Source organism: Capra hircus, unplaced genomic scaffold, assembly GCF_001704415.2.
Source record: "Capra hircus breed San Clemente unplaced genomic scaffold, ASM170441v1, whole genome shotgun sequence".
Classification (NCBI taxonomy): Eukaryota; Metazoa; Chordata; class Mammalia; order Artiodactyla; family Bovidae; genus Capra; species Capra hircus.
In genome coordinates this window covers 22,746-94,834 of record NW_017190154.1, presented here as the reverse complement: position 1 = coordinate 94,834, position 72,089 = coordinate 22,746, and the positions used below count along the sequence as shown (strand labels likewise).

At 41.3% G+C, this 72,089-nt stretch overlaps 3 pseudogenes; all 3 read left to right on the top strand.

Annotated features, from left to right (window-relative positions):
* The first annotated feature begins 3,071 nt into the window (after positions 1 to 3,071).
* Positions 3,072 to 4,604, top strand: LOC108634825 (annotated as a pseudogene).
* Positions 4,605 to 43,577: 38,973 nt separating this feature from the next.
* On the top strand, positions 43,578 to 46,208 carry LOC108634824 (annotated as a pseudogene).
* Positions 46,209 to 60,817: 14,609 nt separating this feature from the next.
* On the top strand, positions 60,818 to 65,525 carry LOC108634823 (annotated as a pseudogene).
* Positions 65,526 to 72,089: the final 6,564 nt, after the last annotated feature.

Genomic DNA, 72,089 nt, shown 5'->3' with positions numbered 1-72,089 from the left:
AGACTGCAGCACACAAGGCCTGTCTGTCCTTTTCCATCACCCAAGGTCTGCCTGAAATAATATACATTAAATTGGTGAAGCTATACAACCTTCTCCTTCTTTCTCACCCATGTCTCCTCCTCATTGTTTCCTAAGAATCTGGTTTTTTTTCTAGTGAGTCAGTTATTTGCTCAGATGATCAAATCTCTGGGGACTAATCTTCAGGATCAGTGATTATAATGCTTTTCAAGAGTTGATTTCCTTTATATTTGACTGGTTTGATCTCCTTGCAATCCAACGGAAACTCACAAGTCATCCCTAGCAGAGCATTTTGGTGTTCTCACATCTCTACATATCTACTGGAAAGACCACAGATGTGACTCAAACTGCCTCCATTTGTCAGGCATGTCTTCACTTTTTAATATGCTTTCTAAATTTGTGAAAGATTTTCTTCTAGGAAGCAATTCTCTTCAAATTTTATAGCTGTCATCACCATCTGCAGTGAATTTTGAGCCAAAAGAGGTAATCTGTCTCTGTTTCTGTCTTTTCCACTTCCATTTCCCATGAAACTGTGGGACCAGATGTCATGATCTTACTTTGTGTAATACTGAGAAGGAAATCACAAACCACTCCACTGTTTTTGCCTAGAGAATCCCAGGGACTGGTGAACCTGGTGGGCTGCCATCTCTGGGGTCGCACAGATTTGGACATAACTGAAGCGACTTAGCAGCAGCAGCAGCAGAGAATTCAAATGTAGTGTTTACTCTGTTTTCCTATGAATATTGAGAATTATTATATTCCTGTACCTTTGTTATCCCTCACTGTTTTGGATCATAAATTATTTTCTGAGAATATTCTATGATGATAGTTACTCATTATATATTATATTACTGGTTTTAAGTTTCCTGCTGGAGCATTTTTGCCATACTTCTGTGACAACTGGGTAAAATATTGCAAAATACACAGCATATGATATATTTTTCCATTAAAATAATATATTGAGCCTGTTCATGTTATCTAGTTAGATTTTCTCTAATGTGGTAAAACAAAACAAAACTAAACTAAAACAAAAAAAAAAAATACAAAGGAAGACAAGGAAGAAGATGAATGATAGGAACGGGAACAGGAAACTGAACCCCTATGGCATGAAGTGAGAGAAATTTTTATCATTAATGATTTCTGTTGAAATATTTGGTACCAGAAGTTGAAAGTGATGAAAGAAAATGTTACATACTGAATTATGGAGAAGTTATTTTTATGTACGCATCATATAATCTCAATGTTCAGCTAGTCAAAAGAGCCTGCCTATGATCTGTGCACTGGGCATCTGTTTCACCCATTAATTGGGTAACTCTTATCCCAAATCCAACTTGTTGACCATTGTGCATGTGGTTCCGATATGTTCTTATGTTACTACAGACTTGAATGTTTAAAATGCTATCCAACGTGGGGAGAGCAACAGCTTTCTTCAGCAATATCGCTAAGTAAATGAGAGTTGCAACTTTATGGCCTCAAGGTGTCCTTGTATGTATGAACCCCATCTCTTATTACAGAAAGAATAGTGGAAGGCGAGCTAGATTAAAGGAGAGAGCCTTTCAGCAGCAGGATTTTAAGTATTCAGCCTGTAATTCATTAAGCAATGTTGGGCTTCCCAAATAGTTCATTTATGGTCTTGGGAGCAAGCAAAGTGTTTGCCCACCTAAAAAATGTTGCCCAAAATTTTATTTTGGCATATCCACAAATATACATATGTTTGTATGTGTGTGCATATAAAACAAGTACAATGTTTTTTAATTGCTCTTAGGTAAAACAACATGGAAAAAATTAAAACCCAAATGTAGAATGATTCAAAAGTCTAATCAGTTATTGAATACATATAAGTATGCTTCAAAATATGTTTTCTTGGCTGTATGTAAATTATGAGGACTCTTTATATCACTCCCCTCTCTCTTTTTAATAAATATCTACCAATTTTCAAAAAATTGTCAAGGTTTAATAAAAAATAGTCATATATCTATGCATATTTGTATGCATAGATATTTATGTATATAGGTATACAAATATCTACATAAAATAGACAGATATGTTTCAATAAAAGAAAATATTGATACCAACCTTAGATCTCAGAATTGTTTCCATCTCCATGCTCCATCTAAACAGGAAACAGCCAAAATTGTTGCTGATTTAAACACTTCAAGAGCTGGAAGCCTGTAGACCTCCTCGTGTTCCAAGAGTAACTTTGATCAGAGAAGCTAGAAAAAAGAATAACAAAGGAAAATAATCAAGCAATAGAAAGCATTAATGATTTAGCCATTAATCAATGTAGTCTTTAATTTCTCCTCAAGGGCCATCAATATTCTGAGCAATATCCTGTGAACAGCTTTAGAGATGCTAAAGCCCCAACCAGGCTGAAATGCATGTACGTAGACCACAGACTGTCGATGACATGGATTCCCAATATCCTCAGTAACAGGCCATTAGTAGAATGCCCCCAAACAGTGTGTGATCAGTTATTAAACTCCTTCCCCTGAAAGTATTTGGAGATTTGGGTCTTTGAAGCACCAAAGACTGCTAAGGCACCTTGCCCGCTCCTATAATATACACGTGCTTTCACTGAAACTGTCAGTTGATTGATTTTATTGCACAGTAGCGAGTACACCCAAGTTTTCTTGGGTGACAGTAATGGATATGAAGAACATGTGTATAGAAGGGTGATAAATACCTTTTATTTCAGAAACCAAGTGGACTTAATGATGTGATTTTTCTGTGTAAAAATTGTTTAGGAATGAGGTTTTGCATACTTCATGGCTTTGGTTACTATTTCTGTAAACAGTCTGTATTTTAAGTTGATGCTGAAGTAAACCCTGGTTGAACATTTTCCTTCAATTCCTAGGAGATCAGTGACTTTGTGATGTCACAGTTACCCTTCAATTGCTAGACCAGTGACTTAGTGATGTCACAGATTTTTGACTTTGAGAACCACTGCAATGGTCTAGAGAGTATCTCTCTGTCGGCCAGCCAAGCAGCATTTGAAGTTGCAGTGTGCAAAATCAGACAAATGAGAAAAGTATCTAAAGAAATATTTCTTTGAGATGGTATATATTTCTTCAGAAATTCAAGATGGGCCTCCTATGGGTGAATCAACTGGTTTAGAAAACTCCATTAGACCTTCTTTATATGATTATACACTTACTGGGTTGTTGGTTTCGACATCTATGATTGAAGAATATGCTTTCCAGGCTTTGTCTGAGGATCTTGTGATCAAAAGGCCACACCACACATATTCTGTCTCTGAAAAAGATGAGCTGAATGATTTTCTTTTATTCACATTTCCACAAAATGTTGGAATATAGTTGCAAATTATCAGCCTGAACCTATTTGGTAGGATGAAAGTGGCATATATATAGTGATCAGTGAAGAACTTCTTAAGAAAGAGGTCTTGGAAAGAAAGGAGCCTTTCAGAATATTTGAAACCAATAGCATGAAAAGTTTAGTTATGGATTTAGTAAAAAGTGACAAACTTCTCAAAGATCTGTTTCCATACCACAGTTTCTGGAAGAAGAAAACATCTCTCTTTTGAGCAAGGGATTCCAAAAATTTCACTTATTGGCATTATGAATGATTAAATAATGTGACCTAGAAAGCATGTTCATAGATGTAGCTAAAATGGAATTTGAAATTGAAATAGCAAAATTTTGAAAAGGTTTTATTTTTTGAAGTTGAGAACAGCTGGAGGTTAAAATATTGGATGTCTAAAAATCTTTCCTAGCAGTGTAAAACAAGATACAAGTCCTGAAGCTACTTAAAGTGGTATTTGTTTTATATATACAACATATTTTTAGTTGAGCGCAATTTTTTCTAACATGTTACCTGTTAAAACTACAATGGATTTGTTTTATTTGATGCTATTTAATTGGTGTCACTAAAGGAATACATTTTTATAGCTTAGATTTGATTGTGAGTTTTACCTTGCTTTATAAAGAAACTAAATAATTTAATCCTTTGCTTTCAGTTACAGACCTACTATAAGTCAAAATTCAAAACAAGCCATCCCCAACTTTTAGTAAGAATGCAAAGAAGAGTTGGTATTAACAATGTGTCTCCAATATCTTCATTAGTTTGAGATAACATGAAATATGTTACAGGAAGGGTCAAGAAAGATGATCATAACTGTGATTTTCTTCCAGAAATGAGTGGAGAGAGTGCATTTTCAGCCTCCACAAGTTTAAGTGTGCCTTTCATACAAAAGCCTCATACTAGCCAGATATTTGCTAATACAAGCACTGTATCTTTATATGACTTACCTTCCCCATTGGCAATATAAATTAGACAAACAGACCAGATTGTAGTAGATCAACATGCTGTTTTAAAAACGTTGAGCACTTTTAAATGGCACTCACATAAGAGGTACACTCAAGTAAATGGCCACGTTAAAGACTGCTACTGCAACTGCATTTACTTCTCAGAACCACATTATATCTCCATTACATAGCAGTTATTCCAGACTGATGGTGGAGGCTTCTAAATTTCCAGTCAGGTATAGTGATATGTCAGCCCATGACAGTCCTTTTCCTATCTTGCAAGAGAGAGGCAACTCATGGTCCTCATGGAGTAAGCAAGGATAAGAATCAATGGTTGGTCCTAAATATATTTCACTTGGAAATACTCTGAGCAGAATCCCTGCTTGTTGTGCTATCCACATTGTCATGAAGACTACCTAGAAATATTGGCAATCTCAAATATGTGGTCATTCCTTCAGATGGCAGTGGCAATATCAAGTCATGTTCCTGCTTTGGTATAGTAACGCCCATAAGACAACACCAAGTGAATCTCAACGTTCTCATTCTTGGAGCTAATGGACAGTGAAATCTGCCAAATATCTTCGTAAATTAGTGAGTAATCGACAAAACACACTCGTTTTCTTTCACTGAAAAGTTTCATTAAATGTAAGTGAGAATACTATGCTTTAAAGAGGTGAGCATTCTGGAGCCAGTGTAAGAGCTATTGAAATTGGTGTCCTTAGTTATCATTTCAAGCCCAATCTCCAATGGCATTATTTTAGATTTCAGGTGTCTTACTATGTAGTCAAATTTGCATGCTTTGAGCAATATCACCTTAAAGGCTATTCCATCTACCATTCTATTGCCAAGTACTGATTAATCCTTCTCATTCCCTTTTATCTTCTTTTCATATTCTGCTTTCAGTAGCAGGTCCTTCTCAAAAAGAACAAGATTAACTCACTTAGTCTTCTGTGATAACTTAAAAGAGGAATGGATAAGGACATTGAAAATATACTGTTTTTGTTCCCTCCTGAAAGCATATTATTAACCTGTACTTCAATTGTCTAACTAAAGGAAGCCTGGCTACATGATCCTTTAACTTGGTGACAAATTCCCAGATGGCTTTAACATATTGGTGCCTTTAATTCTCAAAAGTATAAAGAAAATAGCTCAATACATTAGGGAAACATTGCACATGTTTCAAATTCAAATTCTCTTTCCTTTATGTATTTACTTTATAATTAGTGCCTAAATTGTAAAACAATGGAAACAGTTTCAGACATTCATTGTAAAGCAATGGAAACTGTTTCAGTGGAAACAGTGTGAGACTTTAATTTGGGGGGGCTCCAACATCACTGTAGATGGTGACTGCAGCCATGAAGTTAAAACATGCTTGCTCCCTGGAAAGAAAGTTAGGACCAACCTAGATAGCCTATTGAAAAGCAGAGACATTACTTTGCCAACAAATGTGCATCTAGTCAAGGCTATGGTTTTTTTCAGTGGTAGTGCATGGATGTAAGAATTGGACTTTGAATAAAGCTGAGCGCTAAAGAATTGATGCTTTTGAACTGTGGTGTTGCAGGAGACTCTTGACAGTCCCTTGGATTGCAAGGATATCCAACCAGTCCATTCTAAAGGAGATCAGCCCTGGGTATACTTTGAAAGAAATGATGCTAAAGCTGAGACTCTAGTACTTTGTCCACCTCATTTGAAGAGTTGACTTATTGGAAAAGACTGTGGGGAGGGATTGGGGGCAGCAGGGAAAGGGGACAACAGAGGATGAGATGGGTGGATGAGTCACACAATGGATGTGACTTTGAGTGAACTCCAGGAGTTGGTGATGGACAGGGAGGCTTGGCATACTGAGATTCATGGGCTTGCAAAGACTCGGACGTGACTGACCGACTGAACTGAACTGAACTGAACTGAATGGAAAATTTTAAAAGTAAAAGCAAAAATGTAAGTGAGATAAATACATCAAAGTAGGGCCAAAAGTAGAAATATTTATGGAAAAATGTTAGAGGATGAAATTGGATTCTTAAAATACAACAAACAAAAGTGTAACTGTAGGGCCTAACGAGGTCAATATGAATTCCATATTGTTACCCTGCATTATTTTTGGTTTAGCAAATCACAGAATAGTCTCACATGCAAAATATTCTAAGATCCCACAGGAGGCAGAACAAAGTTATACATTTTAAACATTCTGATTTAAATTGTCACTAGATCTGAATGGGAGAAAATAATAGCAAATGAAACAACTGACAAACAACTAATCTCAAAAATATACAAACAACTTATGCAACTCAATTCCAAAAAAGTAAATGACCCAATCAAAAAATGGGCCAAAGAACTAAATAGACATTTCTCCAAAGAAGACATACGGATGGATAACAAACACAAGAAAAGATGCTCAACATCACTCATTATTAGAAAACTGCAAATAAAAACCACAATGAGGTACCACTTCAAACCAGTCAGAATGTCTGTGATCCAAAAATCTGCAAGCAATAAATGCTGGAAAGGGTGTGGAGAAAAGGGAACCCTCCTACACTGTTGGTGGGAATGCAAACTGGTACAACCACTATGGAAAACAGTGTGGAGATTCCTTAAAAAATTGCAAATAGAACTGCCATATGACCCAGCAATCCCACCTGTGGGCATACACACTGAGGAAACCAGAATTGAAAGAGACACGTGTACCCTAATGTCCATCACAGCACTGTTTATAATAGCCAGGACATGGAAACAACCTAGATGTTCATCAGCAGATGAATGGATAAGAAAGCTGTGGTACATATACACAATGGAGTGTTACTCAGCTGTTATAAAGAATACATTTGAATCAGTTCGGTTGAGATGGATGAAACTGGAGCCAATTATACAGAGTGAAGTAAGCCAGAAAAACACCAATACAATATACTAACACATACATATGGAATTTAGAAAGATGGCAATGATGACCCTGTATGCAAGACAGCAAAAAAGACACAGATGTGTATAGCGGACTTTTGGACTCAGAGGTAGAGGGAGAGGGTGGGATGATTTGGGAAAATGGCATTGAAACATGTATACTATCATGTAAGAATCAAATCACCAGTCTATGTCCAATGCAGGATACAGCATGCTTGGGGCTGGTGCACAGGGATGAACCAGATGGATGTTGTGGGGAGGGAAGTGGGAAGGGAGTTCATGTTTTGGATCGCATTTACACCCGTGATGGATTCATGTCAATGTATGGCAAAACCAATACAGTATTATAAAGTAAAATAAAGTAAAAAAATAAATAAATAAATAAAATAAAATGTACCTAGAGTGAAATCATTCAACTATAAAATAACTTCCTACCTTAAGCCTAAAAATAAATAACTGAGTACTCTGTACAGTTCATAGGTGTGCTTTGTTAGTCCTTGGGTTTTATTTACTTTTCACAATTATGTTTTGAGCATATAAGGTTGAGACTGTGTATGTGTGTGCGCACATCAGATTAAGAATGTGTTTGTCAGTGTATGTCTAGGTTCTCCTTTGGACTTTTATGTTAGAAATTTCGGCTGAAGAATTGGCTAATTCAAAAATATAAAGAGGCACAAATGTCTGTTTTTGTTTTTCAAAGCGAAAGACAACTGAGCGAGTTTAAAAGGCTGAAAGTATTTCAATAATAACCAAGCTACTCCACTTTAACATTATTGCAAACTATGGTACACTCCCAATCACCCAGCAAAAATTGAGTGGGACCTTGGATGTCTATGATGTCTGGCAATAACAAAACACCCACCCACTAATATGGCAGTACCAGAGAAGGCTAAGTAGATGCCTGGAATTTCAGCCAAGCCTTCCTATAGTAGGATACTATGTTTCTATGGGAGGCAGCATACTCACTAATAACAAAGAGCACTCTTAGGAATCAAAGAACGTAAAGATGGAACCTGCAGTTCTCTTCCCACATGGTAGACATTGTATTCCCCCTTCCCAAGAGTATCAGACAGACAGTTAAAATAGAAGGAAATTAGAACATGGCCCACATACTTCTTACATAATACCTTAAATGTCCAAGTCCCACCACACTGCTAAGATTATGACAATACAGAACTTCTGGCTTCATCTTTCTGTTGCAGTCATTATATAAGATGTTTATGAATATTTGAGATGCACTGATAGTGCAAATCTATAAAGCCAAAAGTCTTGAGACCTGAGTCAAAGAGGAAAACTGCGTACTCCATGTCCTCAGTTTTATGGGACTTTCACATGCATTCACACGTTTCCACAATCCTCAACCAATATCTGAAGTCAAAAACTGATATTAAATGAGGAATAGTCAATTCACACAGAGGGCAAGTGGAAAAGTCAAAACGGGTCCAGTCTTCTACATACTTCCATGCTCACTAATGGAACACCTTGTAAGCATTCTTAAGGGCAACTAGTATAAACAACTCGAAGATCCTTTCTCTGGGATTAGAGAGGTTGATTGAGAAGCTTTAAGTTTGTTTAACTCTCACCTCATCGTTAAGATCACATTCTATACCTGTTAACACATGAGAAGATGGGCAGCTGTAGCAGATATTTACAGACAATACCTGTTTCTGGCCATGATTGTAGATCCAAGTGGGATGGGATAAGGTTTCCAACTCAGGATACCATATGACACCCCAGGTGTTCTCCTTCTCTGGGAAGCTTTAAAAAGACATTGTGGGAAGGACAATATGAGGGAGGAAAACTGCCAGTTCTAATTTTTTGACGTTGTTCACTCACTCAGACTTGTCAGACTCATGTGACTCCATGTATAGCAAGAACCTGGGCTCACCTCCCCTTCAAATATCCCAGAGTTTTATTTAAACCCAAGACCTTTGAGTCAGTGATGCTTTGCAGCCATCTCACCCTCTGTCATTTCCTTCTTCTCCTGAACTCTATCTTTCCCAGCATCAGTCTCTTCCCAGTGATTTTGCTCTTGGCCTCAGGAGAACAATATATTGGCTCTTCTGTGTGCAGCATCAGTCCTCCTGAAGAGTCAGAAATTATTTCCTTCATGCTTTAATAGTTTGATCTCCACCATCATGGCAGAACTCTCACAGGTCTTCTCCAACCCTACTCTTTTAAAGCGTCCATATTTTGGCAGTCATTTCTTGTTTTTCTGCTCACTCTGTCATACGTTACTCCTGAGATTCAATTTTGACTATTCAAGTCTTTTCAATAATCTCTCAGCTTTGTAATATGGTTTCTAGTTTGGTCATATATTTTTATCTAAGTCTCAAGTCCCTTTTATTTTCATGGCTGCAATCACATCACGCAGTCATACTGGAGGTTAAGAAAGTGAAAAATGCCACTGTTTCAACTGTATCCCATTGAAACATCTCAAAATGATGGGAACAAAATCCATGATCTTATTTTTGTCTTTGTTTGTTTGTTTGTTTTTGTATTGAGTTTTAATCCAGCTTTTTCAATCTCCCCTTTCACATTCATCAGAAGGCTTTTAGTTCCTAGTGTTTTTCAGCCATTTGTGTGTTGTCATAACTAAGGTTATTCACACTTCTCACAGTAATTTTGTTTTCGACTTCAAATTTTCTCAGCAAGTTACTTTCCATGAAGTACTCTGCACAGAAGTCAAATAAGCTGGATGACAACATATAGCCTTGATATATTTCCTTTCCTATTTTGTACTAGTTCGTTATTCCTTGTCCAATTGCAACTGCTGCATCTTGACGTGCCTGCACAATTCCCTGGAAACAGGTATGGTGAACTGCTATTCTTATCTCTTTAAGAATTTTCCATAATATATTGTGCCCTCACAGTCAAAGGGCTTCCCTAGCAGCTCAGATGATAAGGCCTTTGCCTGCAAAGGGGCAGAACCATTTTGGTACCCAGGTCTGGAAGACCCCCAGGAGAAGGAAATGGTAGGCTATAGTCCATTGGGTCACAAAGAGTCAGACATGACTGAATGGCCTCGTTTTCACACACAGTCTAAGTCAGTAACAGAGACAATTATGTAGATGTAGTCGAACTGATGAAACCCCCTTGCTTTTTCTATGATCCAAACTCCAATTAAGGTTTATCTATTAAGATTACATGACTATGACTAACTATACCTGCCTGTTCTTTTTTATTTATTTATTTTTTTCTCAGTCTCTCTTTTTCAAGCTATCATCTACATACTGCTACATTCCTGGACATTTGTCATCTTCTTATACAAGAATTAAATTATGCCCATGGCAGTCTCTGACCTTTGACACCCTCTTAAAACAGTTATATTTTCAGGACCGAAATAAGGAATCTGTGCTCTGGGAAAATGTCAGGACAGTTTGATAAATAGCTAGATATTTTCAGGAACTGATTTTGAGCCAAATACGTTTACCATCTCTTATCTGCAAAAGAACTATGTTTCCTCAAGCTGATGACAATTCCTCATCAGCAGAAATTTCAGGAAAAATAAATATGCTTATTTGCATGTTCAAGTCAGTGATGTACCAATTAAGTCAGTGAAGTACCAATTACGTGAGTACATATGTAACCTCCCATCAAACAGATGAATTCATGTCAAGAAATGTTTGTTGTTTCACCAGGATGTCTTAAGGAATTACCTACTTTGCCTAGAAAGAAAATCAGAACTTCTAATTTGCCATAAAATGAAGGAGCACATTGAGTGCAACTCTCTCCATGGAGGCATCACAAATAATCCTTCTATAAACACAACAGTTCCTCCAGAGCATCAAATGAATATTAGTAGAAGACCTTGCTCAACAGAGAAGGCTATATGAAAATTAGACATAACTAGGAAGAATGGAGGGAAGATGGGAGAACGAGGAAGAGACAAATAGAACCAAGCCTGTGTCCTGGGGTGGGAGATGGAGAAGCAGGGAATAGATTGAGGATTCAGATATTTCACCTTACTAAACTTAAATTACTTTTGACTGAAAGGAAGCAAGGTAAAGAAGCTGATCATATTTAGTTTGTCTAGAGTGAGAATCAAACAGAGAATGTGTGGTGTGGTCTTGCCTCCCCCAAACTGCAGTGCACGTGAACTAGTGTGCATAGGGCCTGGAAGATGAAACATGGGGTTAGAAAGCCAACCACAGAAGGAACTGCTTTTGACTCTGTGGAGATGGAATGATGGATCTGTGATGACCAAGTGTTTTGAAAGGAATGCCTTTTCAAAAATCCCATACTAATAAAGAAGTAGGACCTTAGGGCACAGTCACAAAGCGAGGTGATAACCGTATTGAATTTTCCCCTCTTGCCACAAGCTAAGACATACTATCAGGCAATAGAAAAAGACTAGCCAGCACTACTATTTATGCTTCTGCCACCACAAGCTAAGATGATCCCATTAGGGACATAACTTTTCTGCCACATGATTGCTGCCTCATTGGCAAAACTGACACCACCAGGTTTCCAACTCCTCAAGCACCTGCAAAATGCGATGGCTTTTTCAAAGAACTGCTTCACTAGCTGACCGTCTTGCAGGAGAAAACGAAGTCTCTGCTTTGAGCAAGGCATTCCATAAATTTCCATTATTAGAGGAAATACATATATATATATATATTTATATATAGTGACCATTTAACTGTATTAACATAGATAGTTAAAATGACTTTAAAAATTAGATAATATGCTACTGAAATATTTTTTCTATTATTTTCAAGTTGATAACAGCTGGATAGTAAAACCTTTTAATTGGAACACACTTAAATTTTAAGTTCCCCTAGCAACTTGGAACCAGAGAGGAATCCTGAAGCCACTTAACGGGGTATGTGGTGTATATATACAATATATTGTTACATGAGGAGCAAAATAAATTTCAATATGTAAGTATTTAAAAATATTAGTGGAGGTGTGTTATTTGAGGCTATTATCTTTGCATGTTTTAAAGGATTAATAAATTGAGTCTGGCTTTGTTTCTCTATTTTACCTTGGTTTGAAAAGTCACTAATAATTTTCTTCTCCGGTTTTAGTTGAAGTTCCATCATAATCTAAATGTTAAGCAATGCTATCCCGAACTTTTAGTAAGAATGAAAAGAAGAGTTGGTACTAAAAATGTCTCTCAGGTAGCTTCATTAGTTTGAGATTACAAGATGAAGCATGCTAAAGGAAGGAGTAATGTGGATGATCATATCTCCTGGATTCTTCCTGAACCTAGAGGACAGTGTGTGTTTTCAGTCTCCACAATGTTAAGTGTATCTTTCATACGAAAGCCTTCTACTAGCCATATAGTTCCTAATACAAGTGTCCCAATTCAAAGCGTGTTTTTGTTTTTGTTTTTGTTTTTGTTTTCTTCATCATCAGTGTCAGTTAGGCTGGAAGAGAAAACTGTTATAGATCAAAATGATGTTTCAAATCTGTTGATCTTTTTATACAAGCATTCACAGAGCAGCTACAATCAAACAAAAGGTCACAGGGAGAATTTTATTACTACGACTATTTCTGCTTCTCAGTACCACATCGTATCTCCTTTGCAGATCCATGATTCTGACTGATGATCAACCTTGTACCTTTACAATTCGATACAGCAATATGTCAGCCAATGAGGATATTTCCCCTAAACTGCAACTGGGAGGCATGGTTTCCAGTGCAAACAACCATTGATGTATCTGCTACCTCTCTTGCAAGGTCAACTCATCAGTCATCTTTTATATAATTACATATAATTACTTTTATATAATTACTACTTTCCACTGACCTACCAAGCAGGAACCTGATCATGCAGGGTAATGTAAATTAAAATTTATGTTGGTGATGCCAACAAATTTCTACATTTCTCTTACTTCAATATAAAATTTACATGTTCACCTTCATAGCTACATTTTGTATTCTGAAATAGTTAAGAGGAACACGAGGATTTATCTCAATGCCTGTCTATTTCATTGTGCATTTATATAAACTCTTGGGCTTTTGAATGGTTATCTGAATTAAATTTCAATTCACTGATTTCTGAAAGTTTGATGTTCACACTTGTCATCTTCTGTTTGACTACTCCCAATTTACCTTCATTTATAAACCTAACATTCTGGATTCCTATGAAATATCATTCTTTACAGCATAAAATTTTATTTTAATCCATAGTCAAATCCACAATTAGGTGTTCCTTTTCCTTTGGCTCCATCTCTTCCTTTTTAATGATTTCCAGAAGCATATAGGGCATCAACCAACCTGGAGAGTTCATCTTTCAGTATCCTATCTTTTTGGTTTTTCATATTGTTTATGGGGTTTTCAAAGCAAGAATACTGCAGGGGTTTTCCATTTCCCTTCTTCAATGAGTTGTATTTTGCCAGAATTCCCCACCATGTCCAAACCATCCTGGGTGGCCCACTATGCCATGTCTCATAGTTTCATTGAGGTAGACAAGGCTGTGATCCATTTGATCAATTTGGTTAATTTTCTCTGATTGTGGACTTCATTCTGTCTGCCATCTGATGGATAAGGATAAGAGGCTTATGGAAACTTCCTGATGGGATAGACAGTCTGTGAGTAAACCTGGATCCTGTTCTGATATATGGGGCCATATTCAGTAAACCTTTAATCCAATTTACTCTTGATGGGTGTGGCTGTGTTCAGGCCCTGTTGTTTGAACTGAGGCCTAACTATGGTATCGGTAATGAAAGTAATTGGGACCTTCTTCAAAAGGATTTGAGCAAGCACTCTTGTGTTCATTGACCATCACCCTGATGCTTCCCATTCTTGGACCATGCCTCTGCAGAATACTCCTGGACACTCACAAGCAAGTCTGGCTCAGTCTCTTGTGGGAATATTGCTCTCACTCTTGGCTCATGGTGAACACAAGGTTTTGTTTGTGCGCTCCAATAATCTATTTCAAACCTGTGGAACTTCTATAATCAAATCCAACTGGCCTCCAAAGTCAAATACCCTGCGTGTTATCAGTCTCTTAGCCAGATCCCCAGGCTGAGCATCTTGTAGTGGTCCTAAAACTTCCTTACCTGTACAAGAATTTCTTTAGGAAAACTATCCTGCAATTTGTGGATAATGCACTAGGCTACTTTTTGAATGTTGAAAGGTTACAGCTTATGTCACAAACTGCATGAACAAGGTCTGTAGCAGACAGATCTTTTCCCTATCAGGCCATGGCTGACCCATGCCTCTTCAGGAGACACTCAGTCACTCAAAAGCAGTTCTGATTCTGTCTTTGTTGGGTCCTAGGGTATAGGTGCACAAAAAAGTTTTGTTGAGCTCTCTCAGCTTGGATGGAAAGTATTGATTCTAAATGCAAATTCACCCTTCTTACAGTCTTGTTTTGACTTTACCTTTGACTTGGACATGCTTTTTTTGTTTGATTTTTTTTTTTTTTTTTTGTCGGTGGGACCCAACACTTTCCTGTCAATGATCATTCAGTAATAGGATGTAATTTTGCAAATCTCATAGGAAAATATGAGTTCACACCCTCTACTTTGCCACCTTCATTTCCTCACAGCCACAAACCAGCAAAGGAGAAAATCCCAACTCTGTACTTTCTTCACCTTTCTGCACTGTCAGATAGACTGGAAGCCCATGGACAGAGCCAAGGCCACCTCCGCTCTTCTAGGATGCTTGTGTTTTCACAATGAAAGATTCAAATCTTATCATGACATTTGTCTCACATGATTAAATTGTTTGTGATGTGCAAAGAGAGAGTTGTGTCCCTTGATCAGCTGCCTCTCTATCCCAGAGCCTTCTCTAATATGGAAAACTTCTCCAGTGCAGTAGCTTATCTTTCTGTTCCTCCTCCTTCCAGTCTCTACTCTTTTCTGAAGGACCTTCACCGCTTCACAGACTTGGATCCATTTACAGCCATATCCAGTATTTCCACAGGCCAGCCTAATTTTCATAGTCGGAGGGGTCCACAGGCTATGCTTTAAAAGCCCCTCACCCCTGGGTTTACACTGGATGAGTTCTCAAGCCTTCCACATCCTTTTCCTGGTACACACACACACACATCAACATAACAGAAACTGTGAGCTTCTTTATGTCTCTTGATGTAAATCCAAATTTGTGAACACACTCTCCTGAGTTGTCACTGGCCATCCTTTCCTCATTCCTGTCTTGAACAGGACAACCTCAGAGATGCATGGACCAGTCTCCCACACTCTGTGGATGCCTGGTGCAGCCTTCTGCTTGCTCCATATCTCACAGTCTGTAACATTCATCTCTGTCAGCTGTGGTTGGACACACATCCACAAAGAAAGACACACAAACGTGGGAAACAAGCTCATGTGGGTAGACACACAAATGTTGAAGATACGTTAAAACATATGCAAACAGGGAACATAGATCTTTCTGTAACTGAAGAAGCAATGCTTCATATGAAATATAGAAATTTCTGTTTTCTTACAGGAAAATCTCCATTCTGAACTGAAATATGAAGTATAGAGTACTGGGGTCCAGCTTCATTTGGATCCAGGGTATCTGAAGCATGGATGGCATTGGCAACTGAGATTTATTTATTTATTTAGAGATATATAGAGAGATAAGGAATGAATGTTGCAGTTAAGAAAATAGAGGAGAGAAAGTGGCCCATATTCCTTGGTTTACGCAGAAAGCCAATAAAGTCCGAAGATAAGGGACTTACACCATTCACATAGGCCACAAGCGCCTGCTTGAATAACGGAGGGTGACCCGCCTTGGGCTCCCTCTTGCATGGGTCTTAGAAGCTGGGGCAGATAAATGAACACAGCGAGCCCCTGCACTCCAAGGGATCAGCCTGAAAAAGAGAATAAGAGGAAGAAAGAAAAAGAAAATTGACACAAGGGAGCCAAGCAATGATGAGGTGAGGCCCCAAATTTTATTTTTCCAGAGAGCTTATATTCCTTAAGCTGTACATAGAGAATAATGGAAAACACAAAGTCATGCAGGGTCAGCAGCCCTGATCCTTATCGAGACCAGCCTTTCTCTCTGCGTACCTATCTGTAGACACAGGTCTTAGGTGATTTACATAATCTTCTGGCCAGGAGGCCTATTAGCATTTTACGGCCCTTTTCTGATAAGGGTCCATCAACCAGAAAGCTTATTTACCCTAAAAGTGTTGTTCTTTCCAAAGTCTTGTGCCAGTCTCAGAAAGCACTAAATAAAGTTACATTCTTACATAGCAAGGATACAACAGTTTATAACAAAGAAAAGGAGTACAGTGATTTATATCAAAGAGAAAATTCATTAACTCAAAAGTCTAGTATTTCTAACATCAAAATTACTACAGTCCTATTTCTGCATCCCAATTACATTGATTAATATCCTCCCAGGTGCCTAAAAGATAAAGGATATGGAGGTCTGGGAGCAATCATTAACTCAATAATGAAATCCTTCACCAATATAATTCTTAGCTCTTTAAATGGCTCTATATATTTAAGATGTTTTAAGCTTCCCATGCCTCTTGCAGTTGGGAGGCTGTAAACAGTCACATGTGTAGTTATAAAAGTCCGGGGGAAACTGTCAGGCAAATTAGAGAAACATCAGAGAGGTTTGAGCTGAGACAATGTTTTTATAAGCAGGAGACTATTAACTGGAGCTCTTAAGTTAATTTTCAAGAGAAACGTGGTTGGGGAGAGCCCCTGTTAATATCAGAAATGTGTAGTATAGCAGACAGTAAACAGATAGATTTTGGTTTTGGAGTAGATGCTCAGGCATAGGACCCCTTGAGACCTGACTCACCTTTGCCTGTCAGGCCTCTTCCTCATGACCTTTGTCATGGGTGGGATCTGCCTTGCTGGCTCCTGACATCTCCCCCTTTTTGATTTCTTAAGACAGCCAGATGTAGTTCAGTCATGAGCTTCTGAATGCTCTGTCAAATAATCCCGACAATACAAGGAAGAATAATTATGAGAAGCAGAATTACAGAAGCTACAGCAGCATAGCTAAAAATAGTAGACAGAATGTTCTTTTCAGAAATGAAGTGAGAGAATATATGGGAAAAGTCATTTGCTACGCCTGCAGGAGTAAAATCTAATCAGGAGTGTTCCATGGTTATTATTTGATTATGAAGTTTCCCTAAATCCAGACCAATGTCAGAACTGTTTCAGACACTTGAAATATGATTTTCAATTTTCTCCCAGTCATAATATGTCTCTTTCACTTTCAGGGGCATTACACATATCCACCGGTAGTCAGTGTGACAGGAAAATGCCATTTTCACTTTTAAAGCCCGTAGTTCAGCCCCAATATGCATTATAGCCTCTTCTAGGATGTCTACTCTCATTTCTAGTTTTCTGTCTATAGCTTCCTGTGTTGCTAGCATCAAAGAAACATTTTTGGACATAGTATCAACATATTGAGCAGTATGTAATTGTTGAGTCAATGATATTTCTTCCGCAGTAATAACAGTAACTACAGTTATTAAAGATGATATCCCCAAGAGAAGTAAGCCCACAAACCATCATGGTCACACTAAATCTTGTAGTTGTTGTAACACAGCAAGACAATAATTATGATACCAACAAGTGGTTACAGCTACAGGCACCATAATATAAGGTGGACGTTTTAGCACCACAAAAGAACAAACATTATATTGAGAAGTTAAAAAAAAAAAAAATGAAGCATCCATCAATCACAAGATACTACATTAGGTCTACCTGAATAATTCATTTGTATATTAAGTCTTCCAGAAATATTAGTGAAGAGAAAAACATAAGGAGAGGGTAAACAAGCCAAAATATAATAAGTAGAAATATTTTCTAGTCAGAGTTTGTGCTGCAGTAGCTCTGTCAGTCCCACTGGGATCTCGATGTTTATCTTGCCTCCCCTGCTTACGGGTGCTCAGACGCCGCCCTCGCCACCTCACTGAATCTGCCTTGGGCTCAGCAGCAGCCAAGCGAGGGCAGATGATGCTGGTAGGGCCACCAGCTATGAGCACGGCACACAGGGCCCCAGAAGCCACACTGTTCCATGTGGCAGGACAGAGGCAGGGGCAGAGGAGTGTTCTTCCTCTTTTGTGGTTGAGGCAATGGGGGAACTGGAGGTCTGGGGGGGACTGCGACATGGCGAATCAGTCTGTACAAGATCCAAATTGGAGAATCTGCTTTAGCACCTAAGTTTTGATACAATAAACACAAACCATTCCACATTCATGGAATCAATCCTTTGTTTTGGTATATATTATTAAAAATACAGCAAACTCCTTACTTTATTAAGAAACAAGGGTGCCCAGATTTTCATTTGTGCAATAGGGGTAATTCCATTTTCATATGGGTTTCCATATCTTCAAAAAGCAGTGCCAAGTTCGTCCTATGTGAAATATCCAGAATGTCACATTTAATGGTAGAAAACCACCGCCTAGATTTATATAGCCTAGATTCATATATGAGGTATAGACAAGTCCAAATTTCACATAAGAGAAACAGCTTCCAGATATTCATAAAGTGGTATAAGAAATGAAATAGATCATGGAGCAAAACAAGCATCACTATATTTGCATGGAAAAGTGTAGGTACTTCTACATTTGAGTTCAATTCAGTTCAGTCTCTCAGTCATGTTCACCTTTTGCGACACCATGATCTGCAGCATGTCACGTGTCCCGGTCCATCACCGACTCCCAGAACCTCCTCAAACTAACATCGTACGAGTCGGTGATGCCATCTAACCATCTCATCCTCTGTTGTCCTCTTCTTTTTTGGCTTCAGTGATTCCTAGTATCAGGTTCTTGTCCAATGAGTGTGTTCTTCGCCTCAGGGGTCCAGATTATTGGAGTATTAGCCTCAGGTTCATGCTTGCAGTGTATATTCAGGACTGATTTTCTTTAGCGTCCTTGCAGTCCAAGCGACATTTTAAAAGCATCAATTCTTCCATACTCAGCTGTCTTTACAGTCCAAATATCACATCTATACAAGCTTCCTTCTCCAGGAACATCAATTTTGGTAAGCACCCAACTCTATTTGTCCTAGTTACTTTCTTTCACTTGGTCATCGACCATGTCAGGTTTCACTTCTAACTCTGTGATTTAACCTCAAAGGTTACAAAATCTTGGTGTTTGCTCACGACAGGTACCAACCTGCAGATAAGTGAGCAGCATTTGAAGCGTTTGCCCTGGACAGCTGAGTGACATGTGCCTGTGTACGTATGCCCCCATCACCTTGGACAGCTTCACAGTACCAGTTACATTGGCCTGATCCATTGCTTATGCATTCCTTCAGGGGTCCAGAAAACAAGGACCTCTAAGACCAGCTGATTTTGAGAACTGCTTTCTCGGTGGGCAATTATCTAGGTCATTTCTGGTCAACGTTGTGCCCCTGTTGGTAGCCTACCACCCCTTAATGCCTGCAACATTCTGAATGAGGTCTCCTGTATTCCCTATCTTTGTGGCTTCTTTTGTGCACCTATCTCCCTGTGCCCCAAGAACCCCTTGGACACGCCGCTACAAGATAATCTTCCCACTTCCCCCACCCCAGCCCTATCCCCCTACCCTACCCTACCCATACCCCACCCCCCACCAACCCACCCCCACCCCACCCTAGTGTTTCTCCCCATCCAGTTTGGAGGACATGGCCACTGGCACCACCTCTCCTCCTCTTTCCTGGCTCACTCTCTCCACCCCCACTAACCCCACCCTCCCCACCCTCGCCTCTTAAAATGAGCCCCTTTTGGACTCCCTGGGGGAATCCTACTCCCAATCCCAAATCTGGTGAGATTTGTTCTGGGAGGAAACAGGAACTCGAATTGGTTGGGCCGCGTGTTTTCCAGACACTGCTGAGTCACCAAATATCTAGCCTCCCCGTTCAGCAGGAACCACGTGGTTAGTACAGCGGCACAAACAGTAAGTTCCACCTTGGATACCCTGCTTTCCCACAAAGTGACCTTGAGCTATTCCTTGTTTTGCCCCCACACACCCACAGTTCTATTTGCTACCCTCAAATGATTTATCAGGACAAGGAGCTGGAATGAAGACAGAAGTGGGTGAGGAGCCAGCCAGGGCCAAGTGCTTTGTGGGGGCGGGGAGAGAGGATGGTCGGGAGGCGGGGCTGCTGTGTTGGTGGTGATCTGGGGTTTAAGAAGGGGTGGCGGACAGTGTAGGACAGGGTGAACAGGCCCTGGGAGATCAACCCAACAGTTGGGGAACTAGATGGTGAGCCACTCACAGGCTACTGGCCCAAATCTAGACCAATGGCGGAGAGTGTAGTGGGTAGCACTCATGGACACGCCCCTAGACCAGAGGGCATCTCCCAGGGTTCCTGGGCTCCAGCGCCCCCACGTGGCCAGATTCTGCTCCAGGGAGATAGTGGGTTTTGCATCCGCCCCCGCGCCAGGTGCTGTCATTGACCTGGCTCTGAAAATTCCATCCACGGTTCCGGTTCCATAATCTGAACAGCACACTCCTGTGTATCATGGGACCGTCAAGAACTGGGAGCCCTTCCTGAGTATTCAAAGGATATGCAGTGGCACCAAATGGCTGGATACTTTTCTCAAAGATATGAGAGCCTGTTGCTGTCCGAATGCTAGGGGAGTAGGAAAAACCCCACCGTTCGCTACAGTTGATCTCCACTGGGACACCAGAGCCTTAGGGAACAGAACTTGCTCTATATCCATTTATTTGCTTCTGCCATATCACTGGTTGGGCAATACTTCTGTGTGTACCAGGGGCTTGTGTCTGTGTGTCTCCATCTCTCTCCAAGTGGTGCTGTTGCTGTTTACCACTGTCTGGGCATGAGACCTCATATGAGACTCTTATCCTTGGCGAGGAGGTAAGCCCTTCTCCTGAGTGAGTTGCACCAATGGGAGTTCAGACAGTTTTAGTCCATACATTTGGAGAGTGCTTTTCATACTTGAAAGCCAACAGTGGGTGACCACTGCTGAACCTCAGAAGGGGACAGGTTACCCTCCCTCCCTCTCTGAACAAACCTGAATTCTTCACAGGCTGCAATCCCAGACACAGAACCAAGATGGGTGACCCACAGCCCCTTTGGACACCTAGCTACAAGGTCCATTCCGCCTGTGGCGGCTTGGCCACACTTTGCACAGATGGAGAAACAGGGCATGCTCTGCTGGCGTGAGAAAACTCCCTGAAACTTGTTCAAATGTGTGCCAGTGAGACACTAAGGGTAACTCTTTGTTAAGTTCCATGATTCAATGGTGCCAGAGACATGCACGTCTAGCCATTTACATTATCGAGGCTGCTTCAAACTGGTTCTGTTTTCCATGTGAGAACACATCCCAGCTTGCCCAGTCACGTGAACCTCTAGGTCCGAGAGCAGCAAAAGGATCAAGCTAAATCATCCATCCTCTAGACCTGATACCGAATATATGAGCTTTGTAAAGAGTACAAAGAGTGATGTTTCAAACTGGAAGACTATGCAGGTAGCAGATGCTTTTGCTGAAGTGCTTGTGAATCTCTGAAACCTCCCAAAAAAGGCGAGGACTGCTGCTGCTAATGGCAAGGTCAGGGAAAGAATGCCCAGTACTCAAGAAGGATAGAAAGGCCCTTGTAGCTGGGTGTCCAAGGGTCTGTGTGTCTCCCACCGTGGCTCTTTGTCTGTGATTGCAGCCTGTTCTGTGTCTATGCTCCTGTGCACACTTACTAGTCACCCCCAATCACTTTCTTTCTGCCTCTCCTTTCAGCCAGGCATCCTTGGTGTGCTGTGATTCCAGTTAGAATTTGCTTGCTTAGTGAGATAACGGGGATCAGTTCCCTGGCTCCGTGTCTCTGCTGGCTAGAATCTATATATCTTTCCCTATGACCTTCATAGTTTCGCTATCCAACTTCCATAACCTAGCTAGGTCGGTTTTGATAGCTCGTAATCCTAAGAGTACTGGCAGGTGCTTCTATGTCCACGTATGCACATAAGTGCACAGATACACACTAACATCCCTGAGAGGTAACTTGCACTCATGCAGAAGTACAAACTTTCTTCTCCAGGAAATTCAATTTTGGTAAGCACTCAACTTTCTTTGTCCTGGTTATTTTCTTTAATTTTTTCATTGATCACCTCAGGTTGTGCTTCTAAGTCTGTGACATATCCTCAAAGGTTACAAAATATTGGCATTTGTTCGTGACAAGGACCTATTTGCAGAGCATCAGGGAGGGTTGGAAGCACTCTTCCTGGACAGCTGAGTGACATGTGCCTCTGTTATACAATCTCTCATCACCTTGGACAGCTTCACAGTACTAGTCATGTTGGCCTGATCCATTGCCTGTGCATTCCTTCAGGGTACCAGGAAACAAGGATGTCTGGGCTCAGCTGACTTGGAGAACTGCTTTCTTGGTCATTCCTAGTCAATGTTTTGCCACTGTTGCCAGCCTACCACTCATTAGGGCCCACAACACTTCTGAGTGAGGACCCCTGTTCTTCCCATCTGTGTAGCTTTATGTGTGCACCTGTCTACCTGTGACCCCAAGCATCCCTGGGACACAAGGGCCTCTTCCCACTTTCCCCACCCCACCTGAAACCAGCCCTACCCCCACCATAGCCCCATCCTAATGCTACACCCCCACCAGTCCGATGGGCTTGGCCACGGGCACCACCCCTCCCCTCTCTCATGCCCCTCCCCATTTTTTAAAATAAGCCCCGTCTGGACTCCTTATGAGACCCCACTCAAGACCCCAAGATCTGGTGAGATTTGCTCTGGGAGGAAACAGGAGCTGGGATTGGTTGAGTGCATGATTTCCAGACCTGCTGAGTCACTGCTTCTCTTGTCTCAGCCTTCAGCAGGGACCATGTGATGTCGCATGGCTGCACAAACCCTAAATTTCTGCCTTGGGTCTCCCACTTGCCCACAAGATGACCTTCAGCTAGTCCCTGGTTCAACCCCATGGACCCCCAACTCTATTTGCTGCCCAAAAATGGGTTATTGGGACCAGGGCCTGGAGAGAAGTCCAAAGCAGGTGAGGAGCCAGCTGGGGCCACATGCTCTGGAAAGAGACGAGGGGGCCAGCCACATGCTCTCAAAAGTGGCCACAGAGCCACACTGTGGATGACATAATCCAGCCAATCAGGTTCTACTGCCACTTGGCACTGGATGTGGAGTCCCCTAGAGGTGCCAGTGCATGGTGGGCTGAGAAAGGGACAGAAATGGGCCTGTGGGATGGTGGCCAGGGTCCACAGAGGAAGGGCCCTTTGACCTGAGCACCATCTTGGCACTTCCATTTTCCACTGGTCCAGCCGTTGAGAAATTGCAGTCACATGGTGGGGTTGTCTCTCCAGTTTTCAATTTATCCTCCAGCTTCCTAAATACACGTTAACCTACATACAGTCTTCTTGTTTTTTGAGCATTTTGGTTCTTGTTCTCAGGCTTGGATGGACACGGGTGACTGAGAGAATAGGAGACCAGGGAAACCCAGTGTTTGAGGACCTGAAGCCATTGTGAGCTGAACCAGTGCAGGTGGAAGTCATCTTCAGGTAAGCTGTTCCCCTTCACCACATCTCTGGTGACTCCTCCGTGCTGGTCATCATTGAGCTTGGTAGAGTCTGCGGCCTGAGGCCCTCCGGGCAGGAGGAGGATGAGCACCTTTTAGTTTCCCAAGACGTTTTCCTAAGAGAGCTTTGGTCCTGCTGCTATCTTAGAAGAGGCAGCTGCAGCATGAAGCCATGGTCAAGTTCAGAACCTGTGCTTGAGTGGCTGGTTTCAGACCCCAGACACTTGACCCTGTGTGGAGTTTGGAAAGGCCTGGGTGATGAGCCCAGGGAAGTTTTGATCTCCCTACATGTGGGACCCCTGGGAGTGAGGTGCCCCTGTAAAGAAAGCACTCAGGCAACAGAGTGTGTCCTCTAGCTGCAGCTGGAGGAGGCCAGGGAGGTTGTGTGGCCAGACGTGGAATGGAGAATGGAGAGGGAGCCCAAGGGTGAAGAAGACGTTATGCACTGGTGATGCTGACTAGCCCGTGGACGCTGCTGATCCCAGCACACGTGGCTGTAGCCCCCAGAATCACTGATGTCTCCAGAGCACAATATGTAGACCCTCTGTCCTAGAGCTGCAAACTCCTGAGTGTCTGTGTCACAACCAATTGGGCCAAGACCCTGAGAGGAGGAAGGTGTGCAAAGAGGAGAGGTCAAGGTCATGAATCCAGGGGAGTTCAGGGCAGAAGGAGAAAAGACTGGTGGCTGCCAACCAGTCGCCTTCCTGTGCAGACAGAGTGTGATCAAAGCCGAGGGCATGGTGGAGAGTTCCAGCGCACTGCTTCTGCAGTCACAGCAGCAGACCAGGGTCCCCACACCCTTCATATCTCCTGCCTCATCTGTGAAAGGGACTTCTGTGCACAGCTGTTCCCCAGATTCTGCTGGTAACACCCCATCAGTGAATCTGCCTACTTGCCTTGTGGAGCGCAGGCAGTAATGGGAGGTGTGCTCCTGGGAGATGGACTGAGCCTAAGTTCTTGGAGGACAGCTGTTGAGGTGAGTAAAGGTGTAAATCTAGGCCTTTCAGGATTTCTTCCCAAATATTGGACTATTGCTTCATCCTCCTGGATCACCTGGCAGTACCCACAGACCTGCTGAGTCCCTAGACTGTGGTGGTGGTGTCCCCTGAAAGGAGGCACCTGTTCTGTGCTCTAGTAGTCCCCTAAGCTTTTCACTGCCCACAAACAGAGTAGGATATTCCAGTCCTCAGAGACTTTTCTGGGCACACTGCCCTACCAGACTGGCCCAGGGACAGCTTAGGGAGACCAGGACTTGGCCAGAGGCATCATTCTGTGTCACTCTCCATGGCCCCCCTCTGTGACACTCTCTTGAGCCCCAGCCCTTGCCTGTGAAAAGGAAAAAGCATGGAAAATCCCCTGCTGATGATGTTTCAGTTTTTGAGGAAGACCCTGAGATGAGGAAAGTGAAACACTTGGTCATTTAAATTCTGCCAAGTACGAGGTATTGTCATTTTGATTTAAAAACCAGCTCCATGCTCTTATTCCCCATACCCTGGAAAAACTTAAATAAAGAGCCTCTTTGTGACAAAAGAAATGAAGAAGCAAAGATGCCAGCAAATGTTAGTTCACTTGGTAGTGATAAAGATACTTGGAGATGGTATCAGGCCTGAAAACACAAAGAATGAGATGTTGTAAGCAGATCCAGGCTTAGGAAGTAGGGTGACAGCAGTCCAGGTCATGCACGGGAAAGATTCTCACCCTAGTTGAAAGTTATGTGCTGAGAAGAAAGGAAGCAGAGTTGAGATGACTCTTTGCTGACGTTTTTGGAAAGAAATGAAACACTAATTCTCAATGCTTAAGATCACAAAGAACTAAAAAAAATGGGAACCTTCCAGGTTCCTATGCAACATTACTCTTTACAGCCTCAGACTTCATTCCATCACCGGTCATATCTGCAAATGGGTGCTGCTTTTGATCAAGCTCCTTGCCTTCAGTAATTTTGTTGTTTCTTCTCCACTGATCTCCAATAGCATATTGAGCACCTGCCACCCTTGGGAGTTCCTCTTTGTGTATGCTATAATTTGTCATTGCATGCTGCTCATGGGTTAGCAGGGATACTGAAGAGGTGTTCCATTCCCTTCTCCAAGGGAAACATTTTGTGAGACCCCTTTACAATGACTGGTCCATCTTGGGTGGACCTACATGCATGGCTCATATTTTTATTGAGTTAGACAAGGCTATGGACCATGTGATCAGTTTGGTTGGTTTTCTGTGATTATAATTTTTATTCTGTTTTCCCTCTGATGGATAAGGTAAGAGGCTTGTGGAAGCTTCCTAATGGGAGAGACTAACTGAGGGGGGAAGCTGGTCCTTGTTCTGATGGACAGGGGCATGTTCAGTTCCTTTCAGTTATGTACCTCAGTCATTTTCAAATCTTTGAGCCCCCATGAACTGCAGCAGGCCAGGAGTTCCTGTCAGTCATCAACTTAGTTAGTTTAGTAAACCTCATGTCCATTGATTCAGTGATGCCATCAAACCTTCTCATCTTCTATTGTCCCTCCTCCTCCTGCCTTGATCCTTCCCATCATCAGGGTCCTTTCCAATGAGTCAGTTCTTCACATCAGGTGGCCAAAGTATTGCAGTCTCACCTTTACCCCCAGTCATGCAAATAGTATTCAGGAATAATATCCTTTAGGATGGACTAGTTAGATTTCCCCAACCCATCCTAGAGACTCTCAAGAGCCTTCTACAACAACACAGTTCAAAACCATTAATTTTCCTGCTCAGCTTCTTTATAGTCCATCTCTCACTTCCATACATGACTTCTGGATAAACAACAGCTTTGACAAGATGCATATTTCATGTAAAATTGCTTCACTCAAATTTTCATATCTGAAATATGTACAGTTCATATCTTATAAGAAAATGTGTAGCCTGGTTTCCACATGTGAAAGGAACAAAAATCCCACTTTTCCATGCACAAGATTCCTCAGCAGTTTTTCTTTCATCAAATATAGAGAATTCACTACTGCATATTGGAGACTCTGCAGATTTACGTATGTGAGATATAGAGAATTCCCTATTTCAGTTAGAAATATCTACATCTAGATGATGAAATATAAAATATACAGAATACCATGTTTGGGCAACTTTTTTAGTGTTTATTTTTAACTAAGGGATAGTTATTTTACAGAATTTTGTTTGGTATTAAACCTTAACATTCATTTGAGAATACCATATTTCATGCAAGAAAACATGTGGCTTGATTTTTATACATGAAATAATGTGTATTCCATAATTAATTTAAGTTTTTCTGGAACTCACCTTTTTATGCATGAATTCCACAGATTCCATCCATCATATGGAAAGTGACAACCCATATTTTCAAAAAGGAAATAAAACAATTACGTTTTTCATGTAACAAAAATTGTGCTCAATTTTGGTCTTGGAAATATGGAGAATTTCATATGTAATGTCTGAAAATGGACACCCAGATTTTCTAATGTACACCCTGATTTTCACATTTGAGATGTACAATACTCTATATTACATGTAAATATTGTACTAAAGTTTGGTGCCTGAGTAATTGAATCTCTCATAGTTTAAGAAGTAAAATAGCCACCTAGACTTTCTCAAATGAAATGGAGAGATGTCCATAATTCATAAAGAAGTATCTAATTTTCCTAAGGGCATATAGAGAATTCCATATTTCAGGTTTGAAAATCTCCTGATTGACATATGTGAAACAGAGTTATTGGTGATTTTCAGGTGACCGGCCAGTTCCAACTCTGCAACACCGTGGACAGCAGCACTCCAGGCTTCCCTGCCCTTGCCTGTCTCCAGCACTTTGCTCAGACTCATCTTTGTTGAGACAAGAGATTCCAGCATGTCCAACCAACTCAACTTCTCTTGCCCTATTCTGCACTCAGTCTTTCCCACATCAGAGTCAATAATGTTTCAGGACAAAATAGAGTGTCAATCTTTCTTCCTGAATCCTTTAGCCAAGTTATTGGAGTTTGAGCTTCAGCATCAGTCCTACCAATGAACATTTACAGTTAGTTTCTTTTAGGATTGCTGTCCAAGGGACTTTCAATAGTCGCTTTCAGCAAGACAGGTTCAGAGCCTCAGTCTTTGGCAGTCAGCCGTCTTATAGTCGAGCTTTCACATCCGTACATCAGCTTAGATTATTTCAGTTCATTTTCGCAGTCCTATCCGACTCTCTGTGACCACATAGACCACAAGAGTCCAGGCCTCCCTGTCCATCACCAACTCCCAGAGTCTACCCAAACTCATGCCCATTGAGTCTGCAATGCCATCTCTTCCTCTGTCATCCCCTTCTCCTCCTGCCCTCAATCTTTCCCAGCATCAGGGTTTTTTTTTTTTTCCAATGAGTCAGCAATTCTCATGAGGTTGCCAAAGTTTTGGCATTTCAGCTTCAACATCAATCTTTCAAATTAACACACAGGACTGATCTCCTTAAGATGGACTTTTTGGATCTCCTGTAGTCCTAGGGTTTTTCAAGACTCTTCTCTAGCATCACAGTTCAAAAGCATTAATTATTCTCCGCTTTCTATATAGTCCAACTCTCTCATCCATATATGACTACTGGCAAAATAATAGCCTAGAGTAGACAGACCTTTGTTGGCAAAGTAATGTCTCTGCATTTTAATAGGCAGTGTAGGTTGCTCATACACTGCAAATTTCCGAAGAGGAAGCATCTTTTAATTCCATGGTACAGTAACCATCTGCAGTGATTTGGACCAACCCTCCACCAACAAAATAATTAAGTTATAACAATTGTTCCCTGTCTATTTGCCATGAAGTGATGGGACCAGATACCATGATGTTAGTTTTCTGAATGTTGAATTTTAATCCATTTTTTTCACTCTCTTATTTCACTTTCATCAAGAGACTTTTAGATCTTCCACATTTTTCTGCCGTAAGTGTGGTGTCATCTGCATGTCTCCATTTATTGATATTTATCTGGGCAATCTTGATTCCAGCTTCTACTTAAAAAACCCAGCATTTCTCATGATATATTCTGCATATAAGTTAAATAAGCAGGGTGCCAATACAGCCTTAACTTACTCTGTTTCATACTTGGAACCAGTCACAACTGTTGCTTACTGACCTGCATCCAGATTCTCAAGAGACAAGTAGGTGGTTTGATATTCCTACCTCTTGTATAATTTTCCACATTTTATGGTGATTCATAGATTCAAAGTCTTTGGCATAGTCAATAAAGCAGAAATATATGTTTTTCTGGAACTCTCTTGCTTTTTCAGAGATCCAGGGATGTTTGCAATTTGATCTCTAGTTCCTCTGCCTTTTCCAAAACCAGCTTGAATATCTGGAAATTCATGGTTCACATATTGTTGAAGCCTGCGTTGGAGAACTTTGAGTATGACTTTACTAGTGCATGAGATGAAGGCAATTGTGTAGTAGTTTGAGAATTCTTTGGCATTGACTGTCTTCAAGATTGAGATGAAAATTGACATTTTTCATTTCTGTGGCCATTACTGAGTTTTCCTAATTTGCTAGAGCAGCGAGCTCTGTCTCTGTGGCACTGGAGCAGCTAGCAGTCCAGAGGGCATTTCCCATCTCCAAGTTAAGGAGCAGCAGCTGCGCTTTGCTGTAGTAGCAGTGAAGAGATATTCCACGTCCAAAGTAAGATAAACCCCAGTAAGATGGTACATGCTGAAAGAGGGCATTAGAGGGCAAAACCCCTGAATCCACAATCACAGAAAACTAACCAGTCGATCACATGGACCCTCGCCTTGTCTAACTCAGTGAAACTAAGCCATGCTGTATAGGGTCACACAAGATGGACATCCGTACAAATCCCTGGGGGGGAAAAAAAAAAAAAAACTAGTTTGCCTGCATGGACTTTTGTCAACAAAGTGATGTTTCTACTTTTCAGCACATTGTGCTATATTTGTCATAGGTTTTCTTCTTGGGAGTGATGGTCTTTTATTTTCATGACTGTAATCACTGTCCCCAGTGATTTTGGAGCTCAAGCACACAGTTGCTTTCCATTTTTAAAGTTTGCATTTGCAAAACTCTGCATTTATCCTTTGTTCCACATCATTTTGTACCCCAAGCCCAAACTTGCCCGTTACACCACGTATCTCCTGACTTCCAGTCTTTACATCACAGTCAGCTATTGTGAATAGGGCATCTATTTAGGGTGTTAAATTTAGAAAATTGTGGAGGTTTTCCTAAAAATAATGAAGTTCTCTGGTAGCTTCAATGGTAAAGGTTTTAAATATAGAAATTTGCATTGCTTATGAAAGTCTGCATCCAGTTTATAATACAAAATTAGGAAATTCCACATTTCCAGTAGGAAGCATAATCATCCTGAATTTCAAATACGAATTATAGAGATCACAACTTTCAAACAGAACTGACACCTATATTTTCCTATGTGAAATTTAGAGAATCATATAGTAAAATCTATACCAAGATACTTATATGTGAAATATAGAGAATTAATGTTTCATTTAGGAACAATGTCCTTGATTTTTATATTTGAAATATAGGAATTTCATATTTCCAGTAGTAAATTCTACACCTGGATATTCAATGAACTACAAGGATTTCATATTACATGGAAGAAGTTTAAAATTCTAGGATTTATTTATTTACAATTTTTAGAATTTATTTATTCATGGCTGCACTGAGTCTTTATTGCTGTGCACAAAGTTTCTCAAGTTGTAGTAAGTGGGGATTACTCTTCATTGCAGTGAGCTAGCTTCTCATGGTGCTTTCTTCTATAGGAAAGCAGAAGCTCTAGGGCCCCCAGGTGAGGAAGTTGGGGCAAACAGGGTTATCTACCTTCATAGCATATGTGATCTCTTCAGACAAAGAATCAAACCCATATCTGCTGCATTGAGAAGCAGATTCTTAAGCCATTGTATCATTGGAGAAGCCCAGCAGGCTGTTTTTAATCTTAAGTATATTTTTTTAAATCTAATTATATTAATTGGGGGCTAATTACTTTAAAATATTGTAGTGCGTTTTCCATACATTGACATGAATAAGCCCTAGGTTTACATGTGTTCCTGATGCTGAAGATTCCTTCCACCTCCTTCCCCATCCCATCCCTCAGGATCATACCAGTGTGTCAGCCCTGAGCACCTTGGCTCATTTATAGAACCCAAACTGGAGATCTGTTTCACTTATGATAATATACATGTTTTAATGCTATCCTCTCAAATCATCCCACCCTCACCTTCTCTTACAGAGTCTAAAAGACTGTTCTGTACATTTGGGTCTATATCACTGTCTCACGTATAGGGTTATTGTTACCATCTTTCTAAATTCTGTATATATGCATTAGTATACTGTATTGGTGTTTTTCGTTCTTACTTGCTTCAGTCTGTATAATAGGCTCCAGTTTAATCCACCTAAGAACTGATTCAAATGAATTCTTTTTAATGGCTGTGTAATATTTCATCGTGTACACATACCAAATATTTCTTATGCACATGTCTCCCAATGGACATCTTGGTTGCTCTCATGTCCAGGCTATTATAAACAGTGCTGTGATGAACATTGTGTTACATGTGTTTTTTTTCAATTCTGGTTTCCTTGGTGTGTATGCCCAGCGGTAGGATTGCTAGATCATATGGCAGCTCTGTTTCCAGTTTTTTAAACTAATCTCCACATTGTTCTCAATAGTGCCTGTCCTAGTTTGTAGTCCCACCAACAATGTAAGAGGATTCCCTTTTCTCCACAGAGTCTCCATAATTTATTTTTGTTGAATTTTGATAGTATCCATTCTGACCAGCATGTGATGGCACCTCATTGCTAGGCTCATTCTTTTGCACGTGGTTGACCAGCTTTCCCAGCACCACATTTTAAGAGATTGTCATTATTTTCATTGTATATACTTGCCTCCCTTATCAAAGCGAGGTTGTCCATAATGCATGTCTTTATCTCTGGGCATTCTATTTTGTTCCATTGATATACATTTCTGTCTTTGTGCCAGTATCATACTGTCTTGATGATTACAGCTTTGTAGTATAGGTTGAATTCAAGCAGGTTAATTCCCCTTTAAACACATGACTCTCTTGTTAGTGGTTAAATAAAAGGGCCTGAGCGTGAGTGGGGCCTAGATTCTCTCTGATAGGCAAGGATTGGCTACAGGAGTACAGGGCAACATTTAACCACTCCCTGTAGTTCTCATTTCCAGGGCATCCACCACCTCACTGATTTCTGAGGCTGTCCAATCTGTCATCACATTCAAGGGGTGTGCTCAGGGCCTGGAATGAACTAAGTGTCCAAGAGTGAGCACTGCTGGAGGGAACCTTCTTCCAAGGGACCCTGACTGCTAAGCCCACCCAGGCACTGGACTGGAGCATTTTCCCCAGTGGATTCAGCAGATGTAAACCTTCCATCTCAGACCCTGGGCAGTGCCAAGACAGGCACATTTTGCAAAATCAGGCCTAGAGTCCTGGGGGATATTCACCCTCAGTCCATCTGGAGCCTCTGGAACCCACCAGCCTGTGCCCACTTTCCCACTGCTCAGCCAGACCTGACTCTTTGGGATTCCATGGACTGTAGCCTGCCAGGCTTCTTTGTCCATGGAATTCTACAGGTGAGAATACTGCAGTGGGTAGCCATTCTCTTTTCCAGGAAATCTTCCCAACCCAGGGATTGAACTTGAGTCTCCTCCACTGTAGACAGATTCTGTACCATCTGAGCAGCCAAGGAAGCCTCCAGTTTCTAAGAGACAACCCAACATCCCTGGATCCATTGTCTAAATGTGCTTTTATACTACTAATATCCCCACACATTTTATTTTGTTTTCACATTAATAAAAACTTTCACACACAATTATTTATTCAAAGGCTGATGGAAATCTGTTCCTAATCATTAAAAAAAAAAAAAAAGTCACTTCTGTGTTCAGTATTTCAGTGTTGAGTGTAACTTGGCATTTTTCTCCTTGGTGCCATTCATCTGTAACTTAAAAAAAAAAAAAAAAAAAGGAAAAGGAAAAGAAAAAGACTTAATCCTTAAGTTTTTAACTTAACCCACATGATAAAGATAAACTTTCCTCAAAATCCTTGTTATCTGCCAACCTGGCTGCACTAAGGCTTTTAACTAATTCTGTTTGCCCACTTGAGCTCGTGCTGAGACCATGTCCTTTAAGCGTCAGAGAAGATTTAGCAACTAAACAAAATAAGAGCACTCCTTCAGAGGGTTCTCCAAATATACCACTTTTTGTGACTGAAGGAGCTGGGACCTGCATGGACCAGCAAAGTTTTGATCTAGGAATGTCCTGGAAATTAGCATCACCTTGATTTGAGCTTTCCTCGTGGCTCAGATGGTAAGAAATCTATCCTGCAATGCAGGAAACACAAGCTTAGTCCCTGAATCAGGAAGATCCCCTGGAGAAGGCAGTGGCTACCCACTCCAGTATTCTTTGTTGGAGAATTCCATAGAGGAGCCTGTTGGGTTACAGTACATGGAGTCACAAAGAGTCAGACAGAACTGACTAACACTTTTACTTAATCTTTAATCCTGTGGGTAAGGAGGCAGTGCAAGTCGTCACTGATTGAGCTTTTCAGTGTGTCATGGTCCCATACGTTTTGGTCCCTCTATATCCCACCCTTGTATTTAAGCTGCAAAACCTTCCTTTTATGATTTCTTACTCAGGGAATTAGAACTGAGGGCAGAAGCAGCAGGAAGCCAGATGCTCTGCACTGATTAGGTGAGGATGAAGGAGGAGAGTGAATGCGCTGGCTTAAAACTATGTACTAAAAACACTAAGATTGTGGCATCTAACCCTGTTACTCCATGGGAAATAGAAGGGGAAAAGGTGGAAGTACTGACAGATTTCCTCTTCTTGGGCTGTACAATTACTGCAATGGTGATTGCAACCATGAAATCAAAAGACGGTTGCTTCTTGGCAGGAAAGTTTTGACAAACCTAGACAGTGTGATGAAAAGCAGAGATGTTACTCTGCCAACAAAGGTCAATATAGTCAAGGTTATGGTCTTCCAAGTGGTCATGTACAGTTGTGAGATCTGGACCACAAAGAAGGCAAAGCACCAAAGAATTGTTGCCTTCGAGTTGTGGTGCTGGTGAAGACTCCTGAAAGTCCTTTGGACAGCAAGGAGATCAAAGCAGTCAATCTTAAGGGAGATCAACCCTGAATACATCTTAGGATTGATGCTGAAGCTGAAGGTCCACTATATTGGTCATGTGATGAGTAGCTGACTCACTGGAGAAGTCCCTGATGCTGGGCAAGATTGAGGGCAGAAGGAGAAGAGGGTGACAGAGAATGGGATGGCCGGACAGCATCACCAATGCAATGGACATGCACTTGGGGGAAAACTTCAGGAAATGGTGAGGGGCAGGGAGGTCTAGTGTGCATGGGGTTGCAGATACAACTGGGCAAATAAACAACAACAATCTCTTGAGATAAGGCTGTTCCAAGGAGAGTAGACAAAGAAAGAGCCAGGCTCTCCCCTAGAGACGGAAGAGATGGGTAGAAGCTGGCCACATGGATTAGTGCTCTCTTGAAAGGTGTACCTTCAGGCCACATTATAGATTCCACTTCTCACACAAGTCTGATCTGTAGGTCAGCAGACAGCAGCCTGTTTCCCGAAGGCCTGATCTCCTCCTGGGTACCAGGTTCTCAGTTGGTGTGAGATGTCCAGCCCTGTTGGTGGACACTCAGACTGACCACATGTCATTCCACAGCCACAAGCTCCAGTGAGCTTCCTCCTTGATCACAGCAATGGACCTGGACTGGAGTTGGCCTTGGGGTTGTCCATGGTAGGAAAGGTGGGAACAGGTCATGTCTTTCTCTTTTTGTTTCTTTTGTTGGCTAGCCAACACAGCTTGCAGGATCTTAGTTCTCCAACTAAGGATAGAATCCACTCCCTCAGCAGTGAAAGTGCAGAGTCCTAACCATTGCAAGACTACCAGAGAGTTCCCAGTAAGTTATTTCTTGAGCCTGGCAGATGGCCCAGAATTTGGCATTGGCTGATTAGAGGCAGCCTTCTATGGGTCAGGCTCTGAATTCACCAAACATTCCTCTCTCCCTGACCTCTGGGAGGCCTGTGATCATGACCCATATCATAGAAACTTCTGGAGGTACAGAGAACTGAAGAACGGCATACCCCCTCCCCACTCATATTCCTCTCCTGGCTACAGACCCAAATGCCTTCTGATAAATTCATATGCCCTCAACCCATCTACAGAAAGCATGCTGTCCTCCTTCCTGGAAGCCTTCCCTGAAGAAGAGGACGAAATCATGTCCTCTGCTTCTTCCTAACCTATAATGGGAAGATTTTTCTGTACACCTGGTAATAGGTTCTGCTAGACAGCTGTGGGTTTTCTTCCTTTTACCTTTTTTCCCCAGATAAAACATACTCCCCTTCACATCCAGGATGGTTTGAGCACAGGACTTGTTCTGTTCTCAAGGTTCTGTCCCTCACATTCTAGGAGAGAAGTAAAAACAGTTGGGGCCAGAAAGAGAGTTGGATGGGGACCTTTAGCAGCTGTGGTCTGCAAGAAGTCAACAGAGGCAGGCTGTGTCCTGGAAAATCTGGCTGGGTGGGTGGGCATGTTTTGATATTTGGGAGTCAGCTATGTTGATGTTTGGGAGCTGAGTTATCACGTGCATACCACCTACTGTCCTTTAGGTGAGCTCTCTCTAGGGACTCCTGATCTAAAGAACACATTAATGTACTAAGGTGGCCACCAGAAATACACGAGACTTAAACAAAAGGAAATTGTTTTCTCCCAATTCTGGAGGCTAGAAGTTCAGGATCAAGGTGTTGACAGTGTGGTGTTTCTGGAAATCTCTTTCCTTGATGAGAAGACAGCTGCATTCCTGTGTCCTCCTGTCCCTTTATGTCCATACATCCTTGATGTCTTCTGTGTCCTAATTTCCTCTTTTTTTTTTTTTTTTTTCTGGCCATGCTGCTTTTCTTCTGGGTCTTAGTTTCCAGGCCAGGGATTGAACTTGGGCCGTTGGCAGTGAAAGATCTGAGCCCTAACCGCTGGCCTTCCAGGGAATCTCCCTCTCACTTTTTATATAGAGAACCATCAGATTGGACTAGGGCCCACCCTAGTGACTTCGTTTTAACTTAATCATCTCATTAAAGGTATAATCTACAAATATGGTTACATTCCAAAGTGTTGGAGGCTAGGAATACTACAAGTAATTTTTTAATGAATTAGTTTATTTGACCGCACCAGGTGTTAGTTGTAGTATGTGGGGTCTTCGGTCTTCCTGGCAGCATGTGGGATCGGGTTTCCTGACCATGGACAGCAGCCCAGCCCCTTGAACTGGGAGTGGAGAGTTTTAGCCCCTGGAACTTTCGGAAAGTCCCCCCAACATATGGATTTTGCAGGACACAATGAAGCCCAAAACAGTGCTGATGGTAGGGTAATTTGCCTGGCTACACATGTGCACCCTACCTGCTCCTTAGAAATATCTGAGAACTTTAATAATGTTGACTCCCTGGACCCATTCTTGGAAATACTGATTCTGTGGGTATGGACTAAGATCGGCAGAGTCAACCAGAGCATAAGTAGTTTCCAAAAGCTCTCTAGTTCAGTTCAGTTCAGTTGCTCAGTCATGTCTGACTCTGCGACCCCATGAATCACAGCACGCCAGGACTCCCTGTCCATCACCATCTCCCGGAGCTCACTCAGACATACGTCCATCGAGTCAGTGATACCATCCAGACATCTAATCCTCTGTCTTCCCCTTCTCCTCCTGCCCCCAATCCTTCCCAGCATCAGAGTCTTTTTCAATGAGTCAACACTTTGCATGAGGTGGCCAAATATTGGAGTTTCAGCTTTAGCATCATTCTTTCCAAAGAATTCCCAGGGCTGATTTCCTTCAGAATGGACTGGTTGGATCTCCCTGCAGTCCAAGGGACTCTCAAGAGTCTTCTCCAACACCACAGTTCAAAAGCATCAATCCTTCAGCGCTCTGCCTTCTTCACAGTCCAAATCTCACATCCGTACATGACCACAAGAAAAACCATAGCTTTAACTAGATGGACCTTGGTCGGCAAAGTAATGTTTCTGCTTTTGAATATACTATCTAGGTTGATTATAACTTTTCTTCCAAGGAGTAAGTGTCTTTTAATTTCATGGCTGCAATCACCATCTGCAGTGATTTTGGAGCCCAAGAAAATAAAGCCTGACACTATTTCCACTGTTATTCACTGTTTAATATGGACACCTTAAGCAGCCTGGGCAACACCTGGAGCTTGTGAGAGTCTCAGGCTCTCAGGCCCCACCGACAACTGTTGGGTGAGAATGTGTTTTTGCACAAGACACATAGGGAATTCCTTAGATTCACTGACGGTTAAAAAGCACAGCCCAGGAGATTTGAAAGTGTGGCCCAAACTGAGAAGTTTGGATCCAGATCACTGAGCTTTACTTATACCCTAACTTCCTTCAATACGAAGGACATCCAGAAGCCCCAAAAGAGGCTGTGGAGGTCCTAGAATCTCTGAAGGTTGTTGGGGAGGATGAAGCTCCCAGCTCAGGCTACAACATCTGATTGGTGTATTCAATTACCAATAACCTGCTCCTCCCAACGCAGGTGCTCACTGTGTCACAGGAAGAAAAAATGAATTCCTGACACTCAACCCTTAGGGTCTCCTGAAGGAGTAGATTCTTGGGTATTTAAAGCATATTTTTATTGTTGTTTGTACTCCCGTTGTGCCTCATCTGGCAAAGAATCTGCCTGCAATGTGGGAGACCTGGGTTTGATCCCTGGGTTGGGAAGATCCCCTGGAGATGGGAAAGGCTACCCACACCAGTATTCTAGCCTGGAGGATTCCATGGAGTCTATATAGTCCATGCCATCACAAAGGGTTGGACACAACTGAGCACCTCTCACTTTCATTGTTGCAGTTTAGATGCTAAGTTGTGTCTGAGTCTTTTGTGACTCCATAGACTGTAGCCTGCCAGGCTCCTCTGTCCATTGGGATTTCTCAGGTAAGAATACTGGAGTGGTTGCCATTTCTCCCTCCAGGAGATCTTTCCAACCCAGAGAATGCACCCAGGTCTCTTGCATTAACAGGTTGATTCTTTACTGCTGAGCCACCAGAGATCAATCTTTCATAAAATATTGGATGATTTTACACCCTGGGATTCACTTCACTTCAGAATCAAGTGAGGCAAATATTGAACTTTCAGATTCCCGGGCCCCCTCCTAGGGCAATTTGAGTTTCTAAGGTGTGATATGCAGCCCTGGAATCTCTATGTTTAATAATGCCCCCAGGTGATTCTGAGATTTGAGCAATCTTTAGAAGCATATGAAAGTGAAAGTGTTAGTCGTCCAGCTGTGTTTGACACTTTGCAAACCCATGGCCAGTAGCTCGCCAGGCTCCTCTGTTCATGGAATTCTCCAGGCAAGCATAACTGGAGTGGATAGCCATTCCCTTCTCCAGGAGATCTTCCTGACCCAGGGATTAAACCCTGGTCTCCTGTACTGCAGGCAGATTTTTTTTACTCTCTGAGCCATCAGGGAAGCCTAGAGGCATAAATCGGTAGTCAAAATTTTCCTTCCTTTTCCGTAAGTTTTTGCAAACAGTTAAAAATTGACATCCAAAATGTTTTTGAGTGTACACACTGCAAAGAATGTACCTTTTGGCATACAATAAAAATAAACCCTTTAAGTAAATCAAACTAGGAATTCCCTGGCAAACCAGTAGTTAGTGCTCAATGCTCTCAGCCAGGCGACCTGGATTCAGTCCCTGGTCAGGAAACTAAGCTCCTGCAGGAAGTCTCATGGTGTGTCCATAGATAAATAAAACTGTTAATATCATGCTTTCAAATATATCCAGAAGAATGTAAAGAGCATATAGTTTTAAAAACTATTTAGTTTTATTCACTTATTTGGTGCTTTGGGTCTTAGTCATGGCATGCATGATCCTTTGTCCATTCTACTGCCCTCTAGCATGTGGAATCTTACACACCATGTATTAAACCCACATTTACTGCATTGGAAGGCAGATTCTCAACCACTGGCCTGCCAGGAAGTCCCTAGCCTTGGGTTCTGATACTCACCAACATTGGAGAAGGACATGGCAACCCACTCCAGCAATTTTCCCTGGATAATTCAGTGGATAGAGGAGCCTGGCTGGCTACAGTCCATGGAGTCACAAAAAAGTCGGACACTACTGAACAACTAGGCACAGCACTGACCATCATGCTTCTTAAATGAGTATAAACTGAGCTCTTTCTAATGGTCATTTTTTAAATTTTTCCCTGTTTAATTGAGATGTAAGGGACATATATTCTGAAAATTTAAGGTGAACACATTTTGATTTGATAAGAACAATATTTTTTTATGTTATATCTGGTTACAGCACTTGAGATCACATTCATTAGTGAACATCATTTTTATTCAAATTCAGAGACTCTGTTACCTTATAGTGAATGGAAATGCACATATTTCTTCTCTGAAACCCATGAATCTGTGTGCACAGGTCTGTAAAGGCAGTGGGAGGGAAAGCTTGAGATGTAATCTAGGTACTGCAAAGGAGGACAGATAAGAGGGGGAGTAAGGGAGGAAGGGAGAAGGAGGGGGACCAGTGTGTGACCTGACACCTCTGACATGGTTTTAAGAAAGCATGAGTCCCTGCCTAGAAAAAGGTCCTGCGGTTCAGCATGAAGATCCACAGTGAGAACCCTGGGAATCCAGCGGGTGCTGATTCCTGGGAGTAAGCTTGCTTCCTCCCCTCCTCACCCTGCCTCCCCCACACCCACCCACCGCCTTGCCCTTGGAAGAGGGCAGGGGTTTGCTGTTTTCAGCTGGAGAATTTTCTGGCATTGGAAGAGAATCCTTTAGTGTTTAGGTTCCTGACATCAGCCCATGCCCTGTTGGAATAGCTGTGTAGACCACCTTCTCCTGCCCTTAAGCTATTGAACCCCAAATAACTAATGATGCAGATAAACTGGAGATAAGGTGCTGGGCCTCTGGATGCCAGAGAGGGAACTGGGGACTTTTATCACACTGAGACCTGGAAAATAGCCCCTGGGAGGGGCCCTGAAGTCCCACACGCATTCTTTCCCCTCTCTAACAATTTGCTGGAAATGTTTCTAGTTGAAAGATCCTATGGGGAAAAAATGGTTCAGAAACCTTATTGGAGCCCGGTTTGGGTACCATGGATTGGACTAGAATGGGCTTTAAAAGGCTTGGAATCTCTGGATGCAGCCTCACTGAGAAAAGGCTTTTGGAGAGCCAGGTAGAAGGTCCATGGACCCTGGACACAGGAAGTGATGCTGCTATTCCCAGATAAATCTTTCTGGCAAGTGAAGACAAAGACACTCCAGCTTCACCCTCCACTTGGCCTCAGAGTAGGAAGTATTTAGCTGCACTGAGTCATCTGGACTTCAGGAGCTGGTGAGCCATGGGGTTTAGAATGCTTCCTTTTGTTCTCTGCAGCCATGAGTCTGCAATATTTCTCTGTAAAGGGCTAGAGAGTAATCAGGCATTAAGGGCCATGAGGTCTCTCCCATTAGCAGTGTGAAATAGCCTTAGACAGTGGCAAATGATCACAGCTGTGTTCCAATAAAACTTTTTTTGTGACACTGAAATTTAGATATAATATAATTTTTATATGTCACAAAAGTTTATTTTGTTTCTCCCCAAATTAAAAAAAAAAGTAAAAATATTAAACGTATTTTTTAAAGTTAAAAAAAAAAACTAACTAAAACATAAAAATCAATTTTAGCTTGCTGGTTTGGGAAACAAACAAACAAACAAACACACAAACAAAAACAGAAAGCAAGCCAATTTGTCAATCCCTGTCTAAACCATTTGCCTGTATAATGCAGCTAGCATCCCATTAGTGGCTTGTGACATGAATTTAGTAGGCTGGATTCTGCTTATGAAAAATGGAAATTTTCATTAAATCTAAGATGACATCAGCTGTAAGATACAACATTATTCCTTTTATTTTTGGCCACCTCCAGTGGCATCTGAGATCACAGGCCTCTGACCAGGGACTGAACCCATGTCCTGGCCTGGAAGTGAGGAGTCTTAAATACTGGATTACCAGGGAAGTCCCACAGCATTATTTTTCATACCACTATAAAATATATGTTTATATACATATGTATGCGTGTGTGTTCAGTTGCTTCAGTCATGCTTGACTCTTTGCAACCCTATGGACTGTAGCCCACCAGGCTCCTCTGTCCATAGGATTGTTCAGGCAGGAATACTGCAGTGGGTTGCCATGCCCTCCTCCAGGGGGTCTTCCTGACCCAGAGATGGGACCTGCATCTCTTACATCTTCTGCATTGACAGGAGGGACCTTTACCAATAGGGCCATCATTTACACACCACCAAACAAACTATGATATGCTACTGATGAAATGTGGTCTCGTAACAGAAATGGTCAAATGTAAACTTTAGAATGTCCCTTAATGTCAGTGAAACGTGTTAATGGCATGGAAGCTATCAATCAACGTATTATATGGAGAGAAATTATGTTACAAAATTTTTATTTCAATGCGCACCACCACCCCTGTCAGCATCAAGCTACATACTGGCTGACTTTCTCTCTTGCATGATAGTTTTAATTCACTAAGATTTGGAAGTCATTAAATGCTTGGAGAAATTGATTCTCAGCCTTTTGGCTAAGATCAAAGGTAAGTACCTGGGGAGCCAGGAATGAGTAGGTAGAGCCTGTGGTACAGATACATGATTGTTAAATAACAGTTACTGTTTATTTATGCAGCAGACATGTAGCACTGACAGACACTCCATATTGTTTTAGAAACCAAAATACAGCAGCCCAATAGCTCTGGAGCTGAATATGGCATGTGAGTTGGGGGAGGCTGTGATTTCTGACATCATGGTCAGGAAGGCCTGCCATAGAAACTGTGGACTGAGACAGCTCAGGAGTTGGGTGGTGGTACTTGAGACAGCATCCAAGGCAGGGGGAGGAGTAGAAGTCATGAGAAGGTCCCGTCCTATCCCCTCATTACCCTTGGGAGATTGGGTCTGGGAACCCTGCACTTGCAGCTACCAAAATCCAGGGGCGCTCAAGTCCATTATATAAAATGGTGCAGTCTTCACATGTAACTTAAGGGGATGCTCCCACATGCTTTAAATCATCTCTACATTCCTTTTAATACCTAATACAATGTTGATGCTGTGTAAATAGTTTCACAGTGTAAATGCTCTCTCTGTCTCTGTCTCTCTCTCTAGCTCTCTCTCTCTATCTATATACTGGAGTGGGTTGTCATTTCCTTCCCCAGTGCTGCTGGTGCTGCTGCTGCTTCACTTCAGTCGTGTCTGACTCTGTGCGACCCCATAGATGGCCTCCTACCAGGCTCCTCTGTCCCTGGGATTCTCCAGGCAAGAACACTGGAGTTGGTTGTCATTTTCTTCTCCAATGAATGAAAGTGAAAAGTGAAAGTGAAGTCACTCAGTCATTTCCAACTCTTAGCGACCTCATGGACTGCAGCCTACCAAACTCCCCCATGCATGGGATTCTCCAGGCAAGAGTACTGGAGCGGTGTGCCATTGCCTTGTCCGTCCTCCTCATATATAAATATGCCAGCATGAGGCAGGTTCAAGTTTTGCTATTAAAACTTCTGGAACTTTTTTAAAAAGATTTTTGACCCATGTATACAGTTATGGTGCCTTCTGGACTCAGAGAGTGGAGTGAGTGAGAGGCACCCCCCAAGGGACAGCTGAGGGCTCTTTTGGACAATTTCTGTTGGTCAGCATTTCTGAGTGAGACTGTAAATCTATAATCAAAATGGTGCCTACCAGCTCTCCTGCAGAGTTTAACAGGAGCACTGGGGCAACCATGGCGAGACAAGGAAAAGTGGCGCCTGAGAAGGACGTTTAAAACGGTCATGTCACTTAACTGAGTTTGAGGTGTTTCCTTATGTCTAAGGGTGTTAATAGTTATCTCAATGTTTCAGCCAATGATTAAATCAGGTACTAATTTTGTCTTTTGAAAGAAATATAATCATCACCACTTATTGGCAGAGAATAAGTTTCAAGACTCCCAGCGGACATCTGTAACCTCACATAGTATCAAACCCTATATACATAATGGTTTTTCTATACAAACATACCTGTGAAGCAGTTTATTTTATAAAAGCACAGTAAGAGATTGGTAACTGCCTAATAATAACAGGAAAGTGAAAGTGAAGTCGCTCAATCGTGTCCAACTCTTTATGACATCATGGACTGCAGCTTACTATGCTCCTCTGTCCATGGGATTTCCCAGGCAAGAATTCTGGAGTAGGTTTCCACTTTCTTCTTCAGAGGATCTTCCTGACCCAGGGATCGAACTCGGGTCTCCCAAATTGTAGGCAGACACTTTACCATCTGAGCCACCAGGAAGGTGTAATAATAACATAGAACAATTATAACAATATACTTTTATAAAAGTTTTGTGAATGTAGTCAGTATGTAAAATATATTACTGTACTAATTGAGTGATTTTTTTTTTTTTCACCCTAACTAAACACTTACTGTGCTCTGTGGCCATAACTTTTGCAGTTTGAGGTTTGACAGCAATACTAACCCAGATTTATTTTCTCTTCTTCACATTCACCACAGGTATTAGCAATCTCAGCATACATTTTTTTTTTTCTCTTTTTATATCAAACTGAGAACTTCAATCTTTCCACTTAAAGGTAGCACTTAATGGATTTTCTCTGGCATATCTAAATGGCCAGCATCACTCCACTTATGGTTTGGGGACATTATTGAGTAAAATAAGAGTGACTTGGTCTCAAGCCCTATGACATCTCAACAGTCATTGTGGTAACTGAGTGACAAACGGGTGGGATGTGTAAGAGTAAGAAACGATTCACATTCTGGGCAGGAGGAAGAATGGTGGTGTGAAATTTCAATCACCCTCCTCAGAATTACCTGTAGTTTAAAATGTACGAGTTACATATTTCTGGAGTTTTCCATTTAATATTCTTGGTGAACAACTGAAACCACAGAGAGTGACACCTGAGATCAGAGGGGATGACCTTGTCTGATGATTGCTTTTAGGTGGAAAAAAATACTAGAAGGGACTACTTGAAGCCAAAAGTGATTGCAAATGGCCCATCTCTTCCCGTGTGAGGAAGCGCAAGCACCACCACAACCTGAGAAAAAGACCGCCGTGTCCAAATCTAGAGATGAGGACAATGACGATGCTGAGGTCATCTTTGTTGGAGTGGAGCATGTCAATGAGGATGCTGAAACCCTGCTTGTCAGAGTGATTTCAAGTTCAAAGCCAATCATTTCTAACATTTTGAACAGAGTGACCAGGGACTCATCTTCAAGAAGAAAGAAGGGCCATGTGAGTCCAGATCCCTCCTGCATGTTGCAACCTGAAAATCTCAGGACCCCAGCATCAGAGCCAGCTGCCATTTCACCAGCTTCTCAGTCTGTATGGGGAGGAAGACGCAGTTCTATTATTTCTGAGCCTTTGTCTAAACCTGATTATAAAACAAGCTCTCCGGAAACTGTCCTTCACAATTCAGAATTGCTCTCTCCGAGGCTTTACTGTCTTTCTGGAGCTGTTCTCTCATTAGGAGGCAAGGATGAAAGCCCTCTTAATTCAAAGTGGTGTCACACTTCAGGTGTGAAATTTAACAATGGGAATCCCAAAAGACCCAAACTAGGTGATGGAATCCCAGGGGGACCTGCCTCCACCATGGCCCCTCCAGGTATCTCTCCTGCAAAGACCACGATGATGACCTTGGAAGATTCCCCAACCTCAGCGAGCCGTGTTCATGGTAGGGCATCATTTTCATGGACTCATGCCAATGACCAGGCATGCTTCAGTCTAATGGATCCCAAAAAGACATGTAGTTTGCAAGGGCTGGAGAAAATGGACTTTTTGACTCTTGCAAGTCAGAGCAAGACTGTTGACCCCATGATAGGAATCTGATCATGTTACTATGACTTTTACTATGGCAGCATACAAGAAATGGCAGCCAGAACAGAAGACTCACACAGCCTTTAAATGCCTCAGCTGCTTGAGAGTTCTAAAACATGTCAAGTTTATGACCCATGTTGACAAGGTCAAGCCTCAGCAGAATCCAGGGATATCCTCAGGATGGACAACGTTGGCAAATGAAGAAAGATAAAGAAAGAGATAAGGAAAGAATTACGTGGGGTGACGAAGCTTCAGTGAGCCAGGTCCATTTACTTTATTTTCCCTGGGGCTTTTATACCCTGAGTTATACATACAGCAAGGTGAAAAATGCAGAGTCAACTAACCATTCCATTAGTAATAACTTTTATCGATATCAGGTTCCTTCCTGCAAGAGCCTTATTTTATTTATTATTATTATTATTTTTTTTTTTTTGTAAATTATCTTCTGGCCTGGAGGTCTGTTGATATTTTATGACCTCTTTTTGATAAATGTTGTTCAGCCATTTAAGGGAACAACAATTTTCCCTTAAAGTGTTTCTTCTTAAATTCCTAGCCTGCATCACCCTTAAAGTACAGAGTTACATTTTTATGGAGCAAAGAGTCAGTGGGTTACAGCAAAGAAAGAACTTATTAACGCAAAGTCTAATGTTACTAACGCTAAAGCTACTGCTTGGTATTTCTATATCTTAACTATATGCACTCCCAGGAACACAATGGATAAGGGATGTGAGAACTTGGCAGCAAGCATTGGCCCAACAATGTTGCAAGAATTTGGATAAACCTGCCAAATAAGCTAGAATGCTAACAGGGTGGATGAAAAACTCTTTTCATTCCCAGGAGATTTATCAACTAGAGCCCTAAGTTAACTCTTTCCAGAGAAAGGTGGTCGGGGACAGCCCCCTGTTAATGCTAAACAGTTGGTGAAAGACATAAAATAGTAAGACAGAAAGATTCTGGTTCTGGGGTAGATGCTTGAGCAGGTCCAGGGGGTCCATCAAGTCCTGATGTCTTGCTTATCAGGACTCTTCCACATGATCTTGTCAAGGGTGGGATCTCCCGTGCTGGCTCCCAGCACCACATGAGGAACCATCTGGAGCTTGAGAGGCAGAAGGGTGACAGCTGGGAAATCCACACTACCTGCCAGCACTGCCACCACCAGTTTCCCAGCCCCTTCCAGCTGCAGTGTCACATTGAAAGTGTCCATGCTTCCGGGGAGCCTTCACGGTCTGTAATATCTGTGAATTGCCCATCAAAACAGGTCAGGTTCTCTTACAGCACATGAAGGACAGTCACAAACCTGGCAAAATGCCCTATGTGTGCCGTGTTTGCAATTACAGATTGTCAACCTTTGTCAATGTAGAGGCGTATTTTAGAACATGGCATGGAAACATGAACAATTTGGTTTGTCTATTTTGCCTTGAAATTTTCTAACTGGTGACATCCTTTGTAAACCACGCTTGGAGGCACTGGAACAGGAGGGTCTTTCCATGCTCCAAGTACTGGCTACAGTTTTGAACCTGAAGGAAAAGACAGAGCACCAAACAAAGAATCATCAATCATTCAAGAAGCCAGAGCAATTGCAAGGGTTGCCTCCTGAAACAGAGGTCATGATCCGAACTTCAGTTCAGTTGGGACTAAGAGAGACAGCATCCATCATTGTGAGGAACACTGACTTCCAAGCACCAGCCAGAAAAATTGCAAAGAAAATTGTCTATGAACACAAAATATTCCAGACGTGTTGCAGCAAGTGATCAGCTAAAAAATTATGTTCTACCCACCTCCAGAAACTCTAAAAAGCCCTATTGAATTTCAGCCAGCTGTACATAAAGACGCTGCCTGGCTTTTGTTGTTCAGTTGCTCAGTCGTGTCTGACTCCCTGTGACCCTATGAACTTGCTCCCTGACCCTATGCCAGGCTTCACTGTCTATCACCATCTCCTGAAGCTTGCTCAAACTCATTCCATTGGGTTGCTGATGCCATCCAACCATCTCATCCTCTGTCATGCCTTCTGCTCCTGCCTTCAATATTTCCCAGAATCAGGTTTGTTGGTTTGTTGTTTGTTTGTTTCCCAATGAGTTGACTCTTCTCATCAGGAGGCCAAAATATTGGAGCTTCAGTATCAGTCCTTCCACTGAATATTCAGGGTTGATTTCCTTTAGGATTGACTGATTGGATCTCCTTGCAGTCCAAGGGACTCTCAAGAGTCTTCTCCATTCTTCAGCACGACAGTTCGAAAAGATCAGTTCTTCAGCACTCAGCCTTCTTTATGGTGGAGCTCTTCCATCTGCATCTAACTACTGGGAAAAACATAGCTTTGACTTTATGGGCATTTGTTGGCAAAGTAATGTCTCTGTCCTTTAACACACTGTCTAGGTTTGTCACAACTTTCTTCTAAGAGTGAGCATCTTTCAATTTCATGGCATCAGTAACCATCCACAGTTATTTTGGAGCCCAAGAAAATAAAGTTTGGTTTTATTGTAAATGAGATTGTACTTGTTTCATCTATCTACTATCAAGTAGCTTTGAAATCTCCATGTTCCTTACTGGCCACCCTCTGCTCCTCAAAGGCACCACTTCTTTGACCTATAGCACCAGGGATTCATTTTTCTTTGTTTCAAATTTTAAATAAATAGCATCACACAATAGACTTTCTGTTCCCCTGGTCTTGGTTTTCTTTTAAATAAATGAAATGCATTCTTATTGTATGTAGCTGTAGAACATTCTTTTTCCTTGCTGGGTAGAATTCCCTTGAATGAATGGACTTAGACTTATATGTCTATTTTACTGTGCCTGAAATTTGAGGCTCTTATTTTTCCTTTTTGAATAAGCTGTATATGAACCTGTGTGTGTCTTTCATAGTAATTTCTCTAGGATAGCTGTATCTGTATGTCTAGATATGATATTTTCTGATAGTGCATGTGGTAGTGGTTTAGTTGCTACATGGTATTTAACTCTCACAAACCCATAGACTCTAGCCAACCAGGCTCCACTGTCCGTAAGATTTCCTAGGCAAGAATACGATGTGGGTTAGCATTTTCTTCTCCAGAGGATTTTCCTGACCCAGGGTTCAATCCTGGGTCTCCTCCAACACAGGCAGATATTACTGACTGAGCCATTCTAATATGCAGGGACAGTCAAATGCTTTTTTCAAACTGATTGAAGCAAAGTGTGTTTCCACTAACAGTATGGGCATTTCCATTTCTACCAAACACTTGGCACTGTCAGTCTGTTTCATCATATAACTGAGTAGTACCCTGAAGGGCTTTCCCAGTGACAGACCACTCCCTGCTCACCCCACACAAATGTACCCTGTCTCCTATTTGTAGAAAAACATTAGGTCCTAGACCTTCCACGGGTTTCAAATAACAAATTTAATTATTAGTGAAAAACTGAAGAATCAAGAGAAACATCGAGAAACATCAAGTAAGACAAACAATAATTTGTTTTTGGGTAGTCATGTTCAGTTTTTGCGATCCCATGGACTGTGGCACACCAGGCTTCTCTGTCCTTCACCATCTCCTGGAACTTGCTCCAATTCAACTCCATTGAGTCCTAATCCCATTGAACCATCTCATTCCCTGTCATCCCCTTCTCCTCCTGCCTTCAAAGTTTTCCAGTATTAGGGTGTATTCTAATGAGTCAGCTCTTCCCATAAGGTGGTCAAAGTATTATGCTCCAACTCTCACATCCATACATGACTAGTGGGAAAACCATAGCCTTGACTACATGGACCTTTGTTGGCAAAGTGATATCTCTGCTTTTTTCATGTGCTTTCTAGGTTTGTCACAGCTTTTCTTCCAAGGAGCAAGCATCTTTTAATTTCATGGCTGAAGTCACCATCTGCAGTGGTTTGGGAGCTCAAGAAAATAAATTCTGTCACTGTTACCCTTGTTTTTTCATCTATTTGCCATGAAGTGATGAGACTTTGACTGTGTGAACCACAACAATCTCTGGAAAATACTTAAAGAGATGGGATGCCAGACCATCTGACCACTTCCTGAGAAATCTGTATGCAGGTCAAGAAACAACAGTTAGAACTGGACATGGAATAAGTGACTGGTTCCAAATAGGGAAAGAAGTATGTCAGGATTATATACTGTTGCCCTGCTTATTTATCTTAAATGCAGAGTACATCATGAAAAACACTGGATTGGATGAAGCACAATCTGGAATCAAGATTGCTGGGAGAAATAGTGACAACCTCAGATATGCAGATGATGCCACCCTAATGGCAGAAAATGAAGAGCCTCTTGATGATGGCAAAAGAGGAGAGTGAAATGGCAGGCTTAAAACTCAACATTCAAAAAATGAAGATTGTGACATCGGGTCCCATCACTTTATGGCAAACAAATGGTGAAAAAGTGAAAATAACAGCAGATTTTATTGTCTTGGACTCCAAAATCACTGTGGATGGTGAATGTAGCCACAAAATTAAAAGAAGCTAGCTCCTTGGAAGAAAAGCTATGACAAACATAGACAGAATTAAAAACAAACAAAAAACACAAATCTAAGGCATCACTCTGTCGACCAAAGTTCTTATAATCAAAGCTACAGTGGCTCAGACAGTAAGGAATTCACTTGCAATGTGGGAGACCTGGGTCCGATCATGGGAAGGAAATCCCTGTAGTCCAGTGGTAAGATTCAGTGCTCCCGAATTAGAGCATCAAAGTTCATTCCCTGGTCGGGGAATTAGATCCCACATACTGCAACTAAAAATACCACATGTGACAATTAAAATTCCTGCTCCCACATGCTACAATGAAGATTGAAGAGCCCTTGTGCTGGAACTAAGACCAAGCACAACCAAGTAAATGAATGAATATTTGAAAGAAACAAAGAAAAATATATGAGAATTCCCTGTTGGTTCAGCAGTTAGGACTTGATGCTTTCACTGCCAATGGCCACGGTTCAAAACCTGGTTGTGGAATTAAGATCCCACATGTTCCCTGCCATGACCAAACAAAAACCCAGAAAGATAATTGATGAGTACAGAACTCCAAAGTTTGAAAATGAAGCAATATAATTGCAAACAGGCTGAGGATAGAGTAAAGATTGCCAGGAACCCAAAGTGCAAAAGTTGCACCTCTGTAATTCACAAGCCTCTTTAATGTTGTGGTTTAGGCTCCTCCTACTTCTGCTTCTGAATCTAAATAACTTATTGCTCCTAAGATAAATTATTATGGGGAAAATCATATTTGAACTGAATGATATTGAAAACAGCAAATTTTTGTGACAGAGCTAAGCAGTTTCATGTGTTAATTTGCATTACATTTGAAAAGAAGAAAGGTTGGCAAAACAATGACCTAAGTCAGTGCTATTTACAGACATTTCTGCAGAAGTAGAAAATTTTTAAATAATTGCTACATGTATTCCCTAATAAGGATGATCATCTTTTCACATATATAAATGTTTATGTTTCTTTTCTGTGAGGTGTTCTGTTTATATCCTTTATCTGAATTTTCAAATGGAGTGTTCATCTGGCAGGTTTTTTTGTTTGTTTGTTGGTTGGTTTGTTTGGCCTAGCTGTGAGGCTTAATGGATCTTAGATCTTGAACCATGGATTGACTCTGTCCCCCCTGCAGTAGAAGCACAAATCTCTAACAACCCAATCACTAAGGAATTCTCAATAAAAATATTTTCTATGTCCTTTTCTAATATGCCACTTTGCAAATGTTAAAATGTAGCCAATGTGACTGAGGTATTAAATCTTTGTGTGTGTTCAGCCACTTCAGTCTATCCAACTGTTTGCAACACCATCAGTGTAGTGCACCAGGCTCCTCTGTCCATGGGATTCTCCAGAAAATAATACTGGAGTGGGTTGCCATTTCCCTTTCCAGGGGATCTTCCTGACCGAGGGGTTGAACCCACATCTTTTACATCCCCGGCATTGGCAGGCAGGTTCTTTACCACTAGCACCAACTGGGAAACCTATTAAAATTTTACTTTAATTAATTTAAAATTAAAAGATATGGCTAGAAGAACCAGATCTTCCTTATAAATGAGTTTCAATTAACTTGGATACTCAGTAATTTGTGTATCTCTTAGATATTTTCCTCAAGATGAGATTCCATGCCCCTCCCTGAATGTAGACTGGGTTTAGTGGCTTGTTTCAAAGAACAGAATATGTCAGTAGGAAGGAGACAACTTTATAGCAGAGGAACTAGTGGTAAGTCATGTTGATAGTATGAATCCTTGATGGGGAGTGATGAGAAAGATATTTTCCCTTGGAGGTATAGTTCTAAAATTATATAAGCCCCAGGGCAATCAGGAAACATATCAAACCCATATAGAGAGTCATTCTGCAAAATACCTTTCCCTGAAGGACTCCTGAAAATTGTCAAAAGTCATGAAAAACAAGGAAAGTTTAAGAAACTGCTATAGACCAGAGTAAGCTAAGGGAGGTATCTGTAGCTTTTTGCTATATATCCTCATGCAGTTCAGTATCCTATATGAGAATATGAAACTAGGAAAGAACATTTGTGGAAAAACTGGTAAAATTTGAAAAAAAAAAAAAAAAAACCCTGGAACTTAGTTAAAGGTACCCTACTGAAGATGCTGGAATAATTGTGAAGCATAAAGGAAGTCATTTCACATATATACATTTTAGACATTGTAAGTATTTTCTCTACATAACACCCACTTCATTTTGACTTCACTGAGATGGAAATCTAAAGTATGGTATACTTAACTGAATAGAAATCTTCAAATACAAAGGATCAAAGATATTTAGACAGTGTCATCTGACTGTAATGCAATAATGAGAAATTGACAAAGAAACATCTTTTAAAATGCCATTCACTTGGAAAAATATCAATAACTATATTAATACATAATATATGTCTCTATGGAATTTTCATGCAAGAATACTGGAGCAGATTGCCATTATTTTCTCCAGGGGATCCTCCTGACCTGGGATCAAACCCGGGCCTCTTGAGTCTCCTGCATTGGCTGGAAAGTGATTTACCAGTTGAGTGACCAGGGAAGTCCTTACAATATATAGTCTTGCCTTTAGAAGAGAATATTAGGATATAGTTGGAAGTGAATCATAATGAACAGTCTATTCAGCAAAAATTGTGGGACACAGCCAAATTTGTACGGAGAAACAATGGAAACAGTAACAGATTTTATTTTCTTGGGGGTCTAAAATGATTGTGGATGGTGGCTGCAGCCATGAGCTTAAAAGATATGTGGCCCTTGGAAGAAAAGCTATGACAAACCTAGACAGCATATTAAAAAGCAGAGACATTTCTTTGCTGACAAAGTCCATCTAGTCACAGCTATGGTTTTTCCAGCAGTCATATATGGATGTGACAGTTGGATCATAAAAAAGGTGCAGTGCCGAAGAATTGGTGCTTCTGAACTGTGGTGTTGGAGAAGACTCTTGAGAGTCCCTTGGACAGCAAGATACAACCAGTCAATCCTAAGGGAAATCAACTCTGAATATTCACTGGAAGGACTGATGCTGAATCTGACGATCCAATAGTTTGGCCACCTGATGTGAAAAGCCAACTCATTGGAAAAGACCTTGATGTTGGGAAAGACTGAGGGCAGGAGAAGAAGTGGGCAGCGAAGGATGAGATGTTTGGATAGTATCACCAACTCAATGGACCTGAGTTTGAGCAAACTCGAGGAGACAGTGAAGGACAGGGAAGCCTGGTGTGCTGCATGCAGTCCATGGCATTGCAAAGAGTCCAACATGACTGAGGGACTGAACAACAACAGCAAATTAAGGTAAATTTATAGCATCAGATACAAGAGAAATGAGAGCTACAAATAGTTATCTCAAAAAGTTGTAAAGATGAGCAAGAGAACAAACTTATAGTGATAAGAAGGAATGAAATTATTAAAGAATGAAAAATGAATATAATAGAGAAGAAAATATTGTAACAAAACCAAAACTGTATTCTCCCATATGACTACTAGGAGACTTCCAGCAGAACAGGGCATTTAAAAAAGACTCTGTAAAGGGCCAAAAAAGAAATATTTTAGGCTTTGCGAATATGATCATTGACGATTAAGTTTTCAGCCATAGATAATAACCAAAGAAACTGGCAAGTCCCTGTTTCAACCTAAGGAACCCCGAAAATTGAATTTCACACAATTTTCACGTCAGAAAATAAAATTATTTTCGATTTTCCTCAGCCATTAAGAGTGCAAAGCTCTAAAATTAAAAAAAAAAAAAAAGAAGAAGAAGAAGACGACAAAAAAGTAAAGCTCATTCTCAGCTCACAATAGACTGTGTAAAAACAGGTGAAGGCTGCCCTGCATTAATTGAAATGTAATTCCAAGAGGAGGGGATTCAAAATCCGCTGTATGGTCAAGAACTTGCTTATGGGAGGTCACCCCTGAGGGCTGTGAGTGCTGGACACCATCACTGGACTCACCTGGTAGACTCTGAGGCCATTCTCAGCTCTGTGCCCTGGCGACTGTGCCATCTGTTTTTTCCTTTCTTCCCGGTCGGTGAGCTGAGCAATCTGGACCCAAGACCCTTGAGATTCAGATTCAGCCTGACCACGCCCACAGCGGGTGTTTTGGGTGGTGGTGGTGGTGGTCCATCGCCCGCATATGCGCCGGACTCAGCCTGGTGGCCAATCAGATTGCAGGCGCCAACACCTGGCAGCCAATCATCGGAGGCAGCCGGCAAGCCTGTAGGGGGAGCTGAGGTGGCGCCCCAGACCTGAGGAGGCCTCATCCCCTCAGGCTCGCCTCCTTGGGCTTAATCCGGGAACTGCTTAGGGCAGGTAAGCAGCCAGCAGTTCTGGCACCTCCGCCAACAGCGACCCGTAAGGACTGAAGCGCGGTGCAGCCAAAGCGCTGCCTGAGGGCCAAAGGGAGGGTTTCTCGGGTCCCCTCTCGCACCGGGCCTTGCTCCCAGGAGGGAGCCTGCGGCCGGACCCACAGGCCCCAGGCCCTTTTTGCCCTCTCCCCTCTCTAGTCTGGGCGGGCTCTGCTCTCTAGCAGCTTTCCTGCCTGGGGGGTGGGACAAACCAGATCGGGGAAAGGGGCTCTTAGGCTCCTGACCGGCCACCACCCAGCTCTTCTGTTGAACCTAATGTACTTAAACACACACACACAAATCTTCACGGCCCAACCCAGTTCTGCACCCAGGCACAGTCAGGCGGGCGCTGCCAAAAAAAAAAAAAAATCTATCTAGTCGCCTCTTCACTGCCCTGGTGCTTTGGTCGTTTTCCTGTTTCCTCTGCCTCTCCTCGGACTCCAGGGCTGTCCCTGGGGGCCCCGAAATTCAGGCCTTTGGTTCGGGAAGTTGGCAGATGACATATTTGTTTGTTACTGAGAGAAGGGAGGTGGGAGGAAGAAGCTCAGGGAAGAGGAGTTCAGTCACTTGCTCTGGTTTAGTGTGAGACGCCTGGTCAGCATCCGTAGGGTAGGACCGGGTAGGGCCTGGGACGATAGAATGTTCCCGGAACAGGTGATTCACCCTGACCTTTCCCTCTGCTCGCCTCCAGGATGTGACCATTTCCTGCCTGGGAGGTCTCAAGCACTCAGGTTTTCAGTGGGCCCCTGAGGTAAGGTGACAAACATCTTTACAATAAGGGATAAAGTTGTGGCTTTCTTATCTTCCGTTTTTCTCCTTTCATTCGTGGGCTGACACGTTCCTGTTGAGAGAGAGTATTCCTGACTGGGGATTAGCTGACCCTGATTGCGGGTGCTGACTTCAGGGGAGTCAGGGTTTCAGGTTTGCAGCTTTCCAAGTTGCAACCTTAAAAACAGGCAGGGTGACTTGCTTTCTCCTGCCTTCTTGGAAGAAAAAAAAGTAAGAGCACCATGGGTTTTAAGCTGTGTAGAGCTGACTCCTACCACTTGGTGAGGCTAAAATGGGGCAATACACATATCCTAAGGTTTTAGCTACAAAAGCAAAGCAATGCAGGTGTGGGAGTTCCCTTGTGGCCTGGTGATGAGGATTCTGGGCTTTCACTGCAGTGGTCTGGATTCAATCTCTGGTCAGGGAACTGAGACCCCCACAAGCCAAGCAGCATGGCCAAATGAATAAATGAATAAAGTGGTTCATTCAGAGAAAATGTGTTGTGATTTAACATGTTTACATGGGATTGCTTGCTCCTTTCTGTACCCTTAAGGGCTTTATTTCGTTAAGTGAACTCCGCTGGATGGGGGCGAGGGACCATCTGAGTTCATTTCATGTGAGTAAACAAGAATATAGATAGCTCTATGCCCAGCAACTTGTGCTTACAGCTGTGTTGTATACTTATCTTGCTGGTACAGCTTTGAACTCCACAGCATGTTTTGTTTTAGTCGCAACATGTAGGTTCATAGGATATTAGTTCCCCAACCAGGGATCCAACAGAGGATCCTGGCAGTTAGAGGACTGAGTCCTAACCAAACCACTGGACTGCCAGGCAACTCCTGTTTTTAGGTGCTTTGGTTTGTGTGTGTGTGTGTGTGTGTGTGTGTGTGTGCATATGTGTGTTTAATTTTTGCTATATTTATACAAGAACTCTTCTGTGTGTAAGTATGATGTGAATGGTATTATAGCTTGAGATGTTTGTGTTATACATATTTTCTCAAAACTGAATAGTTTGAAAGAACTTAACATTGTTATCTCTTGGCCTAAGATCTCTCTTGAGGTAGTAGTCAAGTTTTTATCTGGCTTGACAACCTCTGAAGACTTGGCTTGTTGAGTCTAAGCTCTCTCACTTGGCTGTACTCATGAAGCCTCAGTTCCTCCTTCTGTGGGCCTCTCCAAGGGGCTTCTCTTGTGGAGGCTGCTGTCTTTTCTCAGAATGAGTGATTCAGGACAGCACTTGTACTCATGATAAAGTGCAGAGTCTTTTTTCAGATGTTACACATCTTCACTTCTGTATTTGCTTAGTCTCACAGGTCAACCCTGTGATAGATTAAGAGAGAACTACACAAGGGTGGGAATATCAGGAGATTCGATTCACTTGAAGGCTGGTTACCATACCCATTAATCCACCATGCCAGCCTTTCTTCATATGATCTCAGTTCTGTTACTGTGAGCAAATTATTTGGCTTGTGTACTCTTCTTGTGTGCTACTGCTACTGCTAAGTCGTTTCAGTCATGTCTGACTCTCTGCAATCACATGGACAGCAGCCACCAGGCTCTCCCATTCCTGGGATTCTCCAGGCAAGAACACTGGGGTGGGTTGCCGTTTGCTTCTCCACTGCATGAGAGTCAAAAGTGAAACTGAAGTCGCTCAGTCATGTCCGACTGTTCGAAACCCCATGGACTGCGGCCTGCCAGGCTCCTCTGTCCGTGGGAATTTCCAGGTAAGAGTACTGGTTTGGGTTTCCATTGCCTTCTCCAGCTTGTGTGCTCTCCAGCTTGATCTACTCAATTCTTGATCTACTCAGTTCTAGACCTACTCATTTCTTGATATTCTAGCAAGTCTCCTCTTTGTCCTGGATTAAGATTTCTGTTTCTCTGGATGGTTCCCATCAGCAAACAGACTAACTATAATGTGACCTCTCATTAAAAATCCATCTTTTGGTGACACATCCTGCTTCTGCTGCTTTTATTTCATATTTGCTTATTATAGACTTCTGCAGAGTTGTTCATAGACTTTGTTATCTCGAGTTCTCTCATTTTCTTTTAAAGCCACTCTTGTCAAGGCCACAAGTGAATTTCAATGTTTAACTCAGTGGTCAATCTTTAGTTGTTATTTTATTTAACTTATTGGCAGCCTTTATCAGAGTAGTTCATTCCCTCCTCCCTGAAAAAAATGTTTCACTTGGATTACAGAGTGCTTCTCTTTCCTGCTTCTCTTCCACCTACAGTTCTCCCACATACAATGTGTGACCTTTGTGTCTGGCTTTATTCAGATGTCATATTTTCTTTTTAAATATTTATGTACTTAGCTATGTGGCATGTGGGATCTTAGTTCCCAACCCAGGGATGGAACCTGTGGAGAGTCTTAAATAGTGGATCTCCAGCAAAGTCCCATAGTTTGTGTATTTTCAAGATTCATCCATTTTATGGCTGTATAGCAGTGAATGTTTTTGTTTTATTTTTATGGCTGAATATGGTATATGAATATGGTAAATGGCTTCCACATAGTCCATTGTGAGCATATACCACAGTTTGTTAATCCATTCATCAATTAATGGATAATACTTGGATGGTGTACTCTTTGTGGGTATTGTGAGTAATGTTGCTGTGAACACTGATTTTGCATGGACTGAACATTTTCAGTTTTTATGGATATATACAAAAGAGGGAAATTGCTGGATCATATGGCTACTCTATATTTAATTTTTGAGTTACTGACAAACCACTTTTCCAAAGTGGTTGTACCATTTTACAGCAATTATGTCAACAATATCTGAAGATTCCTTTTCTCCACATCCTCTGCAGCCCTTGTTATTATTCCTCTTTTTGATTGCGTGTGAAGTAGTATGGGTGTGAAGTAGTATCTCAGTGAGACTAATTTACATTTTGCTAGGTGCTTCCCTGGTGTCTCAGAAGGTAAAGTATCTACCTGCAATGCAGGAGACCTGGGTTTGATTCCTGGGTCAGGAAGATCCCCTTGAGAAGGAAATGGCAATCCACTCCAGCACTCTTGCCTGGAAAATCCCATGGACAGAGGAGCCTGATAGGGGTTGCAAAGAGTCGGAAATGTCTATTCAAATTCTTTTCCTGGTTGTTAAATGCATTTTTTTTAAATTGGTGTAGGAAACATCTAACTTAAATTTTTACCATTTTAACCATTTTTCCATGCTAACTATTTCACAAACTTTCATCACCCTTTTGGAGAAAGAAATGGAAACCCACCCCAGTATTCTTGCCTGGAGAATCCCATGGAGAAGGGAGCCTGGTGAGCTTTAGTCCATGGGGATGCAAAGTTGGGCCAACTGTGTGACTAACACATACACACAGACATAGTCACAGTGTTGTTTTGTTGTTGTTGTCATTTTTTAAACTGTGCTATGCAGCTTGAATGACAGTTCCCTGTTTGAGGACCATACCCAGGCCCCTGATAGGAAACCATGGAGTCCCAACCTCTGAACTACAAGGGAATTCCTTATCACATTGTTATGAAACAGATCTCTACACCTTTAGATCTTGCAAAATTGAAACTCTATACCCATCACCTGTCCCATTAAACAACAACTACTCTTTTCTTCCCTGTTTTCCTAGACCATGAACTCCATCATTCTTTTTTGTTTCCTTTCTATTGCTTGACTGTTAGCTATTTCATACAAATAGAAACTTACAGTATTTGTCTTTTTTCATGACTGGCTTATTTCATTTGGCTTGATGTCCGAAATGATCATGCATGTTGTAGCATGTGACACAATTTTCTTTATATGGCTAAATAATGTTTCATTGTATGTATATATCACATTTGATGGACATTTAGATGCTTCCACCTCTTAGTTGTTGTGACTAGTGCTGCTGTGAGCATGGCTGTGCAAATATCTCAAGACCCCATGTTAACTTCTTTTGAATTTATATCCTGAAGTGGAATTGCTGAGTCATGTGTCAGTTCTATTATTTAATTTTTCAAGGAGCCTTTAAACTGTTTTCTGTAGCAGTTGCACGATTTTAAAACCTATCCATGACACACAAGGATCCAGTTTCTGTACATGCTTGCCAACAGTTGTCCTTTCCTTTCCTTCACTTTACCTTTCCTTCCCTTCCCTTTACATTTCCTTTCCTTCATTTGTAAACACACACACATGCACACACACTTTTTTTCATATCCTTTTCCATTATTGTTTATCACAAATTCCTTGTGCTATACAGTATGATCTTGTTTATTCTATATATTATAGTTTGCATCTGCTAATCACAAGCTCCCAATCTATGCCTGCCTCCTTTCCCCTCTTGGTAATCACATAGTCTGCTCTCTATGTCTGTGAGTCTGTTTCTGTTTCATAGATAAGTTCATTTGTGTCATATTTTAGAGTCCATGTAAGTGATACCATACGACATTTGTCTTTCTTTTTTTTTAATTTTTATTTTTACTATATTTTACTTTACAGTACTGTATTGGTTTTGCCATACACTGACATGAATCCACCATGGGTGCACATGAGTTCCCAATCCTGAACCCCCATCCCACCTCCCACTCCATATCATCTCTCTGGATCACCCCTGTGCACCAGCCCCAAGCATCCTGTATCCTGCATTGAACATAGACTGGCGATTCATTTCTTACATGATAGTGTACATGTTTAAGAGCCATTCTCCCAAATTATCCCACCCTCTCCCTCTCCCTCAGAGTTCAAAAGTCCGTTCTATACATCTGTGTCTCTTTTCCTGTCTTGCATACAGGGTTATCATTACCATCTTTCTAAATTCCATATATATGTGTTAGTATACTGTATTGATGTTTCTCTTTCTGGCTTACTTCGCTCCAGTTTCATCCATCTCATTAGAATTGATTCATATAAATTCTGTAAGTAATAAATGCTGGAGAGGGTGCGGAGAAAAGGGAACCCTCAGTTGGTGGGAATGCAAACTAGAACAGCCACTATGGAGAACAGTGAGGAGATTCCTTTAAAAATTGCAAATAGAACTGCCGTATGACCCAGCAGTCCCACTGCTGGGCATACACACCGAGGAAACCAGAACTGAAAGAGACACATGTACCCCAATGTTCATCGCAGCACTGTTTATAATAGCCAGGACGTGGAAACAACCTAGATGTCCATCAACAGATGAATGGATAAGAAAGCTGTGGTACATATACACAATGGAGTATTACTCAGCCATTAAAAAGAACATATTGTCTTTCTCTTTCTGACTTCCTAAGTATTATTTTTAATGCTTCTGTAGATTCAAGTATTTACTTAACTTCATTTTCAGAACATTTGTTGCTACTGTATAGAAATGTGATAGAGTTTTAAAATATTTGTCTTCTATTCTGCAAGCCTGATATTAATTCTAATACTTGTGGTATCTTCAAGATTTTCAATATACAAAAGTCTGTTATCTCCAATATACTTTGACTTTTTCCTTTCCATTCTGAAGACTGTTTTTTTTTTTCTTTTTTTTTTTTCAACAACAGCAACAATTCCTTTTTGTTACCTGATTGCTCTAGTTACAGAACTGCCAGTATAATGTTGAGCCAGTGTGTGTAATATACTTCCTCGTGTTGTTCCCAGTCTTAGAGGGAAAGCTTTCAGTTTCTCATTATTAAGTATGATGTTAGCGTGGGCCTTTTATAGGTACCCTTTGATTGAGAAAGTTCTCTTCTGTTCTTAGTTATTAAGTGTTTTTCTAACCCCTGTTATGAGAAGGTGCTAGACTGAGGGAAATGCTTTTTCTGCAGGCAGATGTGTTTCTTGTTTTATTGTTTTAAAATGGCATAATGTTGATTGACTTTCATATAATGAACCAACTTTGCATACCTCCATAAATCCCATGTGATACAGTCTTTTTTATATATTGTTAGATTTTGTTTGCCAGTATTTTGTTGAGGACTCTTTCACCTGTATTCATAAGGGATATCAGGTGTGTGTGTGTGTGTGAAGTCTCTGTCTGATATTGGTATGAGAGAAATACTGGCATCACTTTGTCTGCTATGTGGGGAAGGGACCTGTGGAGTAAAGGATGAAGCATTGTTGGATTTAAGTTTAGCCAGGATTAGAGGGAGAAATTTAGGATATATCAGTGTGGAGCTGGGGTGAGATTATCAAGAGAGTTCATTCTCAATTTCCTAGGCCTGTGTTAAATGCTTGACATTGAATTATGCTGTTTGTTAACTATATATAGATACTTTATACTTTGAATTTGCTGCCTATTTTCTTTATTAACATTTATGAAATTAGAATTTGTGACTCAGTTGTAATGTGCATTTAAGATACATTTTCTTCCAATTTTACTACAAAACAAGATGCCATTGCATAGCTTATGGCTTTTAGAAAGAGCTGTTAACCTTGTCTAAGAAATAAGGATGTTTGTCTTGAAGATACAGAAACACATTTAAAAGTTATAAATTTGCCCAAGAAGATGCAACTGGTGTGTGGTTAACTTAGAATTCCAACTTAATCTTCTTTGACTCCAAAATCCATGTTTCTAAACACTGTACAGCAGTGCTTTTGTAAAAATACTCATCCTTTACATGTGATTTCACCTAATGATCAGTGGTGTTGGGTTTTTGTTTTTTTTTTTCCTTCCACTTTTTAAATAGAAGAGATTAAAATGAACATGGGACAAAGCTATGATTCTAGAGCCATATAGACTTATAGTCATAGGTATTTCAACTGTCATTGAGTGTCTTTGACACTCAGTGTCTTTGTCTGTAAGATAAAGGTGTTTATAACTACCCTAGAGTTTTGGAGATAATCAAATAGCACATTTTTCTGTACTTAACTAATATGTAGTATGTTTATACTTAGGTGGCAGTTTGTATTAAGGAAGCACTGGGACTTGTGGCCGCACCCTCTAAGAATAAAAAAGTATTAAAAATATGGAACCATCATGTGTATTACGTGAAGAAGAACAAGAGCCAGAACTACGGAAAAGCGAGGGAGAAACCAAATAGATGATGATGATGATGAAGTGATCTTGGTTGGAGTGGAACATGTAAATGAAGATGCTAATGTGATCTTTGTTGGGATGACCTGAACTTCAAAACCAGTCATCTCAAACATACTGAACAGAGTTACCCCAGGTTCTTGTTCAAGGAGAAAAAGGTATGGTCACTTCAGGAAAGGTAACGCTCACAAATTACAGCCTGTTAGTTATGTGACTCCTACATCAGAAGCAAAGACTGTCTTGCCAGTTTCTGACACTGAATCAAGATCAACAGATAGTCCTATTATTATTGAACCTTTGTCTCAAGCTGATTATAAAAATATTTCACCACAAATAGTGCATAATAGCTTTTCAAAGGAGTTATGTTCTTCTTTGATTACTTTCACAAGTTCATTGCAACATCCAGTAGAATCAGCAGTTTCTACAGGAGATATGAATAAAAGTCCTCATGTATGAAAGCGGCTTTCCACTTCTGAAACAAATAGCACAAATCCCAAAAGGACTAAGCTCAGTGATGGCATTATAGGGGAACATTCTTTAGGTTTTTCCCCTTCAGGTATTTTTCATACAGTGACCACTCAGCAAAGCACACCAGACCGTGTCCATACCTCACTAAGCCACGCTCAGAATGGAGAACCTTGTCCGACACCTTTTCCAAAGGACAATGTTCATTGCAAGCCTGTAAGACCTTTAGGGGAAAATGGACTGACAAAAACTGATTTTCCAAGTTTAGCAAGTCCAAACAAGATTGTTGATCCCGCAGAAAGAAATCTGATTGTGTTACTTCATGACTTCTACTACGGAGAACATATAGGAGTTAGGCAGCCAAAACCGAAGACTCACACAGCCTTTAAATGCCTCAGCTGCTTGAAAGTTCTAAAAAATGTCAAGTTTATGAATCACATGAAGCACCATTTGGAACTTGAGAGGCAGAGAGGTGACAGCTGGAAAAACCACACCACCTGCCAGCATTGCCTCCGCCAGTTTCCTACTCCCTTCCAGCTGCAGTGTCACATTGAAAGTGCCCACACTCCCCAGGAGCCCTCCGCAGTCTGTCACATCTGTGGGTTGTCATTTGAGACAGATCAGGTTCTCTTACAGCACATGAAAGACAATCATAAGCCTGGTGAAATGCCCTATGTATGCCAGGTTTGCAATTACAGATTATCATTTTTTGCAGATGTGGATGGACATTTCAGAGCATACCATGGTAACACTTAAGAATTTGCCCATTTTGTCTCAAAATTTTTAAAACTGCAACACCATACAGATGTCATTATAGAGGGCACTGGGAAAAGAGTTTTCACCAGTGTCCAAGTGTTGGCTACAGTTTTTAACTTTCAAAGAGAAAAGGGAGCACAAGACCCAGTGTCATCAAATGGTTAAGAAGCCTAAGCAGCTAGAAGGATTATCTCCTGAAACAAAAGTTGTTATTCAGGTATCACTGGATCCCCTTCAACCAGGATTGCTGGAAGTAGCATCCATTATTGTGAACACATCTGATTCTGAATCATCACCTCCCAAATCTAAAAGTAGGAGGTCAAAAAAAGAAAAAAAAGTTAATTCTACTTTCAGTAAGTCTGAAGTAAGTATTTTAGTCAAAGTTAAAAACCCCATTAAAAACAAAAAAATAAAATTATAGCATTATTCAATAATATCAAATATAGGGAAACCGATGGATAATTTATGTGATTTTGTTTTAAATACAGGAAGTACAGTTTTGTTTGATCTGCATATTGAGGTGTATTATCTTTTTTCATATTTTTTCATATAATTATCTTAACATGTAAAAAGAATGTGTGCATATGTGTGGTATTTCGTGTTACTTGTAAGTTCGAAAGCTCTACTATACATACAATCTGTAGAGTGTTTTAGCAACGTAATTTTCAACTGCTTTCATGCCTTGAAGATCTCAGTATCAACTATATAGCCTGATTTGAATGTCACTCTCTGCAGTGCCTCTTGTGCTGAGCTAACATAACCTGGCTCTGAAAGCGTGCTGTGGAGAAGGTGATGGAGAAGCCATGATGTGAGCTTGGACCAGACACAGGATTTAATCAGTGAAGAGCTATGGCTTCTTGTCCCAGTTGAGGAAGAGGCATATATTCACTCCAGGCATAGAGCCAAGGTAGAAGGAACCCTGTCTCAGAGTGTTTTTACCTAGCCCAGGGACATCTCAAGGAAGCCAACCGTTAAAATGCCTGTTTGGTGAGAGACCCTTGCAAGCATCAAGCAGGCCCTGTGTATCATTGACTGCAGTTGGAGAAGCAGAGATAGTTAATGGAATGAGACCTGGTACCTGTGGACCTCCTGTTGAGTGATCAAAAGGGGAATTTGATTCATTTCTTCCCCTTTCCAATTTGGCGGGCCTATAGTTACAATGAGGTAGCCATATCTGTGTCAGACACAGTAGTAAAGCAAGTTAAAATGCCCAAAGAAAAAAGAGCCTTGACATCCACTTTGATTTGTAGTGGACCCATAGTTTTAACTGAAAAGGATCAAACACAGGGAATCTGTTCAGATTTTGAATTGGGCTAAATTGAGTTCTCTTACCCTTAAGCTACAATGGAGTTGTCCAAGAATAGTAAATGTAGTGGATAAAAATAGTCCAGGGTGATTAAATCATTTTTAGAACTTTTCCTTACCTTTTCCAGTTACATGTGTCTTACCCTAGTTGAACATGTGAAGATTTAATTTTTGTATCACTTGGACACTTTATGATACAGTTAACAGGTAATTCTTTGCATGTGTAATTTCCCATTGTATCAAACTAATACTGAGTTTCAGTCTTACTTGACACAGTCTAATGTGTAAGAATTGTCTCATTTATTTCAGTAATTATCAGGTCATAGAGTTATCCTTCCTTCTAATCTGTTATCCAACCATCTAATCTGTGATTATACTTGTGGAAACCTGTTTTCTTGTGGTCTCCAAGGGCTCTTTCACACACCTGTGGGGTAACCTCCAAGTATTGGTTCCTGAACATCAGCACACTTGGCTGCCTCCGTAGGTTCTTGAAGTTGAGTCTCCTCCTGGAGTTGAATGTAACCCCTTCTCCACTTCTGGCACAGATACCTAGCAATCTCTGTGCACCTTTCAAGGAAGGTGGGATCCTGTCTGTAGACCTGTGCCAGGAGAAACCTCTCCGTTTCCTCTTCCTTTCTCCTCCTCTTTGTCTCTCCCCACTCTCCCCCTCCTCAATTTATTTAAATCCTCTAAGTTTTCACAAAATGCTGGAAAGTGCTAATCATCAAGGGGTTAGCATCCCTCTCAGAACTGAAGAGGAAGGACTACTGCTGATTAAGCTGTAGTAAGTCTATTGTCTCCATTTTAGGTAATTTTCTGAGTGTAAATTCAAATTCAGATAAATTGTATTTATTTACTCAGAGCTTGATTGATTTATTTGCACTTTGAATATTTTACTAGGCGTTTCCAGTTGTTTACTTGGGCCAAAGCACTTTGCTAAGTGTCAGCTTAAACCACTTTTAGGTGTATAAAGAGTGTGTGTGTGTTCTGGTCTCAGGTGAAAACTCTATGTATAAATAAATATGCTGACTATTGCATTCTTATCTCCTTTCTTCGATTTCTATAGTAAAAATACGAAATGTTTAGTTATGTGTTTTTATTGTTGCTTAGTATTATCAACACTGTTACTGTTAGTTGCTGTGAAGTATGCTCCTAAGGAGTACAAGTTGTATTTATTGCCAAATAAAAAGGTTCCAGCAATATGGTCCCTGACTGCTTCCTCTCTTCCATTCTCTGTCCTTCTACTCTATTTTCCCCACTAATGTACTCTTTATGACAACACTGGCCTTGGTTTTCCTCAAATTCCATTTCTTACCGATCCAAAGACTGCAAGTGCTGTTCTTCTAGAAATGCTCTTCCCCTAGGCCTGCATGGCTTGCTACCTCCCTTGTTTGAGCTTCACCAATGCTCTTCAAATAAAACAATCAAATCTCCAACCCCCTGTCTTTCCTTCTCCTCCCTAAAGGCACTTTAAGTCTCTATCCTCTTCCCTCTCCAGCCTAAATTTCCTAGATTTTCACACACACACACACACACACACACACACACACACACACACACACACAAAGGAAGAGATAATAACATCAGGGCTTTGCTTCTTAGAATTAACTTGAGTCAGTTTCTGTGCCTGCAAATAAGATAGTTAATAGTGAGTTGAGTTCTTTCAGGAGCTTCCACTGTTTTATTGATACCTCTATATTTTGTTCACCCAATGACACTTTGTTTTCTTTACAAATATATTGAATATCTGTCAAGATTACTATTTTGTTATTGCCCTTTGTGAATTTCCTTGTCTGCTTTGCTTGTTCTTTCAGGTAAAATTTATTATTTTATTAATGGTGCCAAAACATTGTAAGTAAAATTAGTATTTGTTGAAATATTTTTTAAAAAATATTTCTTCTGTTTGTCTTTTTACATATAATATGGCATATTTTTATTTTTTTAAATAATTCTATTGTGTTGGCCAGTTCTAAACTTCTAAACAGTGATATGTAAATGGGTTTTCTTGTTCTGAGTACCATCAAAAGCAATGAGTATCTGGCTTAATAAATTTCCGTTTCTGTTTTTAGATCTTAAAGAGAATTGTTTTATTGGATAGTTTACAACATTTTTGAGACATTTACTTTTCTTTTCTTCTCCCTTCCTTTCCTTTTCTTCCCTTGTCTCTCTTCCTCTTTCCTTCCCTTTCTTTCCCCAGGTTTTTGCTTGACTTGACCTTTCCTGAAACAAAAGTAATTCCACTCAGAGTTGAATATTATCCTCTCAGAATCCCATTTCTTTTCTTATTTCTAGTATTGGAATTAACCTCCTTTTCCTCTTATTAGATTTGCCACAGTTGTATCAATTTTTCTGGTTTTCTTTTTCCAAGAAGCAGCTCTTGTTTTATTATCCCCAAAAGTTTTATTTTTGTTGTTTTCTATTTCTGTTTCAATTCATATATACTTTCTACATTCTTTAGGAATTTTTTTGTTTATAACCTTGTATTTTAGAAGCTTTCTTTACAATTATTTCTCTGTAAATATATTTGATTTACAATGTTGAATTTCAAATGAATATCAGAGTGATTTAGTTATGCAGATACGTATCTATTCTTTTGAAGGTTATTTTCCATTAAAGGTTATTACATGATACTGAGGATTTCTTTTCTTTTCTTTGTTTTTTTTTTTTTTTTCATAGATGGTTTAGGGATTGACCTATCTTTATTTAGCAATTTTGTCTGAATCCCCAATATTTTTATGTATACATGTTTTTTAATTAAAATTTCATTCTCTATGGCAAATTAATTCCAAAGATTTCACTATTAATTTTTGGCAAATTAATTCCAAAGATTTCACTATTTTCAGGCTGAATGTTTTCATTTATAGTTTACTGAGAATTAAGTTTTCCTTGGAGTTCTAAGGGTATGTGTGTATATACACTGACATGTCTATATATACATCCTTTTCAGATTACTACATGTTTTAAAATATGTAAATGTATTTTAAAAGATGCTTTCTGTTTGTATGGTAAAAACATGAAATGTTTTAATTCTAAAAATTTGTTCCCCCAAATGAATGTAGTATACAGACCAAAGGTATAAAACTATATTCCTTTGAAAATAATCCTTACTAACAGAACTTGGAAATGTTAAAAAATTATTCATAACACTTACTAAGTGTGGTAAGAAAAACTTTATGCAAGGTAAGAGTACTACAGTGTGGTATTATAATATGGGAGAGAGATTGAGCTTATGTCTGACTCCAGCAGGGATGCAGCTGGGATTTATAGCTAAGGAACAGAGTGGGTCCATGGAATTGCAGAGACACTGGGAGACTGAAAAGCAATGGACAGCAATAACAGAATGGGTGTCAGTGGATGGAAACTTATTAAGAGGACCATAAGGGTGAGGGTGGATTCTGGCTCAATGGAGAGGATCATTGCTGAGGCAAGGCAAGGCTGATAAGATATACAGGTGAGTGAAATGATATTTGATCTGACACTGAGGATGGTCAGATCAAGAGTGGGGTATGTTTTCTAAACTGAAGTAGCAGATTCTGGATTAGATTGGACTAAATGGACAGGCAGCCCTGAATAAAGACCTTGCCCAAAGTTGGCAGTGCATTAATGAGCTACTGCTGCATAACAAATTACCCCAAAATAGCAGCTTAAAACAATATTATTTCATACTGCTGCTGAAAGTTGGGAATCCAGGAATAATTCAGCTGAGTGTTCTGGCTCAGTGTTTCATGAGATTGCCATCATCTAAAGCCTTGAAGTGGGCTGGTGGATTTCCTTCCAAGATGGCTTGCTCATATAGCTGTTGAAACCAGTTTCCTTGCTGCCTGTTGGGAGAAAGCCTTTTCCAATGAGTCAGTTATTCGCATCAGGCAGCCAAAGTATTGGAGCTTACACTTCAGCATCAGTCCTTCCAATGAATATTCAGGAGAGGTTTACTTTAGGATTGACTGGTTTGATCTTGCAGTCCAAGAGCCTCTCAAGTCTTCCCCAACACATCAGTTCAAATTATACAAGTGTAGTTCCTCTAGACCTGAGGATCTGTGAACAAAAGAGATGAGTTAATTTGATCACTTTCACAGCCAACATACAGTGGGGGGTCAGGCATAGATAACCTTCATAGACACTCCTGTTCCAGAAAGGGGAGGGGAGATGGGAGTCAATAGTAGCAGTTCTGAAATCCCATGGGTTCTTGTGGGCAGTCCTTTGATTAGTATTTAAGGCCTGGAAACTTCTTAGGCTTCAGTCTCTGAATTTTTAATTCTGCCCTCTGACATGATTCCATTGCATAAAAGGTGGCTAGTATATGGTTACATGAAACAGTCTTCCTAGCCTGCTTCCTGCTTGTAGAAGGTAGAAGTCCAGAGCTATTATTTTGTACTATTGCTCGTCCTTTCAGTCCGAGCTGAACTTAAATATGTTATCTTAAAAACTTGGTGTATCTCCTGATAATCTTACTGACGTTAGTGGCAAAGCACCCCACTCCAAAGCCACAATCACACATGTTTTCATAACAAGGTCTACTCTGTCTTGGTTTTCTGCTGAGATAGCTGAGGGATAACACCCTGAACCTTGGTAGAAGTCTTATTGTGTGACTGAAATGATTTCTCAGTGACACCCCTAAACTCTTTGGAGGGTATTGGCCTGACTAAATAATGCCATGTGGCATCCCCTTCCAGCTTTCTGAGACTTAACAAAGAATTTTACAGTCACACTCATCTTTAGAACACCTTTGTTTAAAAAAAGTAGTATGAAGAAGTACTGGCATATAGGTGGTGTAAAATGTTATATTTTGACCACGTAAGCTCAATGTCCTGGATATGATCTTGCATGAGAGTCATTAATTTTAACATCTTTTGTCATCTTAAAAGACTGGAAAATTCCCAAATCAGCAAGTTTTGTCTCCTTTTTAATAATCTTTATCTTAAACATTTTTTTTTTTAAATTCCCTTCATGTTTTGCTACAAGCAGCAAGGAAAAACCAGGAAGCACTTTTGACTGTTTGGATGGAAATCCTCTTAGCTAGATAATTAGGTACAGATTCTCCTTCCAGCTCATTAGGTACATTTTCCACTTTTCATAAACTGCAGGTGTAGTGGACTTTCCTCTTCACACTCCCCATGCTTTTTCCTCCTGCCTCTCCTTTCTGCCAGAAATCCTAGGTGCACCACTGTGATTCCACTTAGAATGCGTTCACTCAGTGAGATATCAGGGATCAATTCCCTGGCTACAGTGCTTCTGCTGGCCAGAGTCTATTTACCTTTCCCTGAGAACTTCATGTTTTCGCTGTCCAACTTCCATCACCTGGCTAGGTCAGTTGCAATAGCTCATACTCACAAGCGTACTGGTAGGCATTTCTATGCACACATGTGCACAAACATGAGCGTGTACACAGTAACATCGCTGAGAGGAAACTTGTCCATATGCAGAAGTACAAGCTTTCTTTTCCAGGAACATAAATTTTGGTAAGCACTCAAATTTCTATGTGCACATGTGCACAGACATACATGTGTACACAGTAGCATCTCTGAGAGGAAACTTTTCCATGTGCAGAAGTACAAGCTTTCTTTTTCAGAAACGTGAATTTTGGTAAGCAATCAAATTTCTACACACACATGTGCACAAATGTGCGTGTACACAGTAACATCCCTGAGAGGAAACTTGTCCATATGCAGAAGTACAAGCTTTCTTTTCAGGAACATGACTTTTGATAAGCACTCAAATTTCTATGCACACATGTGCACAAACATGTGCGTGTACACAGTAACATCCCTGAGAGGAAACTTGTCCATATGCAGAAGTACAAGCTTTCTTTTCAGGAACATGACTTTTGATAAGCACTCAAATTTCTATGCACACATGTGCACAAACATGTGCGTGTACACAGTAACATCCCTGAGAGGAAACTTGTCCATATGCAGAAGTACAAGCTTTCTTTTTCAGGAACATGAATTTTGGTAAGCACCCAAATTTCTTTGTCCTGGTTGTTTTTTCACCTGCTCATCTATCATGTCATGTTACATTTCTAACTCTGTGACTTATCCTCAAAGATTACAAAATCTTGGCATTTGCTATTGACAGGGACTGACCTGCAGAGCAGTGGGCAGGGTTTGAAGTTCTTGCCATGAACAGCTGTATAACATGTGCCTGCCTTCTGCATTCTCCCATCACCTTGGACAGCTTCACAGTACCAGTCACGTTGGCCTGATCCATTGCCTGTGCATTCCTTCAGGGGACCAGAAAACAAGGATCTCTGAACTCAGCTGACTTGAAGAACCGCTTTCTCAGTGTCCACCTAACTAGGTTAATCCTTGTCAATGTTGTGCCCCTCTTTCTGCCCTACCACTCCTTATAGCCTACAACATTCTGAGTGAGGCCCCCTGTTCTTCCTATCTGTGTAGCTTTCTGTGTGCAACTGTCTATTTGTGCCCCCATGTGCTGTCTCCATGTAGCAGGAAAAGGCCAAGAGACACCTGAGCCTCCAAAAGCCCCCAGAGACTGTGATAGGCCTGGGTCTGATCCAGGGTTGTGAAGAAGGTGCACGTGGATACAAGGTCTCTTCCAAAATAAAGAATGGAATTGGAGGCCATAAAAGTAAGATGGCATCCCTACACGTCGTCCCTTCTGTTTAATACTACCCATGCGCATGGAGTCCCCAAACAGATGATGCCCTGGGAAACCTGCAGTTTCTGGGACCAGAGCTAATGCCTCCCTTGGACAGAAAGCAGCTTTACTATCTCAAATGGACCAAGAGGGCTTGAGCCACCCATGCCTCAATTTGCTAAATGCCAAGGCTCTTTTTCAGTTGCTCTCATTAGGCCCAGGTAGGACTCCCTATAGTCACGCATCCCTGCTTCCCTACACAGCCCCCGTGCCAAGGAAGCCAGTGCCCAGTTGGGCCCAGGGGCATCCAAGACGGTCACCTGGAAGGTAGCATCCCTCTGAGTGTCACCTGGTGCAGATCCCCTACTACACAATCAGAGATTCTGCTCCAGCAAGACTACCAGAATCCTCCTTCAGGTGCAGATGTGCATCTTTGCCCCTCAGGCCCCCAAAGCCAGGGGCAAGACCCCAAAGAAAAGAAGGAATTCATGTCAGAACTTTAAGCACGGACAATGGGGTATCTTTGGCAGGACCCCTATAGTCTAGACTGTGGACCCTGAAAACCAGCAAGCCCTGAACTGCCCCCAGGGGTTTCTCTGTCTCCCACTCTCCTGAGGTCCCTTGGGACATGCAGTTAACCCACCACCCTTTCCTTTTCTCTGTTCCCTCCCTCACAGGCATTGCCCAGCAGAGGGTCACACAGGTAAACCCACTTTCACTTTCCTCACCTTTCGGCACTGCCAGGGAGGCAGGCTGGAAGCACCTAACCCTTAGCCTCAGCATCCCGGGTCTTGCCATAGTCACGTCCATCATTTTCACAGGCCAGACCACAGCCCCACACACTGAGGGCTCCACAGGCAGTGGTTTCAAAGCCCCATCCCACGTGATTTGCTCTGTGTGGATCTTTAGACCATGAACCCCCTCTTCCTGGTCCAAACACACACAACAACATGGTAAAACTAATGAGCATGTTCTGTATCTGGTCTAACTGCAGATATCTGGAGCTACATCTGGAGTTATCACTGGCCATCCTTTCCTCATTCCCATCCTGGACAGGGTCAATGCAGAGATATGGTGAGAAACCACCTTCAGCCTGATTGCCTCATGACTCCTCTTCTGGTTGCTCAGCACCTCCTCTCCTGCCGCCTTCATCTCTGCATCTGCCCTGGGCCACACACACACACCCGCACACACACACACACACACACACACATCCAGCATAAATAAGCACACGTGTGTATACACACACATGCTCAGCATGGGTACACAAATGCAAACAGGGAACATAGGTGTTTCAGGAGGTGAAGACGACTAAGGCCAGCAATGTCGGAGATGGCGACAGCAGGCACCATGTCCTTCCCATGGGGCTCCCTGTTCACCTTCTCCATGAGCTCTTTCATATTTTCCCAAGGCAGCCTGAAGCCGCTTCCAGTGCAGCATGTTTGGTGGTTGTGAGACGCTGAGTGGTGAATGTGGAAATTCACAGAAGATCCCAAAGTCAGCACACAGGTGCACTGGGAACCTGGAGAGGACACCTTTTCAATGATAGGCCTTCCCAGGGTAAGGGGCGGGAGTGAAGTGCCCAGGCAATCTCAGACTCAGTGAGCAGCAGGAGGCCAGGGGATGGAAGAACCCACAAAGTATGATCCTGACATAGATACTTAATACACACTGCCTCTAGTAGTATCACCTGGATTCTGGTGCTGCCACCACAGCTGATGGAGACTTGCTTCACTCATGGACACACCAAGTCCCCAAATAGACAGTCTCAGGAGGTCACCTGCTACATGCATGACCCAAATTCAGGCTCCACAGCCAGCTTGCATGAGTCTGAGCATCCCCATTTGGGAAAGGACAGTGTCCCTGTAGTATCACAGGAGTGTCCCTTCAGGACCCACCCTCGGACCCCATCTCCACATATGTTTATGTCAGTTACTCTCATGGAAGAACCTTCCTGCCCAGGGTACTACTTCAGGGGATCGTCCCACACATCTTGGCTGACTATCTGCTGGCAATACGAGCAAGGTGAGCTAGCAGCCAAGAATTCCAAAATGAATTGCTGTGATCAGGCCCAAAGCAAC